Source organism: Gastrolobium bilobum, unplaced genomic scaffold (genome assembly GCF_033153095.1).
Source record: "Gastrolobium bilobum isolate Gb01-03AN ecotype WA unplaced genomic scaffold, APGP_CSIRO_Gbil_v1 utg3766, whole genome shotgun sequence".
Classification (NCBI taxonomy): domain Eukaryota; kingdom Viridiplantae; phylum Streptophyta; class Magnoliopsida; order Fabales; family Fabaceae; genus Gastrolobium; species Gastrolobium bilobum.
Genome location: NW_026898390.1, coordinates 291861 through 352808, shown reverse-complemented (window position 1 = coordinate 352808; position 60948 = coordinate 291861). Strand labels below are relative to the sequence as shown.

The window sequence follows — 60948 nt, the reverse complement described above, 5'->3', positions numbered from 1 at the left end:
TTCATCATCAAATACTTATAATAAAAAGAGAGGGCAGAGGTAGTTGCCGACGGTATTTAACAACGAGTCCCTACAACCGCAAAGCCTTTAATCGAATAATTTCATTTTTTTGACACGAAGGGTTTTTTCCTTCCACAAACAAAACAGGCTTGAGTTAAGTGGGTAGAAAATTAAGTTTGATTCTCACTAAATATAATTTTGAGGAAAAATAATGAACTTTAATTATGAAAAATATTCGGGATGACTCACTCCAAAAATATAATTAAAGTCGGTAAAAAAAGCATAAAACAAAAACAACGGGCAAAACACATTAAAAAAGATAAATAAAAAATGAGAGGAATGTGAAAGGGAATGGCCTAAATATCCAACCCCATCTAGAATCCCTTTTTATTTTTTTATTTTTTTGAAAATCATCTAGAATCCCTTGACTTTAAGGAACCTAACGCTTTCAAACGCCCAATTAATTCTCTCTCTTAAATCTTCACCACCAAGAAAATCAATAGTATCACCCCTCAGAGCCCAACTGTGACGTCGGTGAACACATCACCTTAACCCTGCATCCTCCTTTACTTCCAACCACACATAAACATTCACATACATTTTCTCTTCCTCTTTTCCTCCCAAAAACAAAAAACAAATATCAGAGAAACAGAACCGACACCAAAGAAAAAAAAGAAGAAAAAAACCATGCTTGATCCACGAACACACCACCCCATGAATTCATTTCAATTGTACGATGGAACCAGACACAAAACACAAAATTATCATGACACATGGGAAGCTACGAACTCTGGTTTGTGGCCTTCGAGACAAGCTCAATTTGGAACAGAACCTAATGAAGTGGATGAGTCTGGTATCTATACACATGGGAACCAATATCGCATAAACCATAACCGAAGCCTTTCCCCTGACTCAAGAACCCAAGCCATAGCCAGAGGCCAAAGGGAGCTCATGGAAATGGTTCGGAACATGCCCGAGTCAAGCTACGAGCTTTCCTTGAAGGATCTCGTTGAGCATCACAGGGTTAATCCTAGACAAGAGGATACGGTGGAGGAGAGGAATTTGAACGTGTACAAGAGGGAAGGTAGTGGTAGAAAGGTTGTTAAGATGGCAAAGGTTGTTAAGAAAAGTGGAAACATTGATCGTGGAGGTTTCTACCTCAAAATGGTGCTCCCTTTTTCTTTGGGATCTAAGCAAAAGAAAAAGAACAAGAAGAAAAATGAGGCAGTGGGGAGTAGTAGTTCAAAAGTTTCACCTAAACCATCAGCTTCTGATGGATCAGGAAAGGGTGTTGTTGTTGATAAGGAGTGGTGGAAGAAGAGCCCTTCAGCGTGTAAGGAGAGTGATAGTGGTGAATCAAGTATCAATAGTGGAAGCGTGAAAAGCTCTGGTAGCAGTAGTAGCAACAGCAGCTGTAGCAGAAGTAATAGCAGGTATGCTCCAACTTCAAACCTGTTGAAAATAGAAATACATTTTTTTTTTTCTTTCATTGATTTTTGCATGTTGAATTAAAATGATTAAGAATCAATTAATTAACGGCATACTCTTCCTAAATCGTCTGAATTTAGCAGGGGGGCACTTTGCTTTTAGTGATGATCAGTTAGCAATTAATTTCAGAGTGGATAAAAAACTAAACAAGATTGCTCATGGAGATTGAAATTAGTCTGCATATCATTTCTAAATTCTATGGAAATCTTTATATTGTGTCAAATTTATGTAAAATTTATTAGCATCTGTAGTTTCTTGCTGTGAGTTGAATGAAACCCTGTAGATTTTTCTATTGGTTGTTTGGTTCTAGTCACAAGTCAGGATCAGAACATTCAGTTGTTTAATCTTCAAATTTATCTGTTTCTAGGAAACTATGTCCTTGAAACTCCAAAATTTGATGGTGTCTCACTCGCCCCAATACCATAACTGAAAAAGTCAAAGAAGGAAGTTTAAAACTTAAAAAAAAATAAAAATTACGACACCATGTCTCGGTTAAAGGGGCAATGGGGGATTTTAAGAAGAAAAGAGGGGTTATGTCCATGCTGTTCTGTTGGGTGTTCATGTTGTTAGCTAAAGTAAAAGGAGCTACAGCTAGGCCTTGTTTGTTAGCTAGGTTCAATTATTTTCGTCCAATACTAATATGATTAAGCACAGAATTTCTGTAAAGCAACCAAGTGTCTACCTTGAATAAGGGAAAGTTGCGAAACAAATTGTTTGTTTTTGTAAAAAAACTACATTGTTTGTGAGCAGGTAGCTAGTAAATCCAGGCTTAGCAGTCACACTTGAATGTGTAATATCATGTGATCATCATTCATCAGTTACTAATTAATTTTTGGATGTAATGCAGGCATGATAAGAGTGGTGGTCGTTGCTGGAATTTCATTCGCAGACCCAAAAGCCGAACACAAAAATAAGAGATGCCTGATCAGATGAAACAGAGTATCAATATGATCTACGTATTCATGTTACTTAACGAGCTTTATTTTCATAAACTCCTCACAAACTCTGCTACAAGTCATTTGATAACAACTTAGTTTCATTGTAACTTTTAATGACTGATTCAGGTAAGTTCACCTTGGAGTCTCATAAAAATGTGAGGATAAAGCCTGTATAATATCATTATGCTTCATGTAATTATAGTGTTACTGATTTTGATGAGGCAGATATAAGCTTGTATGCAAGGATAGTTTTTAATGTCTTTATTCTTTGTTTATAACGTCAGATGAATATGTATTCGCGACTGAAAACATTTTGTGAAGAGTTGTATCGGACAGTTGAAATAGTTGTTACCTAAAGTTCTAGATTTCCGAGTGATCCATGAGCATGAACAAATATGTTCAATGATTTTATATGATTCGGTCAAGTGAAATTTCTATGTTTATATTTTTCTTTATTAATGATAATTAAATCCTACTTATTTAATACATGTAAAAGAAAGATATAGACATAACAATTTCACACATGACCCGATGATGTTTGTGTGAAATTTTAACACTAGTCGCACACGCTGAAGAGATATAAGATAAAGAATAGAAGCATTTAATACTTTATTGAATGATAATGTTAATGAAGAAAATTATTACGTGGATTGACGACGTAAAATTATTCAACTTAATATTTAGAGCTTTTCTCATTTATATATGAATAAGTATAATAGAGCCAAAACGTAACAATCTGTTCAAAATTTTGTCTCTTGAGAAGATGGAAGTTTTGGAGAAATTTGTTTGTTTGGTCTATTATTAAAAAACATATGTGGTTGTTATCAAAAAAAAAAAAAAAACATATGTGGTCAAAATCAATGCCGTTCATTTCACACTATTTAGTTAAGGATATTCACTTTACGATCGAACTACATGTCAGACGGGATAGATCTTGATGTTGGATCCAGGAATTGACTAATATGACAAACTAAATGTCGGTTTGTTTTCTTCATTTATTTTCATTGCTCTAGAAATCATATGAAATGCAACATCTTTTAATATTTTTAATTATTATAATTTCTTAATATTTTTTATTTTTCATTTTGTTGTAACAATCTTTTGTTAACCTTGTGTTAAACAGTGAAATGTAGTAAGAAAAAAATCTATTAGGAGAATTATTAAGAATTTCTCTTTCCTTTTCCTAAATATCCTTCCTCTCCCAATTCTATTATTCTGTTTCTCAATTAATTTCCCTTCTCCCTCTTTTCTCTCCTTTTCCTTGCATTTAACTACAATCAACTCCAATTTTCATTCTCTGTGCGTTTAACCACAATGAACTCAAAATAATCAACATAAACGAAGGGGTTTATGCAGGGTCCATGAGGGTCCCGTTAGTAAAGACGAAGATAATTTTCTTGGGTGGCTGCATCACAAGTCATAGGAGTTTCGCGAAGGAGGTCAATTGTTGACGGAAGAATTTTTCATGCTGTAATTCTACTAAAAAAGAACCCACAAATAGATTTTGATTTTGACTGAGGAAAGACAACATTTCCCGGTAAAAGTGAAAAACTTTGAATACTACTTTTAAAAATAATTTTTTGGTTTTAAAAATAAATAAATAAAAAATATCATTTGATAAAGCTTGTTTTGTAAAAAAATAAATTTAAAAATTACAATAGCTGCAAAGGGTGATTGCTCATGATGGAGGTTCGGGCTTGTTACTCGACGATTCATGATTTTATTCTAATATAGACATAACTCAAATCATGAGGATGACATTGGTTTGAAGAGTAATGAAATGTTCTAATTATATGAAATTCAGATATTTTTAAGGAAAAAGTGTGTATCATTTCAAACGATGTAGAGTCGTGTCATTTTAAGAGAGAGAAAGAGATAGATAAAGAAAGAGAGAATTGATAAAAAAAAATAAAGGTGTGGATCCCACATCTTGTGAGAGTGAAATGATATAAGTTGTGTCATTTAAAAAAATAAACACTTTTTTTTTAATATTTGCAATTATTATAACCTCTTAATATTTTATTATTTTCACTTATTATACTTTTGTTGCAAAAGCCTTGTGTTAAATAATGAATTGTAGCAATGAAGAATTAATTAAAAAATTATCAAGAATCTCTCCCTCACTTCTCCAATTTTCCTCCCATATCTCCAGTATCTACTCATTCTCTCCTTCTCTTTATCTCTCAATTAATTTCCCTCATTCTCCGTACATTTAACCACAACCATAATTTCCAAAATGTCACTTAATTTTTATTATGTTAGTTCCTTTTAAAATTTTATGACAGAAATGATGCAAAAAAGACATTTTCATAAATTTTTATAAATTTTAAAAACAATTATTTAAATAAAGAATATAATATTTTTAATTAATTTTAAATAAATAATATAATATATTTTTAATTATTAATAAAATTAATATTAACTTAAAACAAATTGAAAATAAGTCAAATACAAATTGTCGTGTAGAACGAAAGGTTCCGATTGTCTAATGGCCACTTTGGGCCTTTAAATGTCATGACCTGCCAAATCCATCACCTTTCCAGTCTGTCTTTTTCTTGGGCTTGTTCACGTGATTGGTATAGTCTACAAATAATTGGTCTTCTGTTGTTGTTTCAAATGATAGTTAAAATTGGAATTTTATTTAAAATTAAAAGGAGGATAAAAAATAATAAAACGTAAAATTTTAATGTAAAAAAAATCATAAAATCGTAAAAGCATTTGAAATTTTGATAAAATTATTTTAATTAAAAAATTTATAAAATCACATATTTAAATCAAAATTTTAACTATAATGGCTATTTCTGCTACATTATCACCGTCAATTGTACAGAACTTGCACAAATTTGGTTTTAGCATCACAATGATTGTAGGTAGGGATGTCAATATAGGTTTTGACACGCGGGTCGACCTGCGACACAACACGAAAATTCGTGTTCGGGTTGACCCGCAAAAAAATTCGTGTTGTGTTCGTGTTGATGTAATCGTGTTCGTGTTGACCCGTATTTTTTTAAATTATTTTATTTTTAATTTATTATTATTATATTTTTTAATTTTTCTAATATCGATCCATTTTTTTAAATTTTTTTTGTCAATTACCATTTTGACCTCTATTTTGCTTGTTATTCGTGTCGTGTCAACCGCAAAAAATTCGTGTCGTGTCAGTGTTGAAGATTTTGGCACGAATAAAAATTCGTGTCGTGTTAGTCTTGATGTATTCGTGTCATGTCGAATTCGTGTCGTGTTGTCGTGTCGAATTCATATCGTGTCGACTCGTTTTGACACCTCTAATTATAGGTGCATGCACAATTGACAAACGACATGCACGTGTCCCTCTTTTACCCGTTTTCCTGGGGAATTTATTGTATACAACGGTTCAGTACTCCTTTTTGCTTAATTTTTTTTTTATTTTAACAAATATTTTTTTTTTTATAATTCCCTTCATATTTCAAAAACATCCTTTCTAATAAAGATGCACTTGCAGTGGAAGTATTGTAAGTTTTCTCATTTTTCTAGATTTATATTGTATATTTTTGTTTTGTTTTAACTATCCGGACTCTGATTATTTCTTTGAGTCGTTCATAAATTTTAATTTTTGATTCGACTATAAATTAACTCTGAGTTGGACTTAATTACAATTGATTTTTTTTTTCTCCAAAAATATATTTTCGGTAAGAACCAAAGTCAGATTTTTTCCCCAGCCTATCGACTAAATTATACCCATTATTAAAGTAGTGTATATGTCCTTGGGGATAACGATGAACAAAGTCAAAGTTTATTAACATTTGAAAGATACATGTTAAAAAATAAATATATCAAATTTAAAAATGTAAAAATATTTATTGTTTTAAAATAATTAAAATACGTAATAAATATTGTTTTTGCTTGCGTTAACAAAAAAAAAACCCTTAATTTTTATATTGACATACACAAATTTTCTTAAAAAAAAAATAATTGACTTGTAGGTTGATTAGTCAATTCTTGCATTCTAAAATTCCGAGCGATCAAGTACCCAATTTCCAAAGGCCGCCGGTGATTTCCAATTGCATCCATAATCAAAACACAAAGAAAGAAAAACGCGTGTACGACTTTGGATCATTTCTTCCACCACGCACCAAGTCAAAACGAAACGTCACCAAGCAGAATAAACAATAAGGTTAATTCGTATTTTAACGAATCCAATAAATTCTTTTTTTTGTAAAAAGAAAAAAACAAAAAAAATCAGCTCAAGTAGAAGTTGGAATTTCTTGTTAGCGAACATCTCAATAAATTCCAGCCGTGACATAAATTATTACGCCGACCGGATTAAGAGTTAAGTGGCCGATTTAGACGTTCAAAACATTATTATTATTATTATAATAATAAGGGGATAAGTTATCACCTACCTTATTATTATTATAAATTGATTGTTTAGAAAAAAAAAAAGAAGAGAGTTGCTGACAAGTAAAAGGCGTGGGGTGAGTCTAGAAGGAACAAAAGGTGGGTACCCAATCCCGAATTGAGTTCATTTCAGTTTTTGATAAACACATATATTCGTAATCGTAATCGCTTCTGAATTCTGAATTCTGATTCCCAATTCTCTTCTATTGTGACAGGTTAGATCCGTAATTTATTACCATCTTTGTTTTGTCTCTTCATCCATCGTTCTCATTTCTCAACTCTCATCTCAAGTATGGGGTTTTAGGTTTCGATCTCTTCACAATCCTTCCTTAATATGTTTCTTTCGATTTCTGTTCTCTTCCGTCCTCCTTCTCTTCCAGCTTAGTTGTTTAATCTGGCATGAATATGATCTGATTTTCGGATGCATCGTCCCTTCGATTTATTATTATTATTATCATTATTTTTTAAATTCCATTTTGAATCTTTTTCTTTTTTTTCGTTTATTGAATTGACAGTAGAAACTTTGATATTTTAAATTCTAGATTACTGCTCTGATACATGTTTATATTTTGTATGATGCACTCTGCAGTCAACGGTTTTGAAAAGATATTGTTAATTTGTTAATTTGGGTTTGGATTTATAGAAGATTGAAAGTAAAGAGATTGATTCACTGGAGCTGGAGAGACATGGCTAACAATGCAGCTGCATGTGCTGAGAGAGCAACTAGTGACATGCTTATTGGTCCAGACTGGGCTCTCAACATAGAGTTGTGTGATATCATTAATATAGACCCTAGGTATTCTATTGTCCTCTTCTCATGTTTTGTTTCAGAGTATGCTTTGTGAATACGAGATGATAAGAATATTGTTTCTATAATCACTCTAAACTAGTTTTTTAGCTGGCCAGTATTATACCAGGAGTGTTTGTACTATGGTTTAGTAAGTTCGTTGGTAATCTTGCACGAGAATGATGTTAGGGACTTAGGGTTTTAAGTTTATGTTTCTGAAGATAAAGACAGATCTGGTACTTTGTTTACCCTCTTGTATGTTGGTAACTGATGGGAGGGTAAGATTTTGTCTTGCACTCTTGACCTTGCTAAAAAGAGTTCTCTTTTGTTTAGACAACTTCAAAAATCGAATTGCTTGTTCCATCATATTTGACAAAGACACACGTTAATTTGCCGGTAGCCCTTTTCTTTCCCATTTAGTGCCATGTTCATTGAAACTCTCAATGGGACTGCTATTAACATATTACTAGTATAACTGAGATCCCCGCTTCTCCCCTCTCAAAAAAAAAAAGAACTTAGGTTTCTGATTTTAATTTTGGAGGATTGTTAAGTTGGCAACCATTGAAAATTCTTATCACATAAAAGAGAATGTTAGACTGTCTTAATTCTGAAAAAATTTAGTATTTTTTATGGCTTAATTACACTTTTGGTCCCCTTAATTTCACCAGTGTTTGATTTTGGCCTGTTTATTTTTAGTTGCAATAAAGTGCTGAGTTATAGCTGTTGATTGGAAAACCCACGGATTGATTTTTAACTTTATAGTTTGTTATATATGTGCATCATGTATGTTATCACCATGTGAGCCATTGATTTTCCACTTTAGAGGAGCCAATGCCAATCCCAATGTGAATACTGTGGACGTAACATTGTTGCATTTGGAAATGAAGAGACTAAAACCAAATTTTGATGAAAATAGGAGGACCAGAAGTAAAATTGGGTCACTTTTGAATTTGATCTTGTTTTTTTGGTTTTGGATCTCAAGTATGTAATTGATTCAATTGATCCTTTTTTTTCCCCCTCATGGGTATTTCTTAATTACATTGTGCCTGATCTTCTCTGTTGAACTAATTAAATTTGCAGGCAAGCAAAGGATGCATTAAAGATAATTAAGAAGCGTTTGGGAACTAAAAATCCCAAAATACAGCTTCTGGCTCTTTTTGTCAGTATTTCTATCCTCTTACTTTTGGATAATTATTGAATATTTATGGTTTGAATTATGTGTTATGATTTATTACTATATTTCCACATATGTATAAAGTCCTCATAATCATAATTTTTATTCTGCTGTGGTTGAAAGATGTTAGGTGTAAAGTACTTCTTGTCCATAGATTTGTGCTGGAGGTAACAAAAAGCAGTGATTATCTGACATGGATGCTTTATATTTGATTTAGGTACTGGAGACCCTTAGTAAAAATTGTGGTGAAAGTGTATGTCAACAGATCATTGAGAGGGATATCTTACATGAAATGGTTAAGATAGTGAAGAAGAAGGTATTTATTGATTTTTGACACTGGATATTTCTTCTATAGTTCACTAATGTTCCTTCTGCAACTGTATTTTGGAAGCGGAAGACTTTCTTATCCCCTGCTGCAATTTCTTAATCTAATTATACAGCCAGACTTAAATGTGAGGGAAAAGATACTGATTTTAATCGATACGTGGCAAGAAGCTTTTGGGGGCGGGGGCCCTGGTGGACTTTATCCTCAATACTTTGCTGCGTATAATGAATTAAAGGTGAGCTCTTCTTGTGCTTCTAGAAATTATTTTCTGAGATTAATTTATACTTTGCAAGCAATAAATCTATTTTTAAATGATACGCATTAATATTTCTATTGAAGTACATTTATATTGTGATTAATGTTAACGTTTCTTACTAGAGTCATGTTAAATTTTTCTGCCTGTCTGCAACATATTTTCGTAGTTGTTTATGTTAATCCATGTTAAAGAATAATATAAACCATTAAAAAGACCATCACCCATCATCTTAAGGTTTTGGGTTGAAATAGTTCTTTACATGGTATTAGAGCTTCAGTGACCATAAGGTCACGAGTTTGATTCTCACCGCTCCCCACTTATGGAATTAAATAAGCATAAGGTAAAACCAAATTTTTTTTGGGCTTATGCAATATTCACGTTTCAAGCCCAAAGGGCTATTACGTGAGGGGGTGTGTTAGAGAATAGTATAAACCATTAAAAAGTCTCTCATCCATCATCTTAAGATTTTGGGTTGAAATAGTTCTTTACAATCCAGGACCAAATTAGCCTATAGTCATCATTGTTTTTTGGGGTATTTTAAATAGGTTATAGTGTTCCACAAGCTTCACACAACTGTGTACTTGCATTCTTGAACTTTTGGTAAAAAGTTTTGGAAACTTCCACCCCCTCATGCACACACACACATGCAAATATATCAAAACTTGCTGCTCAAAACAAATATATCATTTAGTTGTTGCTTTTGGGCTTAGAGCCAAAACACTGATATTTTGGTTCTCTAATGTGTTGCTTTTAATAATTAACAGTCTGCTGGAGTTGAATTTCCACCACGAGAAGAGAATAGTGTGCCATTCTTCACTCCTCCTCAAACCCAGCCTACTGTTTATTCTGCTGCAGAATATGAAGATGTTGCTATTCAGGCTTCTCTTCAGTCAGATGCATCTGACCTCAGGTGCTCCTTGAACTCCATCACATTCTTAATGTTATAATTCATATCTTTGCTGTGTGGATCTAACAGTGTTGTTATACATTTAACATTGTGTAAGAAATTAAAATGCTCATAAATTTATAGTAATGACTCCTGTAGATTGTTGGTTTTTTAATTTTCAATTTAGATGTTATTGCACAAGTTCCCTGCTTTCTAACAGTAGTTTCTGTAACTTGGATGCATATTTTAAGGTTTGTTCACCTTTGGTAAGAAACCTGCCCCATTCCTATTGCAATTCGCAATGAACTTGAAACTTGGCAAAAATAATAAAATAATGGAAAATAACAATTAATGGAGTTATCTAAAAATTTGTTACATACCTATCCTATCTCATACTATTTGATGTAGCTACTGGAGACCCTTAGTCAAAATTGTTGCTTTAATTTTTTTTTTTTTTTTTACATTACTATTATTATTTATTTTTTTGGGGGTGGGGGGTGTTGAACAGTAAGAGTATCGTCTGACAATCTTTCTTATCAACTGAGATTAAGTTCCTCCCCCAGCAACCTTAAGGGTGCATCTCTCACATCGGCCTGGTGCATTTAGGGTTATTAATTCCCCTAGGTGCTTGCCCAATTTCTAGTATATGAAAGTGGCGATAGTTTATTTAGGCAACTTTCTCTCACATATTTACTGGGGTATGTTGGAGCTGTTTGTGCTAATGTTCTCTTTTGTCCTGTTTATTTATTTATTTATTTTTTTGCACTTTCTCTTAATAAGCTATTCTTTTATTAAAAAAAAACATTTTTTTTTGCTTTAACCCTCTCTAACTATTTTTAATAATCAGTTTGCTAGAAATTCAAAATGCCCAAGGACTAGCTGATGTATTGATGGAAATGCTTAGCGCCTTGAATCCTAAAGACCCGGAGGTGATATTTTTTTTCATTATCATTCCTTTTCTGTTAGCCGCATTATGGAACCTCTGTTCAGTTTTTCTTGCTTATGAAAATGTATGTTTGAACTTTGAAGTTGCTGTATTTCCGTATCAATGAATTCATATTTTGCTGGTTGCGGTATGGGCATGGCGCTATGGAATTTTGATCTGGGATTTATTCCATTTTAGCAAATTGAAGTAAGCAAGTTGTTGTGAGAATTAGCAAGATTCTGAGTAAAAGTTTAAGAAGTATGCTTCTTTTTTACGCTGGCTCTGCTGAAATATGTCTTTTTGGCGAGATTTTAAGTTTCACTGTGACTCCAAAGTTTTGTAGTTATCTTTTCTCTTTCTATCCAATCTTTGGCCATAGAGATCATATTTCCAATCCCAATCTCAAGATCATTCATCATTCACAAAACTCTAGTAAACCCAACATCAAATTACTTATAATCAAGTCATTGTGTAAAGATCTTGGAAAAGTCTAATAATCGAGCATCAATTTACTTATAATCCGAAAGAATGAAAAAGCTGTCAGGGTACATTTGTAGCATCACCCCCCCCCCCCCCCTAAAAAAAAAAAACCCACCCACCGGCAAACCCTTTTATAATTTGAAATCATAATCTGTTGACACTTAGCAAATCCTGACGTCTGAATAGATATTGTATTTAGCTGAGGTTTGAGAGTAGCTAACCTGGAAATGTTTGGACATCAGAGTCCAGAACATGAGCTGACCTATGAAAACGTTCCTTGCAAGTGCTGAACTAAGATATAATTTATAAACTCAATGCTTTTGCTTGCTATGATATTAGATTTTTTTGTTCAGCACAACACAGTCATGGCAAGTTGTCAATATTCTTTTGTTTCTTAATATTCTGGACAAAATATGGCAGGGTGTGAAGGAGGAAGTGATTGTTGACCTTGTTGACCAGTGCCGTTCTTACCAAAAGCGTGTCATGCTTCTTGTGAACAACACTGTGTAAGTTTTTTTATTAATTAATAAGCCCCTTTTCTATGTGCAGTTAAGAAGAATGACTATAATGGTTGCTTGACTTGCTTCACTTTCAGGGATGAGCAGCTTTTAGGTCAGGGATTGGCACTGAATGACAGCCTTCAGCGAGTACTCAGTCGTCATGACCATATTGTGAAAGGAACTGCTGATTCAGGTGCAAGAGCAGCAGAAACTTCAATTCCGCCACTTGCAAATGTAAACCATGAGGATGATGAGTCAGAAGATGATTTTGCTCAACTAGCCCATAGGTGAACAATTATATTGTGGAACAAATAGGTTTCCTGTCAAAGGCTGACATTTTCATTTGAATACCCTTTACAGTTGATATACATTCATTATTCCCTAGTAACTATGAAAAAAAATCCTCTATTCCCTTCCCTCGTCTTTTTCTCTTTCCTTTTAGTTTCATAATTGTAATGAACATTTAAATACCATGATTTCAGGTCATCACGAGATATTCATGCACAGAATCGGAAACCAGCCTATGACAAGGCAGAACCAGTGAGGATAAACTCACTTCTTCCCCCACCACCAGCATCAAGGATGCCAGTTTACTCTGACACTGGCATGGTTGACTATCTCAGTGGTGATGCATACAAGGCTGAAGGACCCCCTGAAAACTCACAACCAACTTCATTTGCAGTTCCCCTTCATTCTAGCCCTAATCCTACCTCATCAACTCTTCCAGCACTGTCTTCACCCCAACCTCATGCCATGAGCACCTCATCACCACCAATATTTATCGGACAGCCTGTGTATGATGAGCCATCTCCCATGAACAAATCTTCAGAAGGGCTGCCTCCAGCTCCCTGGGGGACACAATCTCCTGGCATCGTTCCACCCCCACCTTCAAAGCATAATCAGAGACAACAGTTTTTTGAGCAAAAAGGTGCGTCTCATTCCAGTAGTGGATCCAGTTCCTCTTATGATAGCTTGGTGGGACAAACTCAGAATCTATCTCTGAATTCATCCACCCCAACTAAACAACAGAAGCCAGAAGATGTCCTTTTCAAAGATCTAGTTGATTTTGCAAAATCCAAAACCTCTTCATCTTCAAATCCCAATAGGTCATATTGAGATATTGCGTTTGTATTGCTTGTGCCGGTACAGCTTATGAATGTTGTTCATCTGGTTTAGCTTCAGATCACTGAGACAACCATTTTGTGGCTGTGTTTAGGAACCTTCAGGTATGACTTTGTCCATGCGTGTATTTTAGTTCAATCAATACCTTGCTACATATATGCATATATTCATGTATATGGTTCATATTGGATTTTTTGGCTCATGTTTTCAATAATATCGGATTCTTTAAGCATCACGGTTTCTTCAAACTCGCTGTTTGCGAAAAAGGAATTGGGTCAGTTGGTAGTTAAGGAGCTGAGTATAGAAAGGAAAGGGTTTCAGTTCGATTCCTATATGTCACTTTTGGGAGGGGGTTTAAATATTTTTATCTGCCCCGCACTCGGAATTAGTCTCATAGCCGGCTCAAAAAGTCAAAGTTTGTAGTGATGTCGTGAGACTCTACTCACTTCAAAGAGGTAATTAGAATTGAGTTAACTCTAAAAAAAAAAGGAACCGGGTCGTTATTCTGGGGGCAATTTCAAGCTATTGTATAGCTCCACGGTTCAGCTGCTCAGACTCAGTTGATGACCATCAATACAGTGTGGATACTGTATAGTAGTAACCAGCCCACGATTGTCAGACCCGGATTATGCTTTTATCAGAGCAGACCTTTGCCAAGTTGGATCAATGAATTTATCATTAAAATATTAAAGGAAAAAATTATTGAAAGAAAATAGTTTTTTGCTAAAATCTTTTTGGGCTTATCTCAATGAAGTTAAATACTCCAGCCCCGTACCTCTCATGGCTCATCCTCAATTTTATTATAACCAATTATTTATGAATATAATCCTATCAAGCCCTTGGGAGTGGAGGAACCTTCGCACCACATTCAGATGCACAGAGTAGTGTAACTTTTTTGTCCGCTTTAGTGCATACGTTCAAGCTTAGTTACATGCGCATATATCTTGCACGACGGATTACGTTAACCTGATACCCTATTTTAATTTCATTAGTCTCCCAAAGGAGAGTTTGTAGTACGTATTTGATGGAAATGGCCATTGTTTAATATTTTTAACTAGTATATGGTAAATCAACTTAAATGAAAATCTATGTACTTTCGCTGCAGGTTTTACAATGGTATGATCCATGTGTGGTGGTGAAGCTCATATATAATTAGGCAATAATAAACTTCCTGATAATCAATTAGCAATAATATGTGCATGAAATAGCAGATACTAAAAATGGTACGTCTAATCTGAATCGAAATACATGACAATAAGGGATAACTTTATATTTAATAAGTAACATTAATATTACATGTTACCATGAGAAACTCTTACGGGAAGACATACACAGTATGACAGTAGTAGTTAATTAAATACGTATTATTATGGAGGTAGGATCCTTTGACACCAGTGTCAAATTTAAAGTTTGACACCTCATCTGAGAGCCGTTAGATCAAAAAAGATCAATGGTGTCACATGCCCACAAATCAAAATCGTTGATCTTTTTTTATCTAACAGCTCTCAGATGAAGTGTCAAACTTCAAATTTGACACCGGTGTCAAAGGATCCTGCCTCATTATTATGTATATAGATACATCATGGCGACTGGGTCATGATGCTAACAAAGAGGATGGGTAACTTCAACTGACCGCGTAACCAAAGATGCGCTGGCTGAAGGTCTTCTTTATCTTTCCACACATGAAGATGAATATTTTCCTCTTGATGATTCCTCTAATGGGAGGGAATGAGCTTTTTCTGTAGCTCTTGTCTGCTGGTGACCTAGTTCGACGCACCAATGCCATTCCTGTTTTCTTTTCCATGAGAATGAGATAGCCTGACTTAATGAGAGAGTGAAAGTGGGTTTGCATGAGTAGTAATAAGGGATACATTCATATCATCATATGTATATATATTACTACAAGATATGCTGTATAAACTAAAGTTAATTTCAGTAGGAACCTTCGTGGTTCGTGCCATCACTAACATTTTGCTATTAATTCCTATAAACAGCCGACAATAGCTAGGTTCATGCAAGCCCAACTATTTTTCGTACTAACTTAATTTATTGATGGTGAGGGTTTTATACATGCACCAAACGTATCGCATTTGATTCTTGGACGTTGCTGATATCTTCTACTTCAAGAAAGATAGAGTGAGTTGAGAGTAATGTAACGTCCATTAGTTACAAAGTTAAAATACAGAGTGAAAAATGATGAAGAGACGATGAGGTAAGAACAATAGGTGGGAGGGTTAGAACAAGAAGAGGTAAAACATAAGGGGGTAGAACAAGAACAGAGTTAAACCACTACACCCAGGAAAATAGCCTCCTTTTGCACCATGGTGCACAAAAATGATGAACACTGAATTTGTTTATTTTTCTTGTATAATATATATAATTTTTTACTAACAACCATATATAAGTAGCGTCTCTTGATTACTGATTTCCATCATTCCATACGTTGAAAGTGACTCAAAAGCACCAATTCAACTCTGAAAAGTTTGATTTGCACCTACAATATGTAGAAGTCTAAATCTTGGCACATTGTTATTTATAAGATAGTTATAGTTTGTATTAGTTAATTACTTAATTTTCATTTAGCTGGTTAAGCCACTGTATAAGTAGGATTTTGAGGTACCAAATAACTCATTAGTTAAATTTTATTGTATATGATTTTGAATCATTAAGAATTTTCTGTCCTTCATTGGAAAGAAAACCTAAGTTGTATCAGTTGTTTCAACAAAAAAAAAGGTTCCTCAGAAACCTTCTAGAATGATGCTTTTACCCACTTCCAAAAATAAATAAAATGAAGTTATCAGGAGACCACAGACAAATAATTTGTTCATTCCTGCATCTATAGACTATGGATAATTCCAAAATGAGAACATTAATTAAAAAAATAAATACATTCAGTTTCTTCTTGTTATCCTTGGTATATATGTGACCTCGTATATACGAGTAATGAAATATTATGGGCTTACTGAATGGAATCAACACACGCATAACTTTCACCCAATGAGAAGCAACACACACACGTCACTTGACACACTAGAAGTGGTCACAGAAATCATAATAAGCAAATTGCCTTTGTGCTACTTTACATTTTCCTTTTGGGTGTTCCTAAAGATTTGTATTTTTTTTTTTGTGGGAATAGCTCATTCTTGCAAGTTGAGTTTTTTGCTTTTGTCTAAAGCACCTGAAATTCTGAGCTGTGGGAGGAATTGGGATATAAACAAATAATCCAAGTTATAGAAATATTTCAAAGAAGAAAAGCAAAAAGAGCATGGAAGATGGATTTGGGACTCCGCCACTTTTGAGGAGGACAATCTCTGCTTATCAACCCTTGGAACTGATCCGCTTGTTTTCCCTGAAAACAGAAGAAACATAATTAGAAAAGAAAAAAATACTAAATGGTAATGAATGTTTTTTCATGAAACTAACTTCCGAAAAGAGAGTAATGAAAAAATTTGTTGGTTTTGCCAGTTATTCATTTACTTCTCAAACCTTACTTTTTTCTATCTCCAAAAATACTAGTTATGACTCATTTATAACAATTTTCATAGCAAACAGCATTGCAGATCAGAAAACTAGTTATGTACAATCAGAACAATTAGATTTTAATTTATTTTTTACAAAATAAAGTTTGGTTTTGTTTAGAACCTATTGAAATCTTGATGGTAGCAAATTTATGTGTAGTATGGAGACTAAAATGATATTGAGCATTTTTAAAAAAAAAAGTAAAATTACTAATCCAAATCATTGCTAATTTCAGCATTTCTTAATTTTACCTCCATGGCATCCTTGAGAGCTCCCCAACATTCCATTCTGTTATATTTTTTTGAGCTAGAATGAAAATAAACTCGAACTATAGAATACAGCAATTCTGGATGCTCATCGAAAAGTACAGAATCTCCACATTGTATTGCTTTGAGTACCTGGCTCCACAAGACAAGAATCCAACCATGTTTCATACACTTAGGCATAATACCACCATAAAAACCACTTCCCATTAAATTCCGATTAATGAGGGTAGGGGTGAGGGCATAATACCACCATAAATTAGAAAAAAAAAAAAAAAACCAGCTTAGGAAAAGTGAGAGATTCATCCTTGCAATTAATAATATGAGAACATGGGAAGCTAAATATTTTAAAGAAGGATATAGATATGATCTTCAGGAAACAAAAGCCTTCTCCAGAATTCAGCACTTGCCTGCATTTGGAGCAGCACTTTGTGCATATACAAGATAAAGCACAAGTTGCACAACATACAAAGTTGAAGTGGAAGTTTAGGAGAGAACCTATCACTAAATACTCTCTATTTTTCTCCCCACATCATTTAATTGAAAAACTCTTTTATAAGCGTTTATATTCTTTTTGAGCAATGGTAAGCATTGGGAAGGAACAGTTCACCCGTTGAGGGTTCTTTCATCTGTCAACACCCTCCTGAACAAAATACTGGTGTGCATGTTTTTGATGAGGTTCCCATGAAGAACACCTCTTAGAGATGAATCCTAGTTTTTAGATTCTTTCTGTATTGATGAGATATTTTAAGGGAATGTTATAAATTAAATGCAAAACATACCAAAGGCATTTCCTTCGAGAATATGTGATATCTAAATTCAGCAGCCAGATCCAGGAAGGGGTTGGGACCACTGACAAAGCAATGAACATGCAGGCACATTTCATTTTTCACTTTCTTCCATTCAGCTACAACATCATCCTTCTCATACCACCCTCTCAACTGCCAGAGTCACAAAGATTGGTACAAATATAATATGCATCAATTAAGAGAACCAATATAATTTCCAAGCCAAGCATGCAAAAAGTAAAGACACAAACCTGCTCTAGGTTGATCACATTAGACACAGCTAACGTCAGATTAGCTGTTAAGTCACAGTGGGATAGAATGTAGGTTCTCGGAATAATACTTGCATATTTGTTTATCTGATCTTCCAATCGAACAACCTTCAGTTTTGAAGCTTCAAATCTTGCTGGAGGACCCAAGAGCCTAACAGCCTTAAAAAAAAAAGTACTTTTATAGAAGGAATATCAATGGTACTCATAACAAATTAAATAATAGTTTTTTGTATTGCTATATGAAACAAAAAGGTCCAAAGTTGTACACTCAAACTGAACTCCAGAAAGAGAAGGAAGGTATTCAGTGTTTTCTACATTTAGATAACAATTATTGAATACCGTAAGCAATCATTTGGATGGATCTGTTTTGCAAGGAGTTATCTCATGAAGCGTATTTGTTTTGTGCATGAATCAAGATAAGAAATCCTAATTTTGTAAATTAGAACTAGAAGCTGTTAGGAGGAGCTTAAAAGAAGAGAAGATCCCATCAATAGACTAAGCGACAAATCACAATAGTGGGTTTAACACCACATTTTGACCCAAAACTTTTAAGAAATGCATTTATGGATCTTTCCACTTATACGATCCTCACTTAACCATTCTTAACCAATATAGGACTTCATCACTCACATTTGAATTTCCAACATTCTTCCCCTTAAGAGTGAGTCTCAACCTTAGTATGCTCCCTCTCAAGCATAAGCCTTTCCGAGTATTCAGGGATTAGCAACCAAGAGCCAAGTCTTGGCCAATGCTTCACAACATGGATTAGACATAAACCCAAGCACTAACCACCATTTGTAAATACTTGAACTAGCCAAACCATAGACTCTATACCACTTGTTAGGAAGTTAGCAGGAGCTCATAAGTGGGGAAGACCTTAATTAATGGCTAAGTAGAAAATCGCAATTCTGGATTTAACACCACATCTTGACCTAAAACCTCAAAGACAATGAAATAAGTTTATGGTTCTTTTCAATTATTGGTTCTCACTTAACCCGTTCTTGACCAATGTAGGACTTCACTTGAATTTCAAACTGAAGCCATAAGCCAGATCACACATTGAAGTTGTTCATCCATAATTCAATGATAACTGTTATGCAGCAAAAGTCAAAGAATGCAATTGCAGCTAGCCAACAAAAGTCGAAATCTTAGATAGGTATAATATCTCTACAGATCATATAGCAAAATACAGGAAGCAAAATTCCTTTAACTTATTTCACATATGAGTAATAAGGAATTCAAATAAAAGAATCATTTCGGAAATGTGGGCTTTCTTTTGCATCTGGACTAAGAATTTCAATTTCCTATGTTTATTATTAGATGGCCAAGACACAACGCTGGGTCTAGGGAGTTGACTTCAGATTTGCATATTTATACATGATAGCCTCAAGAACCAGCTGGGTTATTAGCTAGATTTTTTACAATAATAAAGGGATCTTCGAGAAGAAAAGGGATACATCTACCATATCCAGAGATCGCCATGTACAATTCAAGGAGAACTAATAATCTGAAATCAGAGCAAGGTTATGTCATATCGCTGTTTGCAAAAGGTTGGACTTTAGAGGATCATATTTTCTGCATTATTTTGCCCTACAGATTTCCTTCAACCTATTGTTTGAATATGCAAATGATGTAGAAGTATATGCTACAGCCTGTATGATGTATCGTCACATTATGAACCAGAAATCTTTTATGATACATTGATTGCTGAAATAACATCAAATACCAGAAGAAGAACAAAAAAAAGAAGACCCCTTTTGGCATGTGATACAACAAGAGCAGATATATAGGACAACTGTATGCTACTGTGTGGTTGTTGAGTTGAAAACAAGTAAATTCACAACCTAAAAGACTACTAAACTCAGTGACCCGCCCCGAATCGGACTAGTGGCGAAGCGATGAACCTATTGGAATATTTATAAAAGACTATTAAACTAGCCACATTAAACAAGTAACTATATTGATAACAAAAAACCTATTATTTCAAACACTAGTCATTAAATCCAAAATGCCAGCAGATAACACTGAATAGATGATAATGGCATGACATATAAAACTGAAAGGAGAGAGAGAAAGGCACCTCAGAAACAAGGGTGTTGTAGGATGGTGTGGCATTGTTCATGGAGGACAAGAGAAAGGGTCTGCATCTAGTTGATGGCTTTGACATGATGATGTTGTTGGTGAAGAATTCTCTGTTTGGTGAAAATGAAAAGGTATTGTAAGCACAATTACATGCCATTGAAGATGCATAACACAGTCCTCCTCTTCATGTTTCACAGGCCACCATTGTCTTTTCTTTTCAGGCCTTAATATTCTGTTAATTAAGAGAGAAGAGAAAAGAAAAGAAAAAAACAGCTATAGAGAAGGAAAGAGAAAGTGAAATGATGTGGTAAAGTGGTGTTCTCAGCTTGGTTCATTCATGTGGAATTGTGGACAGTGATTCTGACCCTACATTCCAAATACTATGTCAATCCATTCCTTCCACACGTTTTCTTTCTTTATTTCTTCTGATGAATTACAGAAAATAGAAATCGAAGCTTATTATTGTATATATAAATGTTTCAAACGCTTTACAGCGGAGAATGGAGTTGAACGTTGTGCCACGTCATCAAACAGCTCAAATTTTCGATAACAATGTGGATAATGTAATGACGTGGCTTTACTTGGGTCAACAGTTTGATGTGAAGCGAATCCGCATCTGCTTGAAGACTTTAACTTCCTCTTATATTAAAAGGCAAACTTAAAAAACGTCCGTAAGTTTGGTAAATTATTTATTTTCCTTCTCAAAATTTTTAATCATTTATATTTTTATGTAAAAAAATTTTATCACTTACTTTTTAAATATTATTCTAAAGTTAATAGAGTTATTTTTTTTAAAAAAAATACCAAAATTACACTTAAAAAAAAAAACAACAACAGAGAAGAAGCTAAGTTGTGAGTATTTGTATAAAAAATTTCCAACCTATACATGTGAAAATGTCTACATTTATTTTCACTCAAAAAAATTCATTTCATTAACTATTATCCAATAGATATATTAAAGGTAGTTAAGGTATTTTTTTAAAAAATTTAACTCCCTTAACTTTATTTTTTGATGGAAAATTAAGTTAGGAAAAAAATGATTAAGAAACATTAAGTAAGGGTATAAATGATTCAATATTTTGAGGGTAAGTGATTCTAGAAGAAATTTACAGAATTCTTTTTTGGAATTTTCCCTATTTTAAACAATGAAAGAAAGAAAAATTAGGAAGAATAATTTCTCATTCGAAATTTTTACTGTACAAACTTTTTTTTTTTTTTTTTTAACTCAACGAAATCGATCCACATGAAAACTCAATGCCAATATATAAAATCCCATGTACAAGTCAAGGCCCACCTATAAGTAAAAGACGAAATGACTTGCCCCTCTTGGCTTCTATGTGTGCTGAAGTTTAGTTGTTTTGTTCAGTATCACTAACAAATGTAATTTTCTATTAACTTTGAGGCAGGATTATTTGATATTAGTGTCAAATTTGAAATTTAACACTTTATCTGACACTAATGTCAAAGGATCATGCCTCATTAACTTTTATATATGTATGAATAGATATTTTACTTTATGTGAGTCTATGATGCACAAGCAATACAATAGTTTTTCTTTCATTGCTTTACTAATGGGATCCGGTGCTTCATGTAGTGTTTACTAAATAATTATTATTAATTTTTTTACCTTGAAAAAAATATAAAACGGTTTAATTCACTACTTAATAAGGCTTTGTCTAAAACTTATTAACAAGTATTTATAGCTGAGCTTGAGATATTCTTCAGCAGCTCATTTTATTTATCTAAAATTTACAATAATTAAAGATGAAAATAGAAAATTATAAACTCTTATATTGAAAAACATACAAATTAAATTCTTATTGATTATAAAGCAAATTGGAAAACATAAAACTCCGCTCAAATTGGTGCGTGGAGATTTCAAAAAGATGCTTGATCGATAAAAATTGATACCTGATCTGTATTTTGGTGGATAAATCGATAAAAAGATGCTTAAAAGCAGCTATAATCGATGTAATAAGACCTTTTTGAGTTTTTGTTGTTCACAAGAGTTGGCAATCAATTTTTATTTTTAATAAATACACATATACTATTTTGCCCTATTGCAAAACAAATGCAGTTTCCATATCATCTTAAGAAATTCCTCATTAGTCCATTCTATTTATCTAAACTTTACCTAACAATGAAAACAAAAAATTATAATCTCTGGTATTAAAAAAAAATATATAAAACAAATTCCAATTGATCACATCATATGTGTGTGAGTGTGTGTGGGAAATGATTTGTCCTTTTAAAGAAGGTAAATTATGTCCTTGTAATTTATAACTATATGTACAAAGGGTAGAGGTGACAAAGTGGGCGGCCAGCCCCACTTTTGAAAGTGAGCTAAAAAACTCGACCCTGTTCGGCTCGTTAGACGGACACGATAGCCTGGACCTATTTTACACTGACTTGCCTTGCCTTGCCTCTCCTCGCCATCAACCTGTCAAAAAATGAGCCCGCTCGCCCCGTCCCGCTTTTGAAAGTGGATTGTAAAACATAGTCTGTCGCGCCCTCGTTTGGCGAACGAGGAGAGTCAGCTTGCCGAGTCGAGCCCATTTTACTGACTCTACTAAGGGTAGTACATAATTATAATATTAAAGTTGGGGATAGATTATTCTACCTACCTCTTTCTCTGCCTAACTTTGCTTACCACTCTAAAACATTGTTAGATTCGAATCTCAACTAATTTTTATTTTTCTCTCTCCTTTTGAAATTATGATCTAACAGTATTGGAGAATATAGGAAAAGGTAGGCAGAAAAAAAGTAGGTAGAGTAACATATCCCTTAAAGTTGTATTTTTCTCTCTCTCTTCATACACTGTTTGCTGATATGGAAAGTGAAAAAAATACAACTTCAATATTATAACTATGTATTACACTTAGTATATAGTTATAAATTGTTAAAATGACATAAAATACATCATTTAAAAGGATAAACTTTTAATCTATATATATATGGGTCTGTCGCTTCTCATGTGACTGCTGATTAGAAAAGTTGCAGCACATTTTTAACACTAGGATACACGTGCGGAACCTAGGATACACGTGCAGATTCTATCAAAAAAAAAAAAAAACCAGGATTCAGACGCGTATCCCGTGTTGCTGCACTTTTTCTCTTCTGCAGTCACATAAGAAGTACTTTCCCCTATATAGGGTAAAAGATTTATCTAGTCAATGGAGATAAGTTATCTCTGGTGTGCCCAAAACGACGTATTTCTCTAGTCAATGGAGATAAGTTATCTCTGGTGTGCCCAAAACGACGTCGTTTTGGGACGAAAATTAAGGTATTTTTGTAATTATAATATATTACAGAGTTATATTAGTCTTTATAATTATTTTTTAATCTTATAACTCCAAAACGACGTCATTTTGAGCTCACTGGAGATAACTTTATAACTTTATCTCCAGTGACTGGAGAAATACTTTTTTCATATATATATGAGATTTATAATTATTATGTTGCAGAAAATTGATTGCATCATGTCATAGACAGATTGAAACCCGTGCCTCAAACTTTTTATTTTTTTATTTTATTTTTAAAATGACGGGACCCATGTATGTTGTCCGTAGGAAAATACAAACTTTCCTGTAACATGACAATCGTAATCCCTTATATATATATGGAAAAAATATTTGTCCTTTTAAAGGATACAATTTATATTGTTTTAGTTTCTAACACTATGTATTCTGGGTCGCACACAGTTATAATATGAATAATTATTTTTCTCTCTCTCCTCAGTCACTTCAGCTGACATTGGGAGATTTTTTTTTCATATTATAACTAGGGGTGTTCATCAACCGATCCAAACCGATTCAAACCGCGGTAACCGAACCAAAAAACCGATAATCGAATAAACTGAAAACCGAAAAACCAAGAACTGAATAAAAATCGCAAATTTTAATTGGATTGGATCGATTTTCGGATGGGTTGATGAAAACCGATCCAATATATTAATTCTCCTCTACCTACTTGGGTTTTTCCTTCCATCATAGCCCAAAATTTTTTAAACCCAAGACCTATTAACCCATCAACTAAACCCAAGAAAAAACCTAGTCACATCTGATCAACAAAAAATTATTTGTGTAAAGCTTCATATCTCATTGCAAAAAAAAAAAAAACTATATTATCATTTACTTTTCTGTTTAATTTTTTTTTGCAAAGCCTATTACACAAAAAAATTTATTTGCACAATAACCATAAAACAAATTTTAAGATTTTCAAAAAACCGAAAACCGATCCAATCCAAACCGAAAAAATTGGATTGGATCGGATCAGATCTGAAAAATATTTCAAACCGAATGGATGATGACATGATCAAACCGAAGAGATTGGATTAGATTATTTTTGCTTCCAAAACCGATCCAATCCAGACCGCGAACACTCCTAATTATAACTATATACTACTTGTAGTTTTTTTTCTCTCCAGCCGATTGACTTGCAGCAAATAAATTCAGGGAATTATAACCCTACAAAGGTGGGTGAAAGTATTAAGTGCGAGAAATCAAAATCAATCAATGGTATAAGATTTATTGCTGAAAGTATTTGATAAGTCAAAATATTCCAAAAATATTGACTCAAGTTTCCTAATTCTATGTTTAGTTGATTGTCAATGATTCTTGGGAATGTGAATTAATTTTTTTTTTTTGATATTATGAATTGATTTTATAAAACTAACATTTGATGAATTTTTGAAAAAAAATAATGTTATGTTACAAAAAGGTCACAACTAGAGCTTTAATAAGAGATAATATTTTAGTCATGAAAATATTAAAACAGAGTTATTTATACTCTATAAATTATGTAAAATTTTCTCTTCAGTGAAAACCCATCTGGTGATATTATTTTATGAGATTTTTATTCATAGTTTTAATTTCTAAAAATCTCATTTTCTCATGAAAATTTTAGAAATCCTTATTACAAATATAAATAACTAGTATTCTAAACGTGAATTTCCTATCGCCCTTCGCTCGTACCTATTTTTAGACTAAGCATAACTAGTTAACTATGTTGTTGTAATTGCCATCAGGTCCATCAAAAACCAACAATGTACATAGCCACCCCACCACACTGCTATGAATGATGAACAACTTTCGGAGAGTGACAAGAGTCAAATGGTTTACGGCAAACTTTGAAACTGCTCTGCAGTAGTATCTTTATTCCTCACTAGTCCCGCTTCTATATGGTATTACACTCTTTGGCCTAAACAAGCTTTCCCTCGTTCCTCTTTAAAATCACAGTTATCTTTCCACTTAAAATATATTTTAGTTCTGTCTTGTACAATTTATATACCAATAAAACCAAAGCCAATGAATACTAAAAACATAAACTTTTTGAGGAATTCCTACTAACAGAACATTCATTCTCAAATGTGCTCTACTGAGTAGGATGACAGAGGAAGGTCACCAAAGACTGATATAGCATCTCAACTGGTCAGCAGGGTACAGTATCTCTCCCCAACTTTTCTTTGTTTTGCATTTTGCTTCTATTCCTTACAGGTTAGGATCTCAGGACCTTGTATCCGTGTATTGATGATCTTACTTTTTCTGAAGAATATGCCAAAAATGCTTATGTGGGTGTCTATTTATGGGGAAAATGACTTAAAGCTAGATGCTTTACCTTGTCTCCTTTTCTCTTTAACCATAATCTGCATTTCCCTTATTAGGGAATCTCATCTCAGTTTTCAGTTTTCACTTTTCCTGTTTTGGGTTTTTTGTGTTTTCAATTTCTTCACGGTTTCCCCAATAAGGTGTGTTATGTGTTGTGCAATTATTTGGCTTTGCACTATATTTTGTTCAGTTTTGGTTCTGACACTCGGATCCTTGTGTGAAGTAATCCTTCAGTGGTTGTTGGACTGTTGGGAGAAAGTTTTGGTTTTTTTCTTTATAAAAGTTCATCCTTTTCTACTGATTCATGAAACTTGATCCTTGTGGGAAATATTCCTTACGTGGTTGGACTGTTGGGAGAAAGTTTCGATTTTTTCTTATTAAAGATTTATCCTTTTTCTACTGATTCATAAAAGCTTGAATTTTTTAATATAAAAAAATAAGATAAGATAAACACAAGGAACTGCAGAAGATTACCCTTCTGTAAAGCTTGAGCATTTTTGGTTATTAGTATTGAGTAAGTATTTGTCAGTTTCTCTGTATTGTTTCGTGTTCTTCAGCTTTCTTGTTTCAAACTCTGAATTTCTACTTCCTTGGTTTATTGCCTACCCCTTTTTTGCTTGGGTATTGGAGACGCAAATACTGTTGACTGTGTTTCTTCTCCCTTCATGCAACCTTCAAATTTGGAAACTCATAAAGAGCACTTGTTGCCCTTTAGTGCTAAACTTTTGGGTTTTATAGTTTAACTGGTCGATTTATTTGAATAATATAGTAAAACTGCTGTATTGACTTAATTTTCCTATTAGGAGAGGTTACATTTACAATATATACAACTTACCCTAAATGAAAATAAGGAAACTAATTAATTATTTGTCAATCCTAATTCACAAATAATCAAAACAGATCCTATTTGATCCCTAAGAATAAGTGACTAGATGTGTTTCCTGAAATACAATGACATCCTAAGGATTTTCCACAACTACATAGGGTTTTCCATTCAATTTTATAAAGGTGATATTTTGACAAATTGTTTTCCTAGAATTAAAAGAAGAAGGAAGAAAGCATCAACATTTGATTGAGTTACATTATTTTTATCAATGGATTTGCTAATACTTTCCTTCTCTTTCTAGGGACATTTATCTTGAAATAGCAGTAATTAGAAAACATGGCACTGGGTAAGAATTCCCGAGGCGAGGGGAGGAAGTTATCCAATTACTGTTCGACAGTCTCTGTAACTGTGTTGGTTGCATTTTGTTTAGTTGGTATATGGATTGTAATGTCATCCATAGTTCCAATTCAGAATTCAGTGATGCAGGTATCTGAGACCATTGATGAGGTGAAAAATATAGCAAATGAAAGTGGTTCCAGGCAATTTGAAGATAGTTCAGGTGATATAGCAGAAGAATCAACTGGGAAAGATAGTCAGACCCATAAATCTCAGAGTGAAAGCCATGTACAAAACCAGGATGACCAAAAAGAAGTTGAAAAAGTGTCTGATAATACAGCTGAAGAAAACCAGCCAGAGGTTGTTAGGGACAGTTCAGTTGAAAAGAATGATTTGGAGAAAGGTCCTAGGAATACAAATCAGGAGAATTATCAAATGAGGCAGGTTGAGCCAAACACTTACGAGAAGGAGAAAGAATCAGATAGAAACTTGAATTCAGAATCTGTAGAATCAGAAACACTGGATGGTCAAATTATTGATGATGAACAAAGAGGGTCAGTGGAAAGTTTTAATGAAAGGAAATCTGACAAGAGCATAAATGATGACATATTAGGGACAGACAAGATTATGGGTGAAGTCACACAAGATGAGATGGTTGGTGAGACTGAGGAGGAGAAAATCAAGAAAAATCTGCTTTCAAAGACAAAACAAAGTACTGGAGAGAGTAACATTGTAAGCCATGAAAACAGTTCAGTTTCAAAGGATGTTTTTATGAATGGGACCCAGTCTGAAATATTGATTGAAGCTAGCTATGAAAATGGAACTTGGTCAACTCAAGCTGCAGAATCACAGCATGAGAAGGATTCACAGAAGTCTTCGATTTCTATTGTCAGCAACAAATATGAATGGAAGCTGTGTAATACAACTGCAGGATCAGAGTACATTCCTTGCCTTGACAATTGGCAAGCAATCAGAAAGCTTCAAAGTATACGACACTATGAACATCGAGAGAGGCACTGTCCTGATGAAGCTTCCACTTGTCTTGTTTCTCTACCTGAGGGCTATAGAAGCCCATTTAAGTGGCCCAAAAGCAGGGACATGGTATGTTACACATGAACTGGATGAAAGTCACATGTTGTTACTTAATATGAAACTCAGTAACTGTCACAAAATAAATATTGAAATTCAGTATTTCGGTGCCTATTGCAGATATGGTACAACAATGCTCCGCACACAAAGCTTGTAGAATCTAAGGGTCATCAAAACTGGGTCAAAGTAACTGGTGAATACCTCACTTTTCCTGGTGGTGGAACTCAGTTTAAACATGGTGCTCTTCATTACATTGAATTCATTCAGAAAGTAAGCCTTTCTCAGGTTTCTATGTTGCAATACTGTCATTCTCTTGCTAATGTGTTATGATGGATAGCAAATCGATCTTAAGTATGTTTCTTGTCGAAAACTTGGAACAAGATTCTTAATTATAGGAAAACAAAAACCTCTCATGTAAGTCATGAGCTGTGCACATAATATATCCATGCATGTCCCAATTAGGACAACTAGGTATGTCCTAATTGTAGGACTGGTTCAAACTTCAAACATTGTAAAAAATGTTAAATACATTAAATCAATCCTATTCCTAGGACAACTGGTTGTTGTTTTTCCTTTCCTTTTCGGTATATTTACCCTCTTCTAATTTAGTGCTCATGTGTATTTTGTATACCTTTATCATCTTAAGACATAGTAATAGTTGTCTTTGTCACAACCCATTGCAGGACGCGACCTTATCTCTCCTCACACTCTATTTTTCTATTTCCCTTTCTCTTCCTCTCTCTATCTCATGTTCTTCTCTCTTTCAATCTCAATTCTTAAAGTCAACTATTTGGCTTTCTCACCTTTCCTTTCTATTGTTTTTGTTATTAGGCAAATGGGTTTAGAATATAGAGGGTGTTACACTGATGTACTTCCCATTAGTCAAGCAACCTCTTCATGTTAGTACGTATCTCATTTAGCATTTCTTGTTCTGCTTTGCCATAACTGTTTCACATCACACTTTAAGCTTCTTTAATTTGCAAGCCTTTTCAAGTGTAAGGTCTACATTGTGGAATGAATTGTCTTTCGGATTTGTGCTATTAATTTTATTTTTTTTAAAGTCAGCATAGCACAACCTTCTTTTCGATAAATATGTTTCCATGAACTTTAACTCCTTAATTTAGTGAGTTTAACAAACTTGTGATTACATTAATCAGTGCCTTAGCCATCCTCCACTCATTTGATTGATATTGTTGAGATATATAGTCCCACATTGGTTGTATGTGCAACTAATGTGGAGTTTATAAGGTCTTGGGCACTCCCACCCTTTGAGCTAGCTTTTGGGGTGGTGTATCCCAAGCTTCTTTACATGGTATCAGAGCCTCGCCGCCCCCCACTTTCTCTTGTGGCGTTTCTTAGCACAGGTAGGCTGGACCTGTTGCATTGTCCACTCTTCAAGCCCAATGGGCTCTCGTGTGAGGGGGCGTGTTGAGATATATAGTCCCACATTGGTTGTATGTGCAACTAATGTGGAGTTTATAAGGTCTTGGGCACTCCCACCCTTTGAGCTAGCTTTTGGGGTGGTGTATCCCAAGCTTCTTTACAGATATATCCAGTTTTTCTCTTAAAATGGGTCCTTGTCTATTGATGCAGTCTCTTCCTAATATTGCATGGGGGAAGAGAACTCGTGTGATATTGGATGTTGGGTGTGGGGTAGCCAGCTTTGGAGGCTATCTGTTTGAAAAAGATGTTCTGACCATGTCATTTGCTCCAAAAGATGTGCACGAGGCACAAGTACAATTTGCGCTGGAACGGGGAATTCCTGCCACATTAGGTGTCATGGGCTCCAAAAGATTACCCTTCCCTGGTTCTGTCTTTGATCTTGTCCACTGTGCACGCTGTAGAGTCCCTTGGCACGAAGAAGGTGTGATAAGCTTTTTGATAAAATTTCCTTTTTCTCAATATTTTAATTTTACCACTTATGCTTGAGTCTTCTAGTATTACTCTATTGGTTGTACAATGCAGGTGGCAGGCTACTTTTAGAGCTTAATCGTGTCTTGCGACCTGGAGGTTACTTTGTATGGTCTGCTACTCCAGTGTATCAAAAGGATCCAGAAAATGTTGGGATTTGGAAAGGTAAAACCATTAGATCCAAATTCATTTTACTCCAAAAGAAATGAACTTACTATGGGTTGGCTTTATACAATAACCATTTTGTTGCAGCTATGGGTGAAATTACAAAGTCAATGTGCTGGGATCTGGTGGTAATTGGAAAGGACAAATTGAATGGAGTGGCGGCAGCAATATATAGAAAACCAACTGATAATGAATGCTATAACAGAAGACCAAAAATTGAGCCACCAATGTGCAATGAATCTGATGATCCAAATACAGCCTGGTACTTCTATTTTTGTTCTTTTTGGGCAATACACATAAATTGCATTCTCAAATTAATACACAAATTAAAAAACAATAATCCAAAAGAGCTGGAGTCTTTCTACAAGGAATTGAGTTTTATAATTTATGATGATATATACTTCAAATCAGTTTCTTCGTTGCCAAAATTTCATAAGCAATGGAATTAAACATCTTAAAATTAATTGCTCAGGTTGAAATTGTCTTGTATGCTATTGATCTCAAGGTTGTTGATAGTGCTTTACTTAGTTGGAGATTATTCCTTTTTGATGAAGTTGCTCTACTAATTTTTATGATATATTCCAACTTCCATATCTTCAGGAATATATCACTACAGGCATGCATGCACAAAGTGCCTGTAGGTGCATCAGAGCGTGGATCAAACTGGCCTGAGCAATGGCCATTAAGGTTGGAGAAACCACCTTACTGGTTAAACTCTCAGGCTGGTGTTTATGGAAGAGCTGCTCCAGTAGAATTCACTGCTGATTACAAGCATTGGAAAAACGTTCTTTCCCACTCATATTTGAATGGAATGGGTATCAATTGGTCTTCAGTAAGAAATGTCATGGACATGAGAGCTGTTTATGGAGGGTAAGATATTCTTTGTACTTATGCATATACCTGGTTCCCTTGTAACCTAGAATTCTCCAGAGGTCTTCAAAATGCAAATTCATTACTTTTGGGTTTTTTCCTTTGCATAAAAATGCAGTCTGGTGGAAAATCATTTTTTCATGGTGTATCTCTTTCTTTTCTCCCCTAAAAATGTTTCCATTAGCAGTAAGAGGAAAATGAGTAGATATTCTACTCTAGTACCCAATAATTTCATGTTGTGTTTGCAAGAGTGATTATCAGTTTTTTCAAGTACACTGCAGTATTTCACTCTTTTCCTTCTCTTTTATTTTTTTCCTTGTCCTTCTAACCCTTTTGAAATCAATGTTTGATTTGAATAATTTCTGCTATAAATTCTTTTAGGGTGCTATTAATCTCTGTTGCCGGAGAAAAGTTATCTCCAGCTGACACATGTTTTTCAGGATATGTATCCTATAAAACATGTGATTGCTGCAGATAACTTCTCTTTCCTGCAGCTGAAGAGATATATATCCCATTCTTTTATGTGAATAATTCCTTGTCCTAACTAGTTCCATAATAGACTCTCTTTTCTTTTGGAGAGGAAAGAGGGGGACTTCACAATCAAATAATTAACCTTGTTTATTATTATTTTTGCATTCTCTCGTGTCTTCAGGTTTGCTGCAGCACTCAAAAGTCTGAAATTTAATGTTTGGGTAATGAATGTGGTTCCAATTGATTCTCCTGACACACTGCCAATTATATATGAGCGTGGATTATTCGGTATTTATCATGATTGGTGTGAATCGTTCAATACCTACCCTAGATCTTATGATCTTCTACATGCTGATTCTTTATTCTCAACACTTAAGGAAAGGTATGTCAAGTAGTTTTTAAAATTGTCTACAAAGAAATCTCCTTAACCTTCTCTGATTTAGCTGATATATTTTTGGATTCAGGTGCAAAATAGTGGCAATGATTGCAGAAGTTGATAGGATGCTGAGACCAGAAGGATATTTGATCATAAGAGACAATGTTGAAACTATTGGTGAGATGGAGAGCATAGTTAAATCTCTACGTTGGGATATTCGATTGACCTATTCCAAACGTGAGGAGGGATTGCTTTGTGTTCAGAAGACATTATGGCGTCCAACAAAAGTTGAAACCGTTGTGTCAGCCATTGTCTGATTAGGATGCTTCACTATCTCAATTTCAAAGGCTGCCACACTCCTCCTTTTACTTCTATCAATGTTTGTTTTATGGAAGAATGTCATATGTAATAATTGTTTATTAATTATTATTATTATTATTTAATGTAAATCTATTGTTTTTATTCGTCTGGCACTGGCACCCCTAATAATTTTATTTATTTATTTTTATTGTTTATAGATTCATGTATTCATGTCATCAAATTTTTACCAATTCGTGGCATTTTAATACGAAACCATTCCAAATGTTATACCGGACTTCCTTTTATCTCGTACGTTGTATATGTTATTTTAAATTTTAAGTACTATTTTAAGCTTTTAATTTATTTATTAAATATTTTATAAAAAAGACAGCAACAATTCTATTGGAAACGATGGTTACAATATATCAATAATCAGTTTGTAAAATTTTATGATAAGTGTTTATTGAAATAATGTGCAAACTGATTATATATATATATATATATATATATATGTATTTTTTTTTTGAAAATCAAACTGATTATATTTGTTTCCATCAATATTAACATATGTATATCTTCCTTTTGAAGGTTTCGTCTTTTCTGAGAGTTGAGGAAAGGGAAGTAAAGAAACAAAGAGCAGAACTAGGAGCTATGAAGCTAGCTAGTAGCCACTAATTAATCTTGAACGGTCCCTTGCACAGTGCCTGCATTTTTTAATGCGTTTGTAGAATATTTTAAGAAAGCACTTCACCAATCAAAACGATAATAGTTCAATTAGTAGAATTGAGCATGTAAGAGTGAGAGAATATGTTCGATTCTATTTAGTAATTTTTAAAAGGGATTTAAAATCTTAATCTTGAGACTTATTCCAAATCAGACTAGTCAGTCGCGAAGTGATGAATCGATTGAAATGTTAAAAAAAAAAAAAAGAAGTACGCGACTTTTGAGGCTTTAACTATTAACTAATCAAAGGGATGCCTTAACGCTGTCCTTGAAAAACATCCACATTTTTCTGACACCACTGATACCAGTATCTTCCTACACTTAATAGTGTCGGGAAAACAGCATATAAAGTGTCAATCCGCTTTTCTTATTCTAATGTACCCAACTTATTCCTTAGTTAAGCCAGTTGAACTTTTGAGCTATAAGAAACTATTGAAAAGAAGCACTCTCCTCGTGTTTGCATTATTGACATTTAAGAATAATCCTACTAAGGTTTAGGTTTTGTCTTAGTTAAGCTAGTTCAGTAGTTCGCTGATAAATCTTTTACTCGGGACAAAAGTGACAATTTATTTATTCCTCAAATTTCTCACACATGCAAACTCAGATTCAACTAGTTTATTGGACAATGTAACGGCTTAGAATTATCAAATTCATCATTGTCTGCCATTTACACATCCTTCCCCAACCAAACAAGTTGGCAACCCCCCAACATTACTGAACATGTCTGTTGCCATAAGCCCTCTAAAGCTGCTCTTTTATAAGGCAAAGGATGGTTCTGTTCACTTCCTGAGTAGGAGTTAATAGTAGTACTCATCATCATGTCAGGTTCTTGGAGGCACCAGTTTTTGTTCTTGACTCTTCTTGCTCTTGTTGTTCTATCAGAAGGATCAAGATTGCCTAAGGAATACTGGAAACAGATGCTTCCCAAGAAGCTACCTTCTGCTTCCTCTTCTCCCTCTGGAGGCACAAATTCTGTGTTTGTCACGTCTTCCACAACCTTGAAAACTGATAGTCCTCCTTCATCGGATGGAAAGGTCTAATGTTAATTAATGCTCTAGTCCTTCACCTCAGAATCACACTGTTGTAGATTTATTAATCTGGGTCTGAACATAGTATCTTGTAAAGACAAATGAGTAATAACTCCTTATTAGGATAAATTTTTGTCAATAGCATTAATTTAGCATGAATGGATATGTTGGCAGGACTAGTAACTTGTAAAGTCTCTTCAGAACCATTTCGACTCTATATTCCAGGTTACTGTATTTTGTTTCATGTAACATCTTCATTATCAGTTATATTTTTCTCAGTATCTTATAGCATCTCAATTTTCTTGGAAAGTAAAGTAGATAGTATTGAAGTAATTCTTGTACATCAGTAGGCTTGCATAAAGAGGAGGAAAGCAGTTTTTTTATCTCATACAGTTCAGCTCTTCTCATAGAGGAATTCTTAGGAATATATTAATACCATTGGCACTCAAACTAACGGTTGACAAACAGTTTTTTGCTTGATGGCTTGATCTTATTCTTATGAAAGTCAGTAGAAATTTGCTAGTGTCCATTCAGAGTCTCAGACAAACAAGCTCCCTAATGGTATAGTAATGTTCCTGCTTTTTTGTAGCTTCATTTTTGCCCTAATGGGAAAGTAATTGAATTGTATGTGAATTTATATATAAAAAAGTTTAATACCACACTGTAAATAAATTTGATTTAGTGGAGTACCTGAGAAACAAAAAAGACGCAAATAGTAACTCCAAAAGAGAAGTACATTAGAAACGGAAGACAGATCTCAATTTGTTTGTGCTCATAACTAGTTAATGTAAGACTTTTCGCTCCACATACACAAATCTAGCAACACATGCTCTAAGTTTTTAGTAACTTATATAGTCTAGTGGTTACTATTAATTTTTTCTTTATATTGGAAACAAATTTCTTTAAATTCAGTTACGAATTCAACATAAAACAAAACAAAACAAAACAAAAAAGGTTGAACGAAATGAATGCGGGTAGGAAAAACAGCATGTTAACTGGTTACTATACATTGAAAGAATATCCAGAGGACAATCTGTTAAGCATTCACTCAAATCCAAAGCATAAAAGAACCTTTTTCAATATTCACAATCACACCATAGAAGTGTATGGAAACCATGCATCTACTAAGGATCCCCCTATTCTTTCACCAAAATAGTTCACTTCCAACAAAAGTAATCATCTTCCACCACCCAGCGACATCGAAATCCGGTTTAAGCTATCAAAGCCATATCTAATGCCATTTCCACCAGCACTATCTTCCACATTGAAAGCAGATGGTTCTGCTTTGAGCAAGTTCTCTTCTGAAGACAAATTGACACTTTCCCACCGTTGCTTTTCCATAACTTTTAGCCCCTCAAGTTCCCTTGCCACTTCTTTCATGGTGGGTCTCTCCTCTCCCCTCACCCTTAAACACCTTTTTGCAATATTGGAAACTTCCCTTAGTTGCTCAACATTTGCCTCATCTATTATATGGCTGTCCACAATGTTAAGTAACATACCCTCTTTCATTGAAGAAAGGAAGTACACTGCAAGGTTTCTATCTTCCTCTGGCCTTTCAAATGAGAGTGCCTTCTTTCCTGTCAGTAACTCTGCCAAGACAACCCCAAAGCTATAGACATCACTCTTCTCTGTTAAATGGCTTGTCTGAAAGTATTCTGGATCAAGATAACCCAGTGTCCCCTGCACCAAAGTGGTTAGCTGATTTTTATCAAGAGGAACAATCCTTGAAGCTCCAAAATCAGAAACCTTTGCAATGAGATTATGATCAAGTAGTATATTTGTAGTTTTCACATCTCTGTGTATGATTGGTGTAGAAGTAGCAGAATGCAAGTATGCCAGGGCCCCCGCAGCTTCTGTTGCTATTCTCAATCTTGTTTTCCATGTAAGTTTTACAGAATTGCTTTGATCATGAAGATGCTCATAGATAGTACCATTGGGGATGAATTCATAAACAAGCAAGGGAACTTGTGTCTCTAGACAACAGCCCAAGAGCTTTACCACATTCCTATGGTTTATTTGGGAAAGAATGATCACTTCATTGATGAATTGCTCAATCTGGCTTGGGTCACTTATTTTGGACTTCTTTATTGCTACAGTTCTGTTATCCTGTAATATTCCTCTGTAAACTGTTCCATGGCCACCTTGGCCTAGGACTCTTCCTTCATCAAAGTTGTTGGTGGCATCCTTTAACTCCTCCTCAGTGAAGACTTTAGCTGTTTCAGTTGACCCTCTATGCCTTGCTACCTGTTGTTGGAGTAATAAGCCACCATTTTGTTGAAAAAATTGTTCTTTAAGTTTGATGAGCTTTCTCTTCTTCAATGCCCAATACACATAAAAGCTTCCCATGAGCAGTGCTATGACCATTACACTAACACCTGGACATAAAACAAGTGGAAACATGGTCATTAATTTTCTTTCTATATATTTTGTCTTTTTGATGTCTCAACTTCACTTTGTTGCCGCTAACACACGTCAAAAATCAAAATGCACTATTCCTATATTTCCTGTCCTAACTTGCATAGCCTGAAGGACTACTGTTGTAAATGCAACCTGAATAGTACCAAAATCACCTTGAATATATGAATTTAAATTCACAACAGCAATTTATAACATGGATTACTTTTGTTGAGTACAAATGAAAAATCTTTAAACAATATCCATTGTTATAGTAAACTTGTTTGACATGAATGTGCTGAAATTCCAGCAGACAACAATATACTCACTCAAAGCAATCATCAGTATGATATCTCTCCTGGATTTGCGAAGGCATGTTGTTTTCCCATCTCCTTCATATCCTTTCGGACAAGAACAGTTATAGCCCCCAAGAACGTTGATGCATTTTGCCCCAGCAATGCAGTCGTTTGATACCATGCATTCATTAATATCTAAAAAGTTAAAAAAGAAAAATGTAAGCAATATTTCTTAAATAAAAAGTTTTAAACAAATAAATTTTGATCATAATAATTATAGAAATGAAGCAGAATCTAATCCCAACAAGAAATAAGAAATAAGAAATAATACCTTGGCAACCGTTAAGGAGGTAAGGGTTTCCCTGAAAACCATGAGAGCAATTGCAAAGGTAACCAGGTCCATCCATTGAATTGAAACATTCACTGTTCTGTGACACGCAGGCATAACTTGAAACATTTTTCTGAGCTTCTTGACACGTTTGGTTCCCCACTTCCCAATCCAACACAACAGGAAACGTTGTCTTCTCAAAGTTGACTAGGTCTGTGGAGGAGAAGTTGTAGGCTCCATCTTCAGCCAGAAAAGTATAACCGCAAGGATTGAAGTCAAGCACCCGGGTATGGTTAAACACGCTGCCAGAACCAAAGGAGAAACCTGATAGACCTTCAGGTATTGAAGTCTCACAACAACCAGTGCCAGAGCAAGAACCATTAGCTACAATATCATCAAGCCTATTGCACAAAGATACACATCCAGTGGTGTAGTTTTTTCCCTGATCAGAATCAATCCCCACAACAAGTCCAAGCGTGTCACAACCAACCACGGTCAACTTGTTTCGCTTTGAAGAGATGTGAAAATATTTGAGTTTGAGGTCATGAAATGTTTGGTTCACACGCTTGCCTCCTACAGTGTAGCAATCGCTGCCTACAGGATATGAAATCTGCATTTCACCGTTGAGTGAGATATTGAGCACAGTTATATTACTTTTTCTCAAGAAAGGTGTGTATTGTGAAGAGGTTTTGTTGCATGAGATGAGAAATGAGCTATCTAGGGAACATTCCTCAGTGGTGCCAAATGGGAAGGGAATGGTGAGGGAGCCACAGTTGTTGGGGCAGTTCGGGTTTGGTATTGGAATGGATTGAGTTTGAGTTTGAGTTGCTGAAAAAATGATCACAACAATTAGCAGCTGCAGAAGCTGCTTTGAGTTCATAGCCATGGCTTTGTTTTTCAATTTTCAGGTTCATGTATGTGGCTGGCCATATAATTAAGATGATATAGAAATCCAACTAAGGACTTTTGTTAATTTCTTATTTATTTCTTGTTCTTGTAAAGGTCGAAGCTAAAGGGGGTAAAGGTCAAATGGACCAAAAAATTTATAGTGTGGAGGAATGAATCAAACATGGCCGGCCGTGAAATTTATAATAATGTATTTATAGTTTAGAGAAAAGTGTTTATTCTTTTAAATGACATAACTTATATCATTTCGCTCTCACAAAGAAGTGGGACCCACACCTTTATTTTTTTTGTCAACTCTCTCTTCCTTTATCTATCTCTTTCTCTCAACACAATTTTACATCCTTTGAAATGACACACACTTTATATATAGTTTATAATGTTGAAAGTATCTGCCCGAGATTATTGGGTCAGAGACAAAACATTGGTACGTGAAAGCTAGCTCCTGACTTTTCTGCCGGCAAAGGTGGTAAGATACAATCAAAGAAGTATCCAAATATATGAATATTATTATTTTCAGAAATAATACTCTTATGCTACATAAGAGTATATCATTTTCCTACACTAATTCGTTTTCCGTGTCAATTAATTTTTTTTTTCTTTTTTAATATAAAATATGGGACCCACATTTAACTTCTCTCTACTTTTTTTATCTCCTACAATCCTACAACATAAGAAAACTTAAACCCTTCATTATTTTAAAAATATATTCTATTTTTGGTTCATTCACAAAGAACAAAGAAATTTAATCAGCGTTAATATTATTGCTATAAATGATCACATAGCTTTTTAATTCAAATAATCTTTCACAAAATTTCATAAAAAAATTAATAAAAATTCAATATAATAAAAAATTACTGCTTGTGCATGTGTTAGTTGAATTCATATGATCTAGCTACAAGCTAGTTAATCGGGAAGCAAATGATATTTGTATTTTTGATTTAGTTCCTTCAGGCCTTAGCTTAATTTTCCTTGCTGATCTCGCCCAGGTGAGCAGAGTTAGACTTGTTAGATTTTTGTAATTCTCGTCTTTTCCGTTGGCTGGGGCTGTCTCCTTGCAACTTATCAAAAAAATAAAATAAAATTATATTACTTAAAATCTATAATGTTATAATTCATTAAAATAAAAGGTAGTTAAAGAACTTGAAGGTTTCAAAATACACGAGGAATATATAAGCAAATCCTATGTTATTTTCGATGTTGTTGGACAAGGTAAACTTTTATGACTAGGTAATAATAAACATCTATAATTATTAATTTAACTACCTTATGACAATCAAACTCCTTACTTTTAAGCCGTTTTATTAGAAAATTTATTATTTCATCTAGCAGAATAATTCAACCTCTTTTAAAAACTTTTTTACAGAGGTTAATAAGCAACTCAGCAGCAGCAGCACAACGGAAGTTAATGAAGTCATACAGACGTAGTTACTCTCACGTGGAATATTAGTTAGTTAGTTTTGTTTGAAGATAAGTCACGTGTAATATTTTCTCTTAGTTAGTTAGAGCTACTTGTATATGTAGCATTAGCACTAACAGAATTACTTCACTTCTTGTAATCAATTTTCAATCAATCAGATTTCATATTCATTTTCTCTCTTCTCTTCTTTGTGTTCTCGCTCTTCTCTGATATGGAGTTCTCAACAGATGAAGTTATCTTAAGAGCTTCCTTAGGCTCTGGTAACCAAGTTTTTGCTGCAATCTTTGAATCTTTAAACTTGAGGTTCGTTCATACCATCTTTTCATTTTTTTTCTATCCGATGACTAATCCCTTTCCAGAATATTTCCATACAAATCCTAGCAACCCATTCTTTTTACATCCCAATGAAGGCCCAGCTCTCGTACTTGTCACACCATCTTTGGATCCCACGTAATATCATTTTTGGGTCAGATCTATGAATATGGCTCTTCTATCCAAGAACAAACTTGGATTCATCGACGGGACAATTGCAAAACCAGCAGATGCTGATCCCACATTTTAAGCACGGTAACATTGCAACACTATTGTTCTTTCTTGGATTCATCGCTCGATCAACAGTTCTATAGTCAAATCCATTTTTTCGATTAATCAAGCAAGTGATGCTTGGGTTGATCTCAAGGCTCGTTTTTCACACTTAGATATTTTCAGAATTTCTGATATTCAAGAACAGATGTATCGCACGCAGCAAGGTGAGTGATCTATTACCGATTATTTTATTGATATGAAAATTATGTGGGATAAGTTGGACAATTTAAAACCATTGCCAACAAGCAGTTGTACAATACGATGCTCTTGTAATGGCTATCCTTTGATGCGTGAGTATCGAGAACGTGATCGAATAGTGAGATTTCTTAAAGGTCTCAATGATCAATATGCACATGTGAGATCTCAAGTGATGATAATGCATCCAATGCCAGATATCAACAGAGTTTTTTCATTAATTACTCAGCAAGAAAGACAGATTCAATGTGAGTCTAGTCTAAGCCAGCTAGGAGGTGATTCAATAATCTTTCTTAGTTCGACAGACAACAATCAAAGAGGAACTTTTATCAAAGGAAGGGGACGTGGAGCTTCCAATGTCTTTAGAAGAGGGCGTGGAAACAACACTAAAATGTGCACCCACTATGGAAAGACAAATCACATCGTTGACACCTGTTACAAGAAGCATGGATTTCCACTAAGTTTTAAAACCATAAATGCTGCAAACTTCTCCTCTCAAGAAAATAATAAGGAGACATGTGAAATCAAAGGCGCTCAAGAATTCAATGTAATATGAAAGTCTTTTAACTGTCTTCCACACACAAGGCTTCACGACGATGGAAACACCAATTTGTTCAACCAATATGGATCGAACAACTGCACTAAATGTAGACTCATCAGGTAATTCATTAGGCAGATGGCTTCTTGACACTGCAACCACTAACCATATCAGTTTCTTGCGTTCTAATTTTTCTAAATTCAGAAAAATCAAGCCTATATCTATCTCCCTCCCTGATGGGTCTCAATCTCTAGCTTACTTTTCCGAAACAACACACATTTCTTCTACCCTTACCTTATACAATGTTCTATATGTTTTTACTTTTAAAGTATTCCTTGTTTCTGTCAAAAAACTACTTCGTAATCTTCCATGTTATCTAACCTTTCACAATTCTTGTTGCATTATTAAACAGACACCATCGAATATGACGATTGGTTTAGCTGATGTAGTTGATGGATTATATGTGATAAATGTTGGATATATTAATAATATAATCAAATAATATGTTCACATATAAGTCCAATAGATGAAAGCATGGTTATTTGGGTCCATATGGGCTGGAGCCCAATAGCTTGCATTATATCTAGGGTTTCCTAAGGTGGAGGTAACACTGTTGAGCATTCCAAACTTTAATGTCTCTTGGTGTAATACTTTAAGCACCTCTAAACCCTTCTCTCTCAAACTCATAACCTCCAACAATAAAGACCTCTTTGTGCAAATTTACAGGCTGGAAATAAGGCAGAGACCACTCAACCTTTCAAGATATCAACAAATAAATCAGCTTCACGTGTCTTTTCAAAAGATGATGCATCTATCTGGCATCACAGATTAGGACATGTATCACATTCGATATTGAAGCAAATGTCAATAAAATTTCCCTTTATTCCTTGCAAAGATATTTCACCTAGTGATGTTTGTCGCCTTGCAAAACAACGCAACATGCCTTACCCATCTAGTAGCACAACAACTAGTTCTATTTTTCAACTCTTACACGTTGACATATGGGGGCCATACTCATTGCCATCAATACATGGGCATAGATACTTATTAACAATAGTTGATGACTACTCATGATATACCTGGGCACTCCTTCTCAAAAGTAAAGCTAAAACTCGTATTAAACTCAAGGAATTTATCATATCTTCTGAAAATCAATTCCACACAACTGTAAAGTGCATACGAAGTGACAATGGGCCTGAGTTTATCATGACAGTTTTTTATCACACTAAAGGCATTTTGCATCAAAGAAGCTGCGTAGAAAACCCTCAACAAAATAGCTTGGCTGAAAGAAAATACCAGCACATATTGAATGTTGCTAAAGCCCTTGTTTTTCAATCCAAGGTTCCCCTCAATTTTGGTCGTTTGCTATCACACAAGTTGTCCATATCATAAACAAACTATTCTCCCCTCTACTCAACAATGATACTCTATACCAAAAACTTCATGGTGAGCCTCCCATACTTTTGCACATCAAAGTATTTGGGTGTTTATGGTATGCCACAACCCTCAAAGCTTATCGTCAAAAATTTTCCCCTCGAGCCATCAAAGTTGTTTTCCTTGGATATCAGCAAGGAATAAAAGGTTATATTTTACTTGACCTTAATTCCCGAAGAACCTTTATTTCTAGAAATGTCATTTTCTTTGAAAAACACTTTCCTTTTAAATCTCATACACCTATACATACCTAACCACAGTCTCTTGCTACTGATATTAACAAAAAAGATTATTTTGATCCTATACCTTCACCACCTATAATCCAACATATTCCTATGATCTAAAACACTTAACCTCATGGGAACAGACATCAACTCAGCAGGTAGATGTCTCACCTAGACGTTCACAAAGAAGCAGAAGGCAACCATCATATTTGCACGATTATCATTGTAATCTATCAACTATATTTCTCCATTAGTCGCCATATTCAGGTAATGCAACTCCACCAAAACCAATTTCTTACCCTCTATAATATCCCTAACCCGTTTAATTAGAAAAGGGTATATGATTAAATATTTAATCATGCATAAATGGGTTAAATTAAGTAAAAGACCTAATTAAATAAATTAGGGTTACTTTTGAGGTAAAACGTACAGTCAGTGAGATTTTTGTGGTAAAAATGGGTATAGGAAAAATTACCCAGAATGCAAAAGTAAAGTTAGAAATATGATTAGAAAAATATTCTAGTTCATTGGGTAAAGTTTGGTATTAAATGGACGTGTGTAGATAGATAAGCTGTTACCCAGTTAAAATAAATTAACTTTACAAACCGTAACTCCTTTTTATTTCTTCTTTCCTGCGCGTCTTTTTCCTTCTTCTTCTCTGTAATTTCCCGTGGCTTCATGGTTGTAGGGGGGTTAGGGTTTCACTCTCTCTCTTCTCTCTTTCTCACTCATCTAGCCACCAAAACACAAAGTGCCATCCATGAAAGTTTAAGTAGAGATCATGGTGAATCCATCCCACTACTTTGTTTAGGCTGAAAAGGCTTGTGTGAAGAGCTCTCCTCCTCTCAAAATTTGGTTACTATTCATCCTAGTGAGAGAAGTGAATTTTTAGGTGGAACCAAGCTTGAGTTTTGTCCTCCAAGCCTTCTATAGGTGATTTGAGGTAAGAGATCATTATTCCAATGGTTTAAATGTCATGATTTAAGTTTTGAATATTATGAGCATATGTTATGGAATATTATTGAGTTGAAATATTGAAATTTATGATGGATTAGTTTTGTTAATGAAGTTATAGTGTTAAATAAGCATGACTATGAGTTTGAATGTTGAAAAATTTCCTTGCATCTCCCTCCCTAGAATTCAGCCATGTAGTGATGGTAGGGGTGTATGTGCAAAAATTTAATTGCTTGGTTTGTGGAGGATTATATGTATTTAGAAGTGTGAATTGAGTAATTAAATTTAAAGTATAAAAGATAATCCTTTGAAAAACCCTTCTCTTTGAATTCGGCCTATAGGGTTATGTGGGGGTTGATTATGTTAAAAATTATTTTGGTGATGTGTTTAGTTTCTAATGCATGGCTTTAGTATGATTTTGAAGTGAAAGGATTTAAGAAATAATGAGAGACACCTTGGCTCCTTTGTATGTTTCATCGGCCTTAAATTGGGAAAAATAGGCTTTTAGGTGCTAAGAGGAGTAATGAGTGTTTTAAAGGCCTTTTGGGACTATCCTAAGACTAAGCGAATATGTGGAATTTTGTGAGGATTTTTTGAATAAAGAACCACCCACTCATGACTTAATATGATTAAGCAAAAAGAAAATAAACAATAAAGTATGTGTCTTGTATATTTACATGACATTATATCATTTTATTGAGTTTTGTGTTGAATTCCTTCTCTAGGTGTACCTAGGGATTGTGAACGTTTGGATTCTCGTGGAGCAAGATAAGTAGCTTGTTCTTAAGTAAGCAATTGTAAAGCTCCAAGAGGTAAGCTCTATGTTTATGGGGTTCGCTCCTACTTTGTGTTCCGCCATAGTGTACGGACTGTGGTCAGGTTGTATGATATGTATGAGATATATGATATAGATGCATTCACATAGAGCTATATGATGATGTGATATGATATGATTTGATGTGTTTACTTTGATATGATTTGATGTGTTTACTTTGATATGTTTTGATGTGATTTCTGTAATGATCTCTGGCTATTGATTTGTTTATGCACTGATGTCCGCTTGGGGTCCTCCCTTGGGATTGACTGTGTATATATCTGTTATATATTGAGTTCCTCTTGGGGTCCTCCTTTGGGAACATGTGCACTGATTTCCGCTTGGGGTCCTCCCTTGGGATTGATTGTGTACAGCTCTGTTATGTGATGATCTTTGGTCATTGATCCTATGTGCACTGATGTCTGCTTGGGGTCATCCCTCGGGACTGACTGTGTACATATCTGATATGTTTTTGGTTCTTCTTGGAGTACTCCCTTGGGAACACGTGCGTTGATTTTCGCTTGAGGCCATCCCTTGGGAATGACTACGTACGTCTCTGATATGATATGTTTTGTCTGAAGTGATTGTTGTAATGTTTTAGTTATGATATTTGTTATGTGCGTTGATTTTCGCCTGGGGTCCTTCCTTGGGAAATACTACGTGCATCTCTGATAAGATATGTATATATGCTCAGTTTAGTTATGATATTTGTTACGTGCGTTGATTTCCGCTTGGGGTCCTCCCTTGGAAAATACTGCGTGCATCTTTGATAAGATATGTGTATATGCTTGTTCAGTTATGGTAATTGCTTATATGATGTTTTGTATATTATGTATCTGACTGTCATGCAGGAAGTGAGCCCAGGGTATGGAGAGTTTTCCATAAACCTGGAGTTTACTAGAGATTCGTCTCTAACCCCGTTTGGGGATATGATTGAAGAGCCCTCACGGGACAAGGACACTACCTGTGGCTAGAGGTACTAGTATGAGGATATGGAGTTCTGGGTGGCCGGAGGCTACTATTTATTATAGATGTTATTTTTGGAGAATATGTACTGTTGCATAGTGTTATATTCATTTTGGGATCATGATGTTTGATCCATTATACAGTATATGTTCCGTATATGTTTTGTACATGTTTTCATATTTGATGCATTTATATTTGTGTATTCAGATATGTGCATGTGCTGAAATATGTATGCTGTTAGACATAGTGGCACGGAGCCAGTTATGCATTCACCCATAGATGGGTATTAGATCTGTTGTTGGACCATATATGATTATATGATATGTTTAAGATGATATGTCTATTAGGATACCTTGAGATTGGGATTCGCAAATCCCCGTTTGTCCGATTTACAGACGTTACTTTGTCCGATTTTCGTCTCCATCGAATGAAAATTAAACTAGAAGAAGTATGCAATACGATATATCATGTGAAAAAGGATTAAAGAAAAAGAAAAAGTTAGTTCGTATTTTCGTAAGTTAAGTCTTCCGCTATTTTTGTTTAGTATCATATGTATGTTAATTGAACCGGCTCGAGACGGGGATGTTACACCCTCTATATGATGTCCTTACATATAATAATTGCTCTTCCAAATATAAAAGTTTCTATCTTAGTGTCATATCCCAGGTTGAACCAAAGACTTATGCGCAAGCATCCAAACATGAATGCTGGTAGAAAGCGATGCAAAATGGAATTTTTGCTCTTGAACACAACCACACTTAGTCTCTTGTTGATCTTCCTCCTGGAAAATGCATAATTGGATGCATATGGGTATATAAGATTAAATATCATGCAGATGGCAACATAGAACGTTATAAAGCTTGCTTGGTAGCCAAAGGCTACACACAAATAGAGGGACTCGATTATTTGGATACTTTCAACCCTATTGCCAAATTAACCATAGTTCGCTTACTTCTATCAATTGCTGCCTCTATGAAATAGAACCTTGAACAATTAGATGTGAACTAACGCCTTTCTTCAAGGAGAATTAAATGAAGAAGTGTATATGGAACTTCCCCTAGGAATCTCTTTTTCTGATTCTACCAAAGTATGCAAGTTACAAAAGTCTTTGTATGGACTTAAACAAGCCAGTAGACAATTGTACTCCAAGTTTTCAATAGCTTTAATTTCTATCATGTACACTCAGTCTTCTGCTGATTTTTCATTATTTACCCACTAGCATGAGTCTCATTTCACAACATTACTTGTCTACGTGTATGATATTGTCCTAACAGGCAGCAACATAGATGAGATAAAATGTGTAAAGGCCTTCCTTGATGATCACTTCAAAATTAAATATTTGGGGACCTTTAGTTTTTTTTTGGGTTTGGAAGTTACCTTCTCTTCACATGGTATTCTTCTAAACCAACGAAAGTACACCTTATAATTACTTTCAGATATTGGCTTAACAGCAGCCAAACTAGCCTCAACCTCCATGGATCCATCACTTAGACTTCATCGCAAATTGGGAGAACCTCTCGTTGACATCTCAGTGTATCGTCGTCTCATTAGTCGTCTTCTATATTTGACCACTGGGACCTAATATCACTTTCAGTATTCACCAACTTAGACAAATTCTTGCTGCCCCTATTGATGTCCATATCAATACTGTTCATCGCATCTTAAGATACTTGAAGAACTCACCTGCTAAAGGACTTCTTTTTCCAGCTTCCGATGACTTGCAAACTCCTTACTTTTAAGTCATTTTATTAGAAAATTTATTATTTCATCTAGCAGAATAATGTAACCTCTTTAAAAACTTTAAAACTAAACATCATCTCATATTTTACTAAGCAACACCTTTATTTGATATGTTATCTTATATTTGTTTAGACTATAATGCACTCTATACTAATATTATTAGTATAAATAAAAGTAACACATATTACCAATGAAACATATAAAAAAAATTAATTTAATTACATAAAATTCTATGCAAATGTTTTTCATTAAAACTTGTAACAATAAAATTAAAAGATATTAAAGTTATAAAAAAGGAATTGTAATGAAAAGACATTTTATTAATGTATGTGTTTATTTTTCTATTTAAGAATAACACATCTAATAAAGTATGTATTTTTATAATTTATTAAAATTTGATGCATGCACTTTGATTTTTGTTTTAAAAAAATTAGGAAATAAATGTAAAATATAAAAAAATTGAAATGTAAAAAATATGAAAAGTTAAGAAAGATATAAAAGAAAAGAGAAATTAAAAGTACAAGAAGAAGTGATAATTTAAAATAATTAAAAACAAATTTAAATACCATATGATAATTTCAACTCATTAACCAATGTATTATTATTATTTGAAAAATTTAAAAATTAAATTTTTTTTTTTACCCATTTAGAATTTTTAATGGCACGTTGTATGCCAACATGTACTAAATTGAAACACTGTAGCTGGTCATTCATTTTATTTTATTGTTGCTTACCACCCCTACCCTACATAGATCCTAGTATCCCTACAAGACCTATCTTCATTGCACGAGATGGTGACCTAAGTGCCACGCGAACAATACTTTTTACCAAAGTGCCACGCGTCCAAACTCGATACAACAGGTAGCGAGTTTGGTTTGGTGATGTGTCAAGTTTCTGGTGGCCACCTAACTTGACACACATCATAGTGAGTTAGGTGGTCAAAGTGTCAGCCTTGCTCTGAGCAAAAGCTAGATACGTGGCAGCCTTTTCCTAAATCGCCATGGGGCATGACGAGAGTTAAGTAGCCTGCTTTGGCAAAAAGTGAGCCTCTCCTAAACTTGCTACAGGGCATGGTGAGTTAAGTGTAGTAACTCGCTATGCCTGACAATGAGTATGGTTGTGTCAGCTACGTGTCAAACTTGCTGTCAGGTCCAGCAATTTTAGTGATATATATATGCACCCTCATTTCCCACATATCATGCACTTGCTCGTTGTAAACAAATTATTCTGATCTATGTTTTTTGTATTACTAGAGTTATTTGTTGCTTCTATTTTTTTATTTGAATTTTTACATAATGAGTGATAGTAGTGACGTGAGCCGTCGAACTCACTCAAATTAATCAGGTTTGTAAAAATAAGGATTTGTAATAAAGTGGGCAACCTGAATCGTCTCTCTCAAGGAATTTGCAAGGATCTTAGTCGATTAATTAAAAACAAGAAGTAAAGGGGGGGGGGGGGGTTTGTGTGATTAAAACTAGAAAGTAAAAATAAGGATTTAAACACTAAAATTATCAATTAAAAGCAATCAAATCAAGAATTAGGATCCCAAGATATCCATCATTGAGAAAGGATTGCCAAATCGTGGTTGACCCTAAGAAATTTGGAATCCTTGCAATTGCTTAGCAACCCCTCTCTAGACGATCGCCTAACGTTTGATCAATACGGCGCATCTACTCGCACAATCATGGAGTATCATCCCGTTTGACTTAAGATCATCAGGTTAATCAACCTAAACATTAAATCTAATGTTTAATCACTTACCTTAGGTACAATCGCAGAACTCGAATCCGAGTTGAAGGAAGAGAAACGATTTGGATCAAGATGAAGCGTAGGTCCTCCGGATTCAACTGCGGAATCCTTAATTCTTGGATTGATTAAAGAGCGCTTAGCCTAGCATGGCTAAGTCAAAATTCATGATTAAAAAGAAGAAAGCAAAGAACATAATAGAGAAGAAAAGAAAATTGTATTAATCTCTAAACTGTAAAAACAAACTGAAAACAATTGAACGAAAACTAAAACTGAATAACAAGGTCTCCTAATCATGCCTTTATATAGGCTCTACAGTACTGACCTAATATAAAAGGAAATAAAAGGTAAATAATGGATTTGGGCCTCATAAACATTGAGTTCCCAATTACAAACTTAAATCTAATTAACTAATTAAAACTACAGCAACTGTGACGAACTTGGGCTCAACTTTCGATCATCATACTGTCTGAACTGGGCTTTCATGTCTTCATAACATTTGTAGCCCTCTGAGTTAGCTGCAAAACGTAATAAGAACGGGGGTCAATTGGACACTTGTGAAATGAATTATGGTCAAAATACTACTGTAACATAAATATGGATTTTTAGTACGAATTTCAAAATAAATCCACTTAAAAACTCAACATCTAATTTAACCCAAAGACCACATACAGAAATCATAAGGCTAGACCCCAGTGTTAAAATTGCTCTGATCTAAGAAAGGATAACAACAAATCTTGGGTTTCATATATCTTACAGGAAGGTATGGAAGGCAAAGCAAAAGATATTTGTAAAAATATTTGGGGATTGGGATGAGTCCTACGCATTCCTACCAAGATAGTTGGATTGCATGTTGCTATTTTCACAAGGAACTGTTTATAAGCTAGATCTAAATGATCATTTTGTTGATAGACGCCTCGATCGATATCGCAAAGTGTTTCACAGGGTATTTTAGACATATAAACAATGTTATGTTGCTTTTAATTATTGCAAGCCGGTTATCAAGATACATGATATTCACTTATATGAAAAATACTAGGGAACACTATTGATTGCTACAACAGTTGATGGCAACAATTACAATTGTTGATTGCTACCTCATGGTTATGCAGCTGCGTAACGTGGTAGAAACCAGCATGCATCAGAAATAACTGGATCTCCTCATGTATATGTAGATGATCGTGAATGACTGCGTGTCAGACATTAATTACACGATATGGTGCTCCATTCCCCTTATAAGTCAAGATGTGTCTCTCCTGTAATGTCAAGAGAGAACGGTTCTAGGGACCTGGGTCATTCACACCACGCAGAGACCTAGGACGTGCGGGTTCATCATGCTCTACGGATCTATTTAGAAGAATAGTTTAATTATATTAATATTTCTATTTATAATTATTAATCTAAATTTTTTTGAATATGTCAACTATACAAAAAGTTAATCCACGCTCTAACAGAAATAAAATAAAAAAGATATTATGTCAACTATCCTAGCGTCTTATCACTACGTTAATAGAATTAACAAAAAAATAACATATCCTCTAACTTAAGGTTTCAAGCCCTAAAATAAATAATATTAAAATTAAAAATATAAAACACATTAAAATGCTAATTATAATTTTAAAATATAAAATCATACACCAACTATCCTAGTGTCTATACAAATTAATATAACAACATTAACACATTCTATCCTAGGGTTTCAAAAAAATAGCATATCTTTTAACCTAAGTTTCAAGCCATAAAATAATAATATTAAAATAAAAATTTGTAAATAACTAACATTATGAGAGATTTGAGAAGACCTTCAAATAGAGGGAGAGATGAAATTTTAGAAAGAGAAAGGGAGAGATGAAAATCTATAGAGAGAGAAACAAGAGTGGGGGAGGAGGGAGTGTGAGGGGGGGGTGGGGGGGTGGGGGGGTGTTGGCTTAAATAGCCACCAAAAGACTATTTTTTTCGGAGCTATTACACATAAATTGATATGCCCATAGCGAGTTTACCCGAGGTTGCCATGTGGACCAACAACTATTTTTTTTTTATCCGTTGGACTAAACCCGTAGCAATTTAGAGAGAGGCTGTCACGTGTCCAACTTTTGCTTAGAGCAGGGTTGACACTTTGACCACCTAACTTGCTATGACGTGGCCACTAGAAACTTAACACGTCACCAAACCAAACTCGTTACCTGTTATAGCGAGTTGGATGCAGGCACTATAATAAAAAACACTATTCGCGTGACATTTTGACAAAAAAATTATAAAGGACATGGCATTTAGGTCCCTGTCACTCCTTGCACACACATAGTACCAGTTAAATACCTTCATCGGTGCAAGCTTTCTTCACATGCGTGCTTTTTTTTTTTCAAGTGTAAATTTATTATGCTTATCTATTCAAATGACAGAAAATTTGAAAGACAACAAAGTGTCACATTTAAAGTAAACAACAGATCAATTCAAATAAAATGCAAGATATTAGTTTTAATATACTAAAAAGGAAATTCATGCTAAATTAAAATTTGAAATTAAATTATTTTTAATTTAATATGTAGACTTTTTATACCTCAAAATAAGAGCAAGTACACTCATCTATAATATGAAACGAAGATATTGAATGCACGATCCATTTTATTTTTTATTTTTTTACCGGTTCATCAATCTGTTAATTAACAATTAATATTTGATGATAGTATTTAAATTGTATGTTGATATTAATGTTGTTGGCAATTTAAAGTTACTTAAAATATACATTATATGCAATCGCATTACTCATGTAATTATATCATTTGAAAATTTAATTGTCAATTTGTAATCAAGATTCCAATGTTGATTAGTTTGTAGCTACACCCATTAAATATTAATGTCACCATGTAATGATGATAATTGAAATACAAAACAAATAATGAAGTGTGATGAAGATGGCCGTAATATCCTTTTAAATTCTAAATTTATTTTTCGATTTAGATATGTTGAGATATTCAAGTGTGATGAGTCTCACATTGGTTGGTAATGAGCTAAGTAAAGAGTATATAAGTGGAAGGACTCATGAACCCAATGCCTTAAGGTTTTGGATTGAGACGTAGTGTCAGACTCACTTAATATATTTGGAGTAGTTTAGCCCATTGGTGGTGGTTCCCCGCCACGGGCTTCCCCTTAGACCCGCCTGACAATGGTATCAGAGCCAGATTGTGCTCGAGCTAGCCTGAATATTGGCTAGGAGGCAGGTTGAGTACTTGTGCCTTAGGATACTCAGTTGAGGGGGAGCATATCAATGTTGGATTTCACACTTGAGGGAAAGATTGTTGAGATATTCAAGTGTGATGAGTCCCACATTGGTTGATAATGGCCTAAGTGAAAAGTATATAAGTGGAAGGACCCATGAACCCAATGCCTTAAGGTTTTGGGTTGAGATATGGTGTCGGACCCACTTGCTATAGTTGAGTAACTTAGCTCATCGGTGGTGGCCCCCCGCCACGGGCTTCCCTTGGACTCGCTTGACAGTGGTCTCAGAGCCGAGTTGTTCTCGAGCTAGGCGGGTTGAGTACTTGGGCCAGGAGTACTCTGTTGAGGGGGAGCATATCAATGTTGGGTTTCACACTTTAGGGGGAGATTTTTGAGATATTCAAGTGTGATGAGTCCCACATTGGTTGGTAATGGGCTAGGTGAAGAGTATATAAGTGGAAGGACCCATGAACTCAATGCCTTAAGGTTTTGGATTGAGATGTGGTGTCGGACCCACTTGCTATAGTTGAGTAACTTAGCTCATTGGTGGTGGCCCCCCACCACGGACTTCCCCTGGACCCGCCTGACAAGATAAATTGATTTGTTACTTTTGTTGCGATCACAAAAAATATACCGTTTGTACAAGTAATAAAGTTATAAATAGAGATAAAGTTCCCACGAGAATTGATCTATCAAGCACTATTTTCACTACTCTACTAAAGTTGGATCAACATGAATGATTTTTATGAATATGATTAAAATATAAAATCAGAATCTAAAACTACCAAACTAAATATCAAGAACAAGAACTCAGTTTGAAACTTGAACTAAAAATCAACAATTCAAAAGCGTAGTTAGGGCGTCAATTTCCTCAATTTTATCCTAATCAATCTACCATTTCCCTTAATCAATATTTGTTGAACAGTTCATCACAAATTAATGAAAACCCAATTCCTAGGTATTTCAATTCTTAGACCTATTAAGAATCCTAATCCCTTAATAATCCCGCTTAGGGCAAGCATTAAGAACGATGAACAAATAAAATCATAACGATGCACCAGAGTTAATTGACTTGGATTGGGCTCAAATTTGGATAGCTAACTCCCAATGGGCTTTTGAGCAAGACTCATTGCGTTTCCATGATCATGGGGTGTTTAACAACCGATTCAAACCGCGTTGATCGAACCGAAAAATCGATAACCGAATAAATCAAAAACTGAAAAAAACCAACAAATTTTAATTGGATTGGATCGGTTTTCGGATTGGTTGATGAAAACCGATCCAATATATTAATTCCCCTTTACCTACTTGGGTCTTTCCCCAATCATAGCTCAAAATTTTTTAAACCCAAAATCCATTAACCTATCAACTAAACCCTAGAAAAAACCTAGTCACATCTCATCAACAAAATTTCATCTGTGTAGAGTTTTATATCTCATTGCCCAAAAGGAAAAACTATATTATCGTTTACTGATCTTTTGTACTTAATTTTTTTTACAAAGCCAATATATACAAAAGATGTTATTTGCACAATAATCATGAAATAAATTTTAGGATTTTCAAAAAATCAAAAATCGATCCAATCCAAACCGAAGAAAATTGGATTGGATTGGATCAGATTTGAAAAAAATCTAAACCGAATGGATGATTACATGATAAAACCAAAGAGATTGAATCAGATGATTTTTTTTTTCAAAAGCGATCCATTCTAGACCGCGAACACTCCTAATGATCATCAACATTTTTGGGTTTTTCACAGTTTATTCCATAATTTAGGGCTTTTTAATAATTGTTAGTTTTTTTTATTTCTTGGATTATGTTTGAGTGTGCGTTATCTCCTTTGATTGCGCATGATTCTTTTTATTCTGTTTGATTTTATTTTCATTTTATTTTGTTTGCCTATTTAAGACTTGGAGAACACTATTGTTATTTGGTTAATTTTTTGGTTAATGAAATTCAGAAAAAGAGAAATATTATTTTCTCGCAATTCTTGTGTTCGTTCTTGCTTTCTGTTTAGCCAATTGGAGTACTTTTTCGACATTATTTGGTAACCAGAGCTCTTTCCTTAAGAAAAAATGTTATTATCCATTGTTGCTTATGCGCGTTGATAGAGAGAAAACCATTGTTATTATTTATTATTGTTTGAATAGTTGAAAAATAAGAAAATGAATTAAATAACATCATTCACATAGATAAAACATGTCTATCAATAACATATGCTGCAGCTCATGATATTGGTTTGAAAAGAATTCGAGAACTTTTCAATGAGTGCTTTTTTAATGATTTATATTATTTTTTATTATTATTTAATCAACTTTAACTTATCACTTTTTTTGCCTAACAATTTTACAGGGGTGCTTATGCCGTCGAACGTCACTTAAAACCAATGTTATTAGAACCGGACCGGTCATTGACCCGGTCTAGGTACCGGGTCACTGGGTCAATGGTTCAACCGGTGGGTCACTGGTTGAACCGCATGAACCGGATATATATATATAAATTTATATTTTATACTTAATTATATAATAAATATATTAAATGGTGCCATCTACACAATAACCTGCTGTAGTTTAGTGGTATTTGCTATGTTGTTTATCCTTAATGCAAGGGGTTCGAATCCCATTACATGCAGTTTTTGAAATAATTCTCTTAACTTAAAAGTTATATGATAAATATATTAAATGGTATAAATTATTCAACAAGTGATGGTGGCGTAGTGGTAGGAAACGACTCTCTTTACTCCAAGGTAGTGTGTTCGAATCTCACTTGTTTCAAAAAAAGATTTTGTAACTAATTTTGAAAAACCGGTTTGAAGGGCAAACCGGTACCGGTTTACCGGTCGGACCGCGGTTTATGACCGGGTCACTGGGTCAATGTCGGGTTTGTAACTAATTTTGAAAAACCGGTTTGAAGGGCAAACCGGTACCGGTTTACCGGTCGGACCGCGGTTTATGACCGGGTCACTGGGTCAATGTCGGGTCGATTACTTAAGCGGTCCAATGTTATAACCGGACCGGTTGATGGACCGGTTTCCGGGTCAACCGGTCGGACCGGCCGGGCCGGTCCGGTTTTAATAACACTGCTTAAAACGCTAGACTCATGGTTGCATTACTGGTTCTATCATATCATTTGAATAGTAATGTTATCCTATCATTTGTATAGTTTGTTACATTATTTGCTATAGAATTTCTACTTAATTCAATAATATTTAAAAAGAGTACTTTAAACATAAATTTTCACCGTGATTTCAATAACTATAATTTTATTCCAAAAAGTAAAGAAATAATATGTATGTCCTAAAAATTTAATGTTAACACGATCTTCTATAACTATTATTATTTATAAAATTGATAAGGAAATATTTAAAATTAAATTAGAAGTTTTTAGGATTAAAATGAGTTCTTTAAAAGTAAAAAAATAATAATAAAGAAAAAGTATTAAAACCATAACCATACAAAGATGGAAATAAATATAACCGTTGGATCCACATAATCGATCTAACGGTGAGATTAATTGGTAGTCACTTGGTAGTAACACAACTTGGTTGTCAGAATATCCTTCCCCTTAAATATAATGTTATAAAGATTAGCTCAGACCTGCCAATTCAAATAGTGAGTCAACTAACCGGTCACTTAATCTGTCTGAGATGCATAATAAATAAATAATTTTTTTTTTTGACAAATCGGTGTGACTTGGTAGTTTTTTTATAAGATAGTGATTCACCGGTTCAAAGAAAACCCAATATGTAATACATTTAAAATAAAATAAAAAGGAAGAAAAAAGAGAGGAAGAATTTACACTTAATAGACTAATACAACATAGTACAATTACATAATTATTATTGGCAAAAAAATTTAAATATTATAATTTAAATAAGAAATTACAAAAGCGTAGTATTTTTTAATCTATTTACGGATCTATAGCAATCGGTCACATCCAAAATTGGGCAGAACTGGTCACACCTGTTGGGTTTGCTCTTTTACTAAAGCCCAAATGGGTTATTAGTATGAGAAGAGCCCAAGGAACCTAGAGCCCAATGAGCTAGGATTTCTTGGAACCCGTATAAATAGTACATCTTAAGTCATCAGCCTAAAAGGTCTTTTTGTGAGAAAGAGGCAAGCTCTGAATCTAATCAGTGCCCATACACTTCCCCTTCCTCCTCGAGAGATAGTTTGGAAGATCTGCCACAGTCCAGCTTCAAGGAGGTTGTTCGTGCTGCGGCGCTGAGATGAGCTGTTCGTGAAGAGGAATCCTACAAGGGAAGATTCTACACGAGACCTGCGCACCGAGAGGTAATTGTGAAACAAGGATGATTCGGTAAGCATACCAATGTACTAGGTCCTAAACCGCTTCCGCATAAATCTAAGATTTCCTACAACACCTTGTACAGGGGGTGTTTGGAGCTTGGTCGTGCCTTATTTTGGGCGCGACTGGTCATGCCAATAACTGTTCTAATTAAACACACATACAACAAATTGGTTCATTATTTTATTACTAGGGGTTAACATGCTGCCTCGCAGCTTCGATCTTCTTGTCGTCTGTTGTGCAATTGTGTAAACCTTTTATCAATCACACATTAACGCAAGTGCATGTGTCAACAAGTAATAAAGTGGATATGTGAGTCCAGATATCGTTCCCACGAAGAAAACTATAAAATTAGAATCAATGTGAAGCAATAAAAGTAATAATATTTATGAAAGTTTTATGAATTAAGAACTAAGGACCAAAGTAATACTAACTACTGACTAATAACTAAAAGAAAAGTAAAAATAAACTAAGAGTGCACTCAAGAATAGAGAAGTCAAGTAATAAAGTAGATTGAGATCAATTTTTCTAATATTGCAATTTCATCAGAATGCAGTAGCAATGCTATAGCAATTATCCAATCAGTAATCAGAACACTCATGCATGCAAGGGCTCTCACCAACAATACATGTATACTAGTTCCCATATCTCTATGGCCAACATAGTTATGAACCCATTAAGTTCAAGTTCTATTTGATTTTGTGGTGTGAATGATCTTTCTACCCACAATTAACCAATTAAATTAATTAAACCACAATTCTTAATAACTTTCTGAGTTCACCTATATCTCTATAGCCCCAACCCTAAGTATCTTGCAGCTCTCTCTCGATAAGTCAACAAGAATAGAAACAGATTAAGCACTTTATCAAACAACAAAAAGGATAATCATATAGCAAAGTTTAGGAAAACTGATTACATCACAACAAGGGTACTCTATCACCCAATCCTAACAATTTAGCTCATACTTGAATAGAAAGAAATAACAAAGAGGGATAAAGATTCCATAAAGATAAAATAAAATAAACAGGGGTGTTGTTGTAGCTCTACTTTCGCAGTAACCATGGGCTCTGCCACCATCCACCGTATCTCAGCCGCTGAAATAGTGCAGGGATCCATCGAATTCAATGATCTCTCTATCAAACTCTAGCCTCACCCTTTGATCTATTGGATCTTTCTCAACAAACCCTCAAAATCTCTCTAAGTGTTTCGCGACTTGGATCTCCTTCAAAAGCCCACCTTCTCTCTAAAAGAGAGGTTGTCCAGCCTCAAAGAGAGACTCCCCCAACCTATTTGATGTGTGTAGGCTTCCTTTTTTTATAAACTCTGATGAATTGGGCTCCAATTAGCTCTTCATATTCATTACAAATCATGTTCAAATCTGCTCTATTTGCTGCATCTATGATTGAAGATACAACTCTATTTTGCTGCAGCTACAGCTTGCTTGAAGATTCTTTCCTTATTTGCTGCAGATATGATTGAAGATACAACTCTTTTGCTGCAGCTACAACTTGCTTGAAGATTTTTGTCCTTGTTTGATGCAGATATGATTGAAGATACAACTGTTTTGCTGCATCTACATCTTGCTTGATTTGCTGAAGATTCTTTCTTTATTTGCTGAAGATATGGTTGAAGATACAACTCTATTTTGCTGCAGCTATGATTGAAGATACAACTCTGTTTTGCTGCAGATATGATCCAGGGACAGAGCATGATGTTGCTGCATATCTTCTCCAAATCTTTCCAAATATACTTCAGATTTGATTTGGATTTGTGGACGCTGATTTGTTGGAGATTTGATTAGGATTTCTTGAAGATCTATGAATGAGTATTCAGATCAGATTATCTGTTTGTGTGCTCAGCATCTTCCCTCCATTAAGTTGGGCTTGGGTCCATAGCTTGCTGGTGATGATGTCAACCGAACATGCTGCTGATCTCATCTTTAATGCTACAACACTGCTTTTTGATGCTACAACATTGACCTGCAATAAAATAGCAAATGCAACAAATGGCTCTAACACTCAAATTATCTTCAAATATCCACACTTAACATATTTCTTATTAAAATCATGAAAATATAGAATTCATACATTAATCATGTAAAATCAAGAGAATTATGTTATCAAAAAAAAAAAATCAAGAGAATTATGCATAATTATGGCATCAAATCATTACATATAAGCCTAAAAATAACTCTCCACCAAATAGTTATCACACTTCAAACTCAAAACGTTGCTCGTCCTCAAGCAACAAAACATTTCTCTGGCTTAACTAACATCAACTCAGTAACATCTGTATCAGAGGCTATTGTTGTGACATCTTACTATGCTACCCCTCGATCTATCACACAGGAGCCATCCTCCCAACATACACCCATTTTTATTAAAAGTCCTTGTTGCGCCTAGTGGAGGGCGTGACCACTCCGCCCAATTTTGGACTCGACTGATAATTATAAATCCGTAAATAGATTCAAAAATACTATGTTTTCATAATTTTTTTATTTAAATTATAATATTTAAATTTTTTTTCCAACCATTATTCTCAATAGGGGTGTGCAAAAAAACTTGTTCACTTGTCTTGCCCTTGATCTGACCTTGACTTGACCCATAAATATATATATTTTTGAACTGGGTTTAAATACTGATTCGTTTTTATTTGGGTCAGTTTTAGACATGACTTATTTTCATAATTGATCCATTGACCCAAAACTTGACCCATACCCATTATGTGAAAAAAATCGAAAAATAGCATACCAAAAAAAAAATCGAAAAATCATAATTTCAATTTTTGATTTTAGGATTGTCTTTATGGGCGATAAGACAATTTGGGGGTTCACAACAAATAAATAAGAAAACGATAAATCACAGGCTATTCGCAACATTATGATAACTGCCATAAATGATTATTAAAAGCTAAACTATTTATTTGTGCCATTAAATAAGAAAACAATAATAGTTGTAACATCCCCGTCTCGAGCCGGTTCAATTAACATACATATGATACAAACATAAACAGCGGAAGACTTAACTTACAAAAATACGAGCTAACTTTTTTTCCTTTTTCATTAATCTTAATTCACATGATATCTCACATTGCAAACTTCTCCTAATTTAATTCGTATTTGATGAAGACGAAAATCGGGCAGAGTAACCTCTGTAAATTGGACAATTAGGGATTTTCCAATCCCACTCTCAAAGGTTCATGATAAACAGTTTATACCATATATAATTTCAGAAAAACCAGATATCTATAAAGGACTATATAGCCATCCATGGGTGCATGCATAATTGGCTCCGTGCCACTATGTCTAAAAACATACATATTTCAGCACATGCACATATCTGAATACACAAATGTACATGCATCAAATATGAACACATGTACAAAACATATATGGACCATATATTGTATAATGGATCAAACATCATGATCCCAAAATGAATAGAACACTATACAACAATACATATTCTCTAAAAATAACATCTATAATAAATAGTAGCGTCCGACCACCCAGAACTCCATATCCTCATACTAGTACCTCTAGCCACGGGTAGTGTCCTTGACCCGTGAGGACTCTTCAATTAACTGTGTTCCTGAAATTATATCCCCAAACGGGGTTAGACACGAATCTCTAGTAAGCTCCAGGTTTATGGAAAACTCTCTATACCCTAGGCTCACTTCCTGCATGACAGTCAGATACATAATATACAAAGCATCATATAAGCAAATATCATAGCTGAACAAGCACATACACATATCTTATATAAGATGCACACAATATTTCCCAAGGGAGGACCCCAAGCGAAAATCAACGTACGTAACAAATATCATAACTAAACTGAGCATATATACATATCTTATCAGAGATGCACGTAGTATTTCCCAAGGGAGGACCCCAAGCAGACATCGGTTTACGTGTTCCCAAGGGAGAACCCCAAGCGGAACCAAAAACATATCAAAGGTGTACACAGTCAGTCTCGAGGGAGGACCCCAAGCAGACATCAGTGCACAAAGATCAATGGTCAAAGATCATTACAGAAATCACGTCAAAACAAAACATATCATATTATCATATAGCTCTATATGAATGCATCTATATCATATATCTCATACATATCATACAACCCGACCACAGTCCGTGCACTATGGCGGAACACAAAGTATGAGTGAATCCCATAAACATAGAGCTTACCTGTTGGAGCTTTACAATTTGCTTACTTGAAGAACAAGCTACTTATCTTGCTCCACGAGAATCCAAACGTTCACAATCCCTAGGCACACCTAGAGAAGGAATTCAACACAAAACTCAATAAAATGATATAATGCCATGTAAATATACAAGACACACACTTTATTGTTTATTTTCTTTTTACTTAATCATATTAAGTCATGAGTGGGTGGTTCTTTGTTCAACAAATTCCCACATATTCACTTAGTCTTAGGATAGTCCCAAAAGGCCTTTAGAACACTCTTTACTCCTCTTAGCACCTAAAAGCCCATTTTTCCCAATTTAAGGCATAGTTCCCTTTAGATAGGAGCTATAAGATTTCTTTGTCTAGTGCCTAAACCCAAGCTTAGCCACCTGTATAAATTATTTTACGCATAAAAGTGTTCTCACTTGGCGAAACAGTAACTCCAAACGTATACCTCCTTTGAAAATGGCTAAAACTCATTTTAAGGCAATACAAAGGAGCTACCTTATTTTCTTTTTTTATTTCACCAACGCAAAGGTTCATACACCTTAGAATATTATTCCACGCACAAAAATATGCTCGCTTTGCAAAAAGTAACTCCTAGCACATACCTCCTTTGAAAATGGCTATAATCACATATAATGCCTAAAGAAGAACTTACTCATTTTTCTTTTTATCTAACCCAACCAAAGGTTTAAACATCTAATTATATAGTCCTTAGGCCGTATAAGTACTCATTAGCACAAACAAACACTCTAAAAACATACTTCCTTTGTAAACGACTAAGAGGCACATAAAAGAAATCATGCCAATTTCATGA

At 34.5% G+C, this 60948-nt stretch overlaps 5 protein-coding genes across 13 annotated transcripts; 3 read left to right on the top strand and 2 right to left on the bottom strand.

Moving 5' to 3' along the window:
- Positions 1–522: 522 nt before the first annotated feature.
- LOC133315686 (uncharacterized) lies at positions 523–2775 on the top strand. The gene is made up of 2 exons (XM_061517363.1): positions 523–1433; positions 2336–2775. Exons 1-2 carry the CDS (start codon positions 688–690, stop codon positions 2400–2402), a joined length of 813 nt encoding a protein of 270 aa, XP_061373347.1. The 5' UTR covers positions 523–687; the 3' UTR covers positions 2403–2775.
- A 4066-nt stretch (positions 2776–6841) lies between these two features.
- On the top strand, positions 6842–15130 carry LOC133315679 (TOM1-like protein 4). 8 transcript variants are annotated; one of them, XM_061517351.1, is made up of 10 exons: positions 6842–6902; positions 7447–7599; positions 8671–8749; positions 8982–9080; positions 9205–9324; positions 10110–10255; positions 11079–11160; positions 12057–12142; positions 12232–12423; positions 12619–13479. In XM_061517351.1, the coding sequence occupies exons 2-10, from the start codon at positions 7490–7492 to the stop codon at positions 13250–13252; spliced, it is 1548 nt and encodes a 515-aa protein (XP_061373335.1). In that variant the 5' UTR covers positions 6842–6902; positions 7447–7489; the 3' UTR covers positions 13253–13479. The 8 variants fall into 8 exon arrangements, 7 of the variants coding, with proteins under 7 accessions (XP_061373335.1, XP_061373333.1, XP_061373338.1 ...); XM_061517349.1 differs by having other exon boundaries at positions 6887–7018; XM_061517354.1 differs by having other exon boundaries at positions 6888–6902; positions 7450–7599.
- Positions 15131–16280: 1150 nt separating this feature from the next.
- Positions 16281–20468, bottom strand: LOC133315687 (magnesium dechelatase SGRL, chloroplastic). Its single transcript, XM_061517364.1, has 5 exons — positions 20178–20468; positions 18080–18256; positions 17823–17981; positions 17029–17175; positions 16281–16607 (listed from the first exon to the last, which is right to left on the bottom strand). Exons 1-5 carry the CDS (start codon positions 20334–20336, stop codon positions 16500–16502), a joined length of 750 nt encoding a protein of 249 aa, XP_061373348.1. The 5' UTR covers positions 20337–20468; the 3' UTR covers positions 16281–16499.
- A 5014-nt stretch (positions 20469–25482) lies between these two features.
- LOC133315676 (probable methyltransferase PMT25) lies at positions 25483–32218 on the top strand. 2 transcript variants are annotated; one of them, XM_061517346.1, is made up of 9 exons: positions 25483–25617; positions 26913–28048; positions 28157–28306; positions 29630–29900; positions 30002–30112; positions 30200–30374; positions 30713–30982; positions 31635–31835; positions 31918–32218. In XM_061517346.1, the coding sequence occupies exons 2-9, from the start codon at positions 26948–26950 to the stop codon at positions 32144–32146; spliced, it is 2508 nt and encodes an 835-aa protein (XP_061373330.1). In that variant the 5' UTR covers positions 25483–25617; positions 26913–26947; the 3' UTR covers positions 32147–32218. The 2 variants fall into 2 exon arrangements, with proteins under 2 accessions (XP_061373330.1, XP_061373328.1); XM_061517344.1 differs by lacking the exon at positions 25483–25617 and adding an exon at positions 25886–25925.
- A 2838-nt stretch (positions 32219–35056) lies between these two features.
- LOC133315699 (putative wall-associated receptor kinase-like 16) lies at positions 35057–37784 on the bottom strand. The gene is made up of 3 exons (XM_061517374.1): positions 36902–37784; positions 36604–36765; positions 35057–36255 (listed from the first exon to the last, which is right to left on the bottom strand). Exons 1-3 carry the CDS (start codon positions 37782–37784, stop codon positions 35057–35059), a joined length of 2244 nt encoding a protein of 747 aa, XP_061373358.1.
- Positions 37785–60948: the final 23164 nt, after the last annotated feature.

Coding starts and splice junctions, on each gene's coding strand:
- LOC133315699 (XM_061517374.1), bottom strand. CDS start 37,784: ATGGCTATGAACTCAAAGCAGCTTCTGCAGCTGCTAATTGTTGTGATC. Junction 36,766..36,901: donor CCTCCTTAACGGTTGCCAAG/GTATTATTTCTT, acceptor TTAACTTTTTAG/ATATTAATGAATGCATGGTA. Junction 36,256..36,603: donor CATACTGATGATTGCTTTGA/GTGAGTATATTG, acceptor TTTTATGTCCAG/GTGTTAGTGTAATGGTCATA.
- LOC133315686 (XM_061517363.1), top strand. CDS start 688: ATGCTTGATCCACGAACACACCACCCCATGAATTCATTTCAATTGTAC. Junction 1,434..2,335: donor TGTAGCAGAAGTAATAGCAG/GTATGCTCCAAC, acceptor GATGTAATGCAG/GCATGATAAGAGTGGTGGTC.
- LOC133315679 (XM_061517351.1), top strand. CDS start 7,490: ATGGCTAACAATGCAGCTGCATGTGCTGAGAGAGCAACTAGTGACATG. Junction 8,750..8,981: donor TACAGCTTCTGGCTCTTTTT/GTCAGTATTTCT, acceptor TATTTGATTTAG/GTACTGGAGACCCTTAGTAA. Junction 11,161..12,056: donor TGAATCCTAAAGACCCGGAG/GTGATATTTTTT, acceptor AAAATATGGCAG/GGTGTGAAGGAGGAAGTGAT.
- LOC133315687 (XM_061517364.1), bottom strand. CDS start 20,336: ATGGCATGTAATTGTGCTTACAATACCTTTTCATTTTCACCAAACAGA. Junction 17,982..18,079: donor ATGTGATCAACCTAGAGCAG/GTTTGTGTCTTT, acceptor TGACTCTGGCAG/TTGAGAGGGTGGTATGAGAA. Junction 16,608..17,028: donor CTCTCAAGGATGCCATGGAG/GTAAAATTAAGA, acceptor TTCTGTTTTCAG/GGAAAACAAGCGGATCAGTT.
- LOC133315676 (XM_061517346.1), top strand. CDS start 26,948: ATGGCACTGGGTAAGAATTCCCGAGGCGAGGGGAGGAAGTTATCCAAT. Junction 29,901..30,001: donor AGTCCCTTGGCACGAAGAAG/GTGTGATAAGCT, acceptor TGTACAATGCAG/GTGGCAGGCTACTTTTAGAG. Junction 31,836..31,917: donor TTCTCAACACTTAAGGAAAG/GTATGTCAAGTA, acceptor TTTTGGATTCAG/GTGCAAAATAGTGGCAATGA.